At 43.8% G+C, this 72,089-nt stretch overlaps 1 protein-coding gene and 1 long non-coding RNA gene across 3 annotated transcripts; both read left to right on the top strand.

Annotated features, from left to right (window-relative positions):
- Nucleotides 1–22,728: 22,728 nt before the first annotated feature.
- Nucleotides 22,729–24,656, top strand: LOC133273903 (inositol 1,4,5-trisphosphate receptor-interacting protein-like 1). The gene has a single exon (XM_061462585.1). The coding sequence runs from the start codon at nucleotides 23,115–23,117 to the stop codon at nucleotides 24,654–24,656; it is 1,542 nt and encodes a 513-aa protein (XP_061318569.1). The 5' UTR covers nucleotides 22,729–23,114.
- An 18,092-nt stretch (nucleotides 24,657–42,748) lies between these two features.
- LOC133273997 (uncharacterized) lies at nucleotides 42,749–67,191 on the top strand. 2 transcript variants are annotated; one of them, XR_009744992.1, is made up of 3 exons: nucleotides 42,749–44,303; nucleotides 60,210–60,314; nucleotides 67,055–67,191. It is a non-coding gene; the product is annotated as an uncharacterized LOC133273997 (long non-coding RNA). The 2 variants fall into 2 exon arrangements; XR_009744993.1 differs by lacking the exon at nucleotides 42,749–44,303 and adding an exon at nucleotides 57,197–57,281.
- The last annotated feature ends 4,898 nt before the right edge of the window (nucleotides 67,192–72,089 follow it).

The raw sequence follows: 72,089 nt of genomic DNA, 5'->3' as shown, positions 1-72,089 counted from the left end.
AAATATTGTCCCAGAAAAAAAACCTATAAATACAGCCTTGTATGTATAAGAGCTATTTCTGTAACTGCCTGCCATGTTGTGGATTTGCTCTGTGGAAAAAGGCAATGGTTTCTGTATCAGATGAATAGCTCTTAGTTCTTCTGTGTAGTAGGATGTTACTTTAAAAACTGAGATTGTATTTTATGATGAAACATTGGTTTTTCATGAAACATTAGTGGTTTAGGACTTTCCTATCTTGAATTTTATGACCCCTGAAAGGAGAGGATTTTGGAGGCAAGAGGAGGGTTGAGAAATTCTGTTCCTCTCTCAGCCTTATTTGTAAGGAAGCCTGTAATGGGTATTTATAGTCAAATGGATAGCTCTGGTTTGGCTAGCATTTGAAATGAACCCATTTCCATGTTGCAAAAATATGTCCAAGAGTGCATGTCAGTATGCCCCCAGTAGAGAATAAATGGAATATAATAGCCAGATATCAATACTCTTTTCCTTATCTCTTTCCCTTCTTCAGGCCAATATTTGTGTGTTCATACAGGTAATTCTCAGCATCCATTTCTCCTGTTGGCTATACCTAACCAGAGTAAGCTTGCTTGCTAAAGGATAATGAAAGAAACTATGTTTTGGGAAGGCTACTGATTTCTTTTGCTTTCACTTAGAAAATATAATTACTACAAAGGATGATTTTACTAAATGTGGAATGTACCACTGGGATCTGTGAGGTCATGCTGGCTCTGAACAGAAGCTTTCATCTCTACAGGAGTGGAAAGGGACTGATCTTTAACTAAGCCTGGTACTTGAAGTAGTATGTCACACACATTGTACTTTAGGACCTGATCCACAGAAGTGTGGCATTTGGATACACAGTTGGGTGTCTCATATATTTATAAACACAACTAAACAGATTAGGTTAGGCTGGTAACTTGCAGGAAATATTTGTTGGTTCCTTTTGGCATCCGTCTGCAACTTTGGTCTCCAAGAAACCTGCCTGAATGTGTCTTAATTCAGCATGGTGCTTGAAAGAATCTATTTTCTTAAGATAAATTAATTAATTAAGTTCTTACTATGCATTTTTTTTTAATCCCAGTGTACTGCCATGTATAAGCACACTACATCTATCCTTTTTATCTACTAAAAACTCATAAACAACAAAAAAAGTCATTGTTAACACATTCACAATGCACACACATACACAAAACCTGTATAGGAGCACATGCAGCGCAGTACAGATGCACATAAAGTATCAAGTGTTATTCCTCCATCCAGATGCAACTCATTTTAAATTCAGATAGCAGGAAAAAAATATCACTGGAAAGATAACTTAATGCACTACTGAAAATAGTTTTAATTTTCTTTTTTTCCCGCCACAATGCTGATAGTGTGTGTGCATATGATCTGTAAAAATCAAACTGAAGCAAAGTATAGATCTCTTAACACAAGAACATACCATGCAGCTCTTTAGGATCCTACTGATTTGTGTTAAGGGTTTCCATGTACATTCACTTTTCTCTCTTTCAAGATGATTGGAGAAGGGAAGATCTTTGTTTTGAACCAAAGTAGAAAACTGCAGAGTTGAAGAATGAGTTTATTCTACCTATGCAGGGAGGCAACGCAGCTTAGTACACAGGGACCTGTGTGGAAAGCCAAGAGAGCTGGGGTAGGTTAACCCCAGACGTACACAGCTGAGTAAGTGAGCATATGTGTCTATATGTCAACCAGACACATACAGCTGTGCTAGCCACCCTGTGGTTCTCATGGGAAGCAAAGGTACTTTTAGGGTACAACTCAGTTGACCAGCTTCTGACAGCTATTTTAAGAAAAAGTGAATTGCACCCTACACTCCACTGATTTTATTGACTAGATCTTTCAGTGGCTTTAGAGAGAACCCAGAGTGATTAGCTTAGACAGACATGTACATATAGGCAGGGGAAACATATCACTGGAATCTAACGCTGGCTGTATAACTAACTTGTTTTTATAATTCTATAGCTTCTCCCATCCTCTGCTTATCCTTTTTGTTGTAACTTTGAACTAGGCCTCTGGAACTATATAAAATACAGCACAACATGATGCTGATTACAGCTGGGCTTTCTTGGTGTTGCTGAAATGCAAATAACATTTTAATATTTTCTTCAATGAAGTGTAGCAAATATTTTGCACAAATTAGAAGAACATTAGATGTTTCCTAGAATTGAATGCCTAGAATCTGGGACATGTACAAACTATTAAAAGTGCCAAAATAAGAGTAGAGCAAAAACCGCTCACCCGCTAAAAAGTGACCACTTTTCAGAGACAAATCTACAGCCATTTTTATTCACCTGACCCTTCCACTTGTTATATGTTAACAATGCCCTGATGATGTGACATTATGTCTCTGCCTTCTCATCCTGTTGTTGAGATGCTTGTGTGTGGGAAGAGTATGGCAACTAGCTTATGCTTCTTGATAATACTTGCATCCTATCAGAAGGTTAACATATAAAGGAGCTGGCTGGCTCTCAGCCTTATTGAAATTATTCTGGTACTGTAAATCAGTGCAGCTGCATTGATTTGCACATACTGAGGTCTGATGCTCCAGAATCTTTATGGAACAATTACTGGGAATATATTAACAGCATATGATTAACTCGTCTGAAAAGAAAGGGTCTGTAACACTAATATATCAGCTTATGTCTGTGCTTTAAATGAAATTAATGACAAATCTTTTTGATAAATGGGATTTGGAGATAGGGGGTGTCAGTGTTGATAACTGAAAATTGGGAAAATGTTTTTGGTCATGTAAGTTTTTTAAAAAATTTAAATATTCAAAAAATTAGAAAAATTATGTCTCTATGTGTGATTAAAGGTCTTTGCATCCTAGCCAACATATCTCAATGTGGCTTGAAGGATTTTATTTTCTTTTAACTCTTAAGAATTTTTTTTTAATAAAATTTAAGTGTCTTTTGAAATGGAAGCATTCATTTCAAACTGAGGGACCAAAATATTTAGTTTAGACAGTATTTTTCATCAAAACTATTTGTGATAGCTAAATTAACTTGCTGTGCAGTTTGGTTGACCACAGTTTGTCTTTCATGAAAGATGTGCTGTGCACCGATGGCCTCTGGCTTTGCTCATTTCTTCTGTTTCCAAAGTCATTGGCAATGACTGCAGATGTCCCTCCTTTTTCTGTCTTTCTTGCCCATTTTCCATTCTCAGATCTTTTTGCCAACAAAACACATAAAAAGTTAAAGATTTTGTCATTTCACTTTTGGGTTTGGTGTTTTTTTGTTTTGTGGTGTTTTTTTGTTTTGTAGTATTTTGGGTTTTTTGCTTGTTTGTTGGGATATTTTAGGTTTTCGAGTTTTTTTCCCAGCTTCCCTGTATCTTCCAGCTTTCATGAAGTACAGCTAGTGCTGGGCTCTGTGGCCAGATTCTTTCCTAGCACATCTTCTAGACCTCTCTTCCAGCACATTTCCTTTGACGTCCCTTGTCCAGACTTCTCTTCAAATGCCTTTGCCTCTCCTCCAAGCGTTGTGACTTCCCCCTCTCCCTTAAGGCACCTAGCTGTCCTTTGATTTATCCTCATGATTGGAGCCCTGGCTTACTGCTTCTAAGGCATACTTTGACCTGCCTGGATTGCAGCATTTTTATGGATTGGTGATTTCACAGGTTGAAAGCAAGTGTTCAGACAAGAGCAATAAAGGGTGGCTATGAGAATCACACCCACAGCTATTCTCCAACTTGGTTGGACACAAGCTAGATACAGTTTGGAAGCTGTATACACATTAGCATGAGGCAGTGTCCAAGTTAATAGGTCCTAATAAGCTCACTAATATGGCTCCACTTCTTCTGGACCAAACCTGGCTTACACTTGGATCTATCTATACCAGCCCATATAAATATGTAATATTACTTTATTTTTCTTGAATTTGCCTCAAAAATTCCTCATGTCTCATGCTTTTGCTGCAGGGAGCTGGTTGGTTCTACTACAACAGGTAATCTGTCATGTTCAGGAGTACTGTTGTTGCCTCTTTCTTGGGTAAGAGTAAATAAAAAAAAGGTGCACATCAGCTCATCTCTGACTTTGGTGAGCATTGCAAATGTGCTTGCGGGCTGGAGCCCTAGGTGCAGGATGTCAATAGCTGGTTAGAAGAATTGACAGGTGTAGGAGTGATACAGAGGTGCCGCTGAAATTTAATTTCCTCCAGAATAATTTTCTACCAGCTATGCAAACTTTCTTTAGCTAAATAAATACACTTAAAGACAAAGATTTCCCACTTTCCTAGAAATACTCATGGCAACAACTGCCTGTGCTTTCTCTCCTGGAGACTTAACAAACAGCCTGCACATTTGCATTTTCTCTAATAGTCTCAGCAGTAAACTTCCTTCCAAAAAGAGGCAGAAAAAGGAAATCTTGTGTTCCTTGAATGCAAAAAGAAATTACACATTCTGTCTCTGTCTCTTGTACATAGAGATACACAATTTAGTACTTTACATCTTCAAAGCACTGCTCAAATAGGGACTAAATTGTGTTTGTAAACTCTCTCTTTGGGAGAAAAGTTCAAATGAGGCTTAAGTCCCAAATGAAATGTTGATGGTCTCAGTCAAGCTCCTAGTGGACATTTGTCACAAAAGCACAGCATTGTTTGCTTGTATTGGTAACAATTAGTATTATTACTCTGTGATACAGCACAGCCCTGATCAAAGGCAAATTTTACGATACACTGGGTGTACACAGAATAAAAGACTGGCCCTGCCTCAAAATGTGAACAGGAAACAGAAATGGGGGAAAAAATTAAAAAAAAAAGAAAAAAAGAGAAACTATTTATTCTCTCTGGTTTGCTGAGGAGGAACCAGGGACTGCAGTCCATAAATGCAGTTAAACTGATGTTTGCTGCTGTCTGGGTCTATTACCTATTTTGCTAAATCCAAGGTAAAATTACAAAGTCGTGTGACTATGGTCACGGGGGGAGTCTATGTCAAAGCCGGGAGCAGAATGTAGCTCTCACGAGCCCATAGAAATTGTGTTAACTGGAAGGTTGCCCTTCCTCTGCAAATGGAGTTTAATGAATATAACACACTTCAATAGGTGTATTCATAAGAAGTTACCCATTATGGATATAATGCATGAGTTTTTCTCTCTTGGAAATAGGTTACTCTTACTGGCCATTTCCTGGTCAGGTTTTGATGAGTCCCTTTCAGGCACAGTTCCCATTGAAATAGGTTTGCCTGAATGAGGACTTAAGGAACAACTGAATAAAGACCTCTATAATTGCTCTATAATGATTAAATAGTTCCCATGAGCAAGGCAGTTCAGAAAGACGTGCTTTCACTTAGCAACATTTGCGCTGCCAAAATGAAATAGCCACATCTACTGCAGGCAGAACTTAATTCACTATTGTTGCTATTATTGTGGCGGACCAGAGACTGGACAGGATCAGGCCAGGAGAGTGGTGGGCCCTGTACAAGCACACTGTACATGGCAATCTAAGTAAACAGAGTCTTGAGGTTCTTGGTCTGCTTCCTGGTGTGCTGATGATGCTTCCATTTGTAACAGTTTTTTTATTTTTGCCCCATTCGTTCTGCTTTTGGAATGATATTTGGGTACAAATGTTAGTGATGCAGTTCAAAGGCAATGCTTCTTCAAATGGATTGGGCTGGAGACAAGATGGTATATCAACTTTATTTTGAAGTGAGATGCAAACTGTTCCTACAGTTCCTACAGGAGTGACCAGCTCTTCTGGTCCTATAAGGTTACCTCCCCCCCACCAGAAAAGAAAGATTTTTTTTTTTTCCCCAATCTCTCCAGGTGTTTTTCATTTTTGTTTTGTTTTTTTTTTTTTTGTTTTTTTTTTTTTAATCTACTTATTGTGGCTTAAAAGAAGGGACGAGAATTGTGTTGAATTCTTTGCTAATGAATAGGAAGGAGCAGGATAATTTAAAGGAATGATCAAAAACCCACCTCAGAAAGTCTCACCCTTTGGACTTGTGGATGCTGGGCCTGTTCCTAGGAGCACTATGGAATGAGAGTAGAAGGCAGGAAATGGTGGGTGATAGACTGCTACAAAGCAGCAAGAGGAGGCCACAAGAAATGAGAAATCCTCCTGGGGTTTCTGAGAGCATCTTTTCATGGTGCATGCATCATCCCTGAGATTTTTGAGGCTGTTTGGTAAAGGGCTGGAGGTTTTGCCAGCTGAGTTGAAATGCCCAGCCCCACTTTAGGCACACAGACTACAGGTCAGTGCTACCCAGTGATTGATTGCACCCCAGCGGTAGAAATGGCAGTGCTCAAAGTCAAACCATCTTTGGAGATTTCCCTTGAAACTGCAGCTGCCAAACAACAGAGCTCAATCTCTTGAAAATGAGGATCTCATAAAAACAAGCCATGCATTGCCAGCTGTAAGGAAGAGTGTTTTGTCCCTTAGGGCCATTCTAATCTCAGATGCAGACTGTGCATTACCATATAGCTTTAAAGAGCAGATATTTCTAAGGTGATACATGGAGTGGTGTGCAATCCCCTCAAATATCCTTTAGGAGTTTTTCATGCATTCAGAAATACTAAGCAATGACACAGGCCCCTGATACAGCGTCTTTGGTTAAGGAGTAAAAATGAGGTTGGAAAGGCCAAAGAGAAGTGTAGGTAAGGAAGGGGAATATGCCAGAATTGGAGCTGGAAGCTTGTAAGAAGCCTTTTGCTTCTGAGAGGGATGTATGGCTGCAGCATGGTGGTTATCTATCTCATGATAATATAATAAGACATCACTGGAATATGAGACTAGAGTGTGTATTGAGTCTTACAGTTTGTAGTGAGGTAGCAGGGAAAGCTAATACATTTTAAGAGACTGTGGATTTTGTTTGTTTATTTTGGGTTGGGGTCTTTTTTTGTTGTTGTTATTGGTAGCCTGACCTTGCAACATGAACAGATCATTTGGGCCTTTCAAGCCAGAACAAATTGGTGTCAACAACTAAAGGGTGTCTGACCTCAGTCCAGCTGCTGGGAAACAGCTGCCAGCATCGCAAAAACATCCTGACAGCAAGCGGTCATGAGTAATAGCAGAAAGATGCGACCAGAAGGAGTCTCAGGAGATCATATAATCAATGAGCAGGTGTCTCTTCTGTCCCTACAGGCTCAATGTTGAAGTCTTCAGATGTAAGAAGTCCCAAAAGGCATACCTCATGCCTCTGGGAGCTCAAGGGGTTTCAAGAGTGGTAGCAATGACTCCCCACTGTGTATGCTGCACATGGTTAGGCACAGTTGGGGTGCTGTGATGCATGGCAGCCCAGTCAGCAGTCCTTGCTAAATTTTCTCCAGAACCTGCAGAGTGGGCCTGCCAAGCAGCCCTTGTGCTGGCACGGGTCTGGATGGCAGGTCTGGGATGCTGGGTTCCAGGGAAGCTGCACTCGAGCTGCATGAGAGCCAAATGGCTGCCCCTGGAAGCTGGAACATCTACTGCTTACTGCTAGGATTGCAATAGTTAATAGGTATCCAGCTGAACTGAGGATGTGTGTAACAGTACAGTAGCATTTCTTGTCTATGAAAACATTTGCAAAACATTGTATGTGTTTAAATAAAGACTGTGAGACATCTCACCCAGCAGGATGGGGAAAATTTAAGCCAGTGTGCAGTACCCCAGTTTTTCTGTGCCTAGGTTGTCAGATGTGACTGTGCATCTGAGAAGGGCTTGCCGCAGTTTCACATGGCATCTTGGATTTCAGAGAGGGTGTCTGGAATGGGAATGGCCCAGTGAATGCTTTGCAGGTTAGCATTTGATTTAAAGGGGTGCATAAATCTTGTGCAGCAGCAGAATGTTCTCCCTTGTATGTTAACCCGTATCAGTTTTCCCTTGGGTTTTGACACCCTTGTGCAGAACAGGAACCATACACAGCACAGTAGTGGCAGTTCAGGTTTGTATATGAAAGTTAGTTTACATTTCTTGGGTAACCAAAGTGGGGAGAAAAAAATCCTCCATTCCACATTGCATAGAAGCTGTAACAGAACACTGTTATTCTGATGGCATTGTTGAAGGGCTTGAGATTTTAGGGTGTTTCCTTTGCTTGTTTTCCTCATCCCCAAGATCAGTTCCCATGACCATGTCTTGGGCTTTAGCCAGCTTTTTTGTCTTTCATCTAGTATCTTTTCTTTTACGGGCATTGGGGCAGCTGGGGGAGAAAGGACAATTCTGGCTGTGATAGGGAAGCGTCACAGTTTGGCAAGAAACAAAGTCAAATAACATCTCTGAGCCTCACTCCTGGAGTTCTCACACAACCTGATAGTAAGAAGACATGCCTTGTGCATCCTCAAAGAGACAGAACAGATGCTAGTTAGGACCCTCCGGGATCCGAGAGGGATAAGCAAAGCCAACTTCATGACTCCGTTCATCTCTGCCAGGCTTGTAAGGTGAAATCAGTCATGTCAGTGTCAAAAATTGCTGTCAAGTCTAGGGTGTGAATATGGATATTTGTCATCTCCAGAGCTAAAGCTCTTCTTGCTCCAGCCGAACCATTCCTGTTATAATCCTGATCCAGTGCTGCAGATGTGGTTGCAGATTTGTTTCCTGACACCATTCAAACTTTTTCCCTGCCTGCAAGGTTAAGCTAGCATAATCCTCAGTAAAATGGTTCACATGGTGGTGGCTTCTCAAACACTGGCTGAACTACTGTATGGCTTGTGATAAACCTCTCTAATAATCTCTTAGAAAGATACTGACCGCCAAGGCCAGCAGTGACCTCCTGTTGTGCTATCCTCCAGCCAAAACTGATGCAGAGTTTCGACCTTCAGACCCTTTTCCATCCTTTCTGAAGAAGTTTAGGGGAAATAAGGAAGAAAACCAGCAATAGGCTTGATTTTGATGGGGGCTAGGGTTCTGCTCTTCACTAAGCATTCAAGAAGCTCTTCAAAGTCTTGCCTGTGCTTTTCTATGGATAAATGAAGCTGTGACAATGAATTTAAAACACATGTATTCTGCCAGGCCCTGACCCAGCAGAGTACTTAGACAAGTGTAACTTGAAGCTTATTGAATGCCATGCAGTCGGTTGCATGCTTTGGCTTGAGCACATCTGTAACATGTTGCTGGAGGTGGGCTGTTTCTCAGCATGAAGACTCCAAGGCAGGGATTGCTTAGGAAGGGGGTCAAATAATAAGAAAACGATGACCAAAAATCTGCCTGTTCATTGCAGTCTCTCTGGAAACACATGAGGTGGGTTTGGGGTGCAAGGACAAAATGAAAGGGGCAGAACAATAAGCTAGTTCAAGCACCTGAGAATATATTTGAAGCAAGAGGCAGATGAGAAAAAGGACAGTGACGTTTCCAAATGCACTTGAGTTCGTGGTTTTTTTTCCTGCTACCAGTTGATGTACCACCTTTCTTACTGATTTTTTTTCTTTGAGCTGAAAATATACATTATCTTCTAATCCTTCTCCAGTGAAGTAAATCTAAAATGAAAACAAACAGCACATTTGGTCAACCCTGCCTTAAAATTACACATCAAGAACATTTTCAGTGACAAATACTTTCAAGGCAAACAAACTGAGGAGAAATTAAAAAATCTCTGTGGGGCACAAATATGTAATTACACTCACACAGGGAGCATTTTATCAGGTAAACCATCCTACTTTGTTAATTGAAATGCTGCAGCACAAGGTTTTTGACAAAGGGACTGAATATGTGTGCCTGTTTCTCACTGCTGCTGTTCCATTTCTCTCTGCCCTTTCCCTGTGTGCTCCAGCGATGAGGTAGTGATCACTACTGCTTCCTTTGTTCAAATATCCTCATTTCTACCATCTCCACTTAATTCTGGCAAGGGAAGTTTTCCTTTCACTGGAGGCACAGGTTTGTAGTGGGCTTTGTTGATTTGAAAAACAACTCAAACCCCAGAAAACAGGAAAATTAAGCCTTTTTCTTAAATTAATTCTCCAGAAACAATAAAACTTTGAGAATTAAACAAACAAACAAACAAAAAACAACCACCTACCAAACAAACAAACAAATAAAAAAAAAACAAAAAAACCCAACCAAACAAAAAAGGCAGAAATAAGAAAAAGAACTGCAGGGAGTATGTACAGCTGTGTTGCCCTTATCCCATCACAGCAATCTTAAAAGTGTGAAGATGAGTCAGTGGAAGAAAGGCTGAAGTTTGTGACTGAAGAGATTTGAGGTCCAGATACCAAGCCTTTGCTTGTAGAAGCATTTGTCAGTATTTGGTGGCCATGGGCAACACTCAGTGAAATATTTACGGCACGAGCACTTCCAAGAAGCATGGCTGCTGGCAGGCTATTTTATTGTCTAAACGAAAGCTGCAATGCCAGCTGTGGTTTTTCCCACCCATCTGTGATGGCTGTGCCACGCCAAATGGCCTGCCCTTAGACGCAAATGGAGCATACCCTCCCTGGGACAGAGTGATACAAGGTAGCCCCATACACAGACAGAGTGCTAAAGCTTGCTCAGCAGTGCTGATCAACTGTGACAACTAGGCAGTGAGGAGACACAGTGCCCAGCCTTCCTCTAGAGCAGAACAGGATGCTGACATATTTTCTCCCTCTACGTCAATCGAGAATAATATGTTTTCTTCTCTTTCATGATGTATTGCCCGGTTCGATATTTCTCTTACATTTTCTCTCCCTCTAATGTGCTGTACTGAAGGTGTTCCAATCACACAGACTTTAGCCATCATCATGTGGGGAAACTCAGAAAGGTTTCAATGATTTTCTTAATGAGCTTTGTATGTTCCATATTCCCTTTCTGACTTGTGCCCCTCACTGTTTTTCTGCATGTATCCTTCTCTTTCACAGTTCTTTTTGTAATGTCTAACCAGTATAACCTTGACTTCATTTCTAGTTCTTTTTTCTAGACTCTGTTTTTGGTGTGAAAAAAAGAAGATTGACCTGAGCAATAGAGGGGTGACATTTCCAGAGAAAAAGGGCTTTACCATACTATGTACCTTTCCAAGTAAGTCACATCAAAAGCACGTAGATTTGTAATCCCCTGGAAATCATTCTAAAATGGCAAAATAAGTGATTTCTTTGTCTCTGTTTCCTTCATCTGACCTTACAACATGATAACAACAGTGTGTCCTCCCACACAAGTGGTGTGGCTGAAAAGCTAAGGATTGTGAGAAACTTTATTATTATTTAGAAACTAAACCACTGTGGTTGTTGACTAAGGAGTTGCCAGAACTCGGAAGACATGGTCTCCCTTTCATGTGATCTTGCCACAGAACATAACCCTTCCATACGGTTTAAGTGGATCTGAGGCTAAGACATCTCAAGAAAAGGGCTGAAGAATGAGCCAAGTGCTCTTTGTCTGACCAGACCTTTCTTTCACATTTCAGGGGGGTCACGGCTGGGCTAAGAAACAAGTCAGCCCCATAAATCCTATTTCCTGAATGGTTTTAATGGGGGAGTCAGCAAATGACACAGGTATACACTGAATCCTTGCAAAAGAAATCAGGTTCAGGGAAGGAAGATTTGCACCCAATTCACACAACAAAATGGAGTCAGGGATGTAGCTGGAGCCTTTGTCTGAACCTCAAAGCTGGAAACATCCTTAGGTCTCATGGTTTATACATGGTACAGTACAGTTCTACTCAGCTATAACATTGGAAGTAGGAAGGAATTCAAGTTGAGCTCCATATTTGTTACTCAAATGTAATGTGGGCTCTCAAAATCAGAGGGTGCTGTTGTGTAGGCACTGTAGGGGTACAGAATAAAAAGATTATGCCTGCCTGTTGTGGTTTAAACCCAGTCAGGTAACTCGTTCGCTCACTTCCCCCCCTTTCTTGCCCTCCCCCTGCTCCCGGAGGGACAGAGAGGAGAATCAAAAAGAATGCAACTCCCATGGGTTGAGATAAGAACAGTTTAGTAACTAAGGTATAACACAAATCACTGCTGCTACCACCAATGATAATAATGATAAAGGAAATAACAAGGGAAGAGAATACAACACCTCAGCACCAGCTGACCAATGACTTGCCCCCCTCAGCCCAACCAAGCACCGACCCATACCTCCTCCAACCCTGCAGTCCCCCAGCCCTTCCGGCTAACTCCCAGTTACATCCTGGGCATGACGTGCTGTGGTATGGAATACCTCTTTGGTCAGTTTGGGTCAGGTGTCCTGTCTCTGCTTCCTCCTGGCTTCCCCTCCTCCCTGGCAGAGCATGAGGCTCACAAAGTCCTTGGCCAAACCAAAACATCTCTATCAGCTCTGTTCCCAAGCTGAAAGTCAAAACACTGCACTGCACCAGCTACCAAGGAGGAGAAACATGACTGCTACTGCTGAACCCAGGACACTGCCCCAAGGAACTGACAACCTCAGTATAGGAGTGAAATGGAGAGAGTTGTGGGGAGGTGGAAACAAGGAGACAGTGTTGGCTAACATGTCTGACATCACTTACATTGATCCAGCAGTCTGACAGCTGTCAAAACATTTGGACTTATGAGAGCACAGAGGAGAGATTTGGAATGATGGTCAGATATGGGATGCGCACGAAGAATGTCCTCAGAGGCATTAGAGGCAGCTTGGAAGAAAATACATGTGGAACCTCAACAGACAGGTGATAAGACCAGAGACACATCTGTCAAGACAATATTAATTATTGGTAGGGACAGAGAGATGGTAGGTTTTATTAGAAGGGGCTGGGAAGAGTCTTGGAGGTAAAAAGCAGTAGCTTGTTTCCAACAGCTAGGAAACATTGAGGAGCAGTGACAGTGGCTTCCGCAACATCAGGTTCATGCAGGTGAATTCTCTCCTGGCACTAGGTAGTGGGGCAGGACAGCTTCTTCCTCCATGATGCACAGGAAGGTGACTGGGTGGATGTGGGACCAGTTATCTGAGCTGTGAGAAGGACCAGGGCTTTGAACTCCTTCTTAACCCATTTCTGGAAGGAAGCCCAGGCCACCGGCCTATGTTCTGACTTTAGTCTCTGTCTTTTACTGCAGAGACTGTTCTTGTTGCACATAAATATTTAACCGTTCCTTCAGATGTAGCAAATTAGTACGTTGAACATACAGGCAAGAGCCACTTTCTTTCTGACACTGATTTACACAAGGTTCAGCACAGGACATGTGAGAAATCTGGGTGATATAACAGAACATATTAACCATTATCATGTTCATGCCCTTTCCTTTTTATTTTTGAGTAAGTAGAGCCTCTTTTTTTCCTCTCTAGAAGAATCTAGTGTAAGAATCCCACCAATGCTTTGGAGGACCTAGGTGGGAAGATGAGTGCCCAGCAGCTGAAATTCAGATACTATGAAGATTTTTCTGGTGGAAATTGCAGCATCCAGAGAATTTCATTATCTTGAGTGTTAAGCAGAGCTTTTAATATAGACATCCAAGTCCACTTTTGGCTCTAGGTTTTGGTACACTAGGTATTTTGTCCTTGGCCTGTTTCATTAGACAAATGCTTCTGGCAATAGGATATTCACCATTGATTCTTCAATATCCTTGGCTGGTTTGTGTCCCTCCTGAGTCACATTCATGGGGATACTCTTCCGTATTTTTCTCTTACTTTTCTTCATCTTTTGAGCTGCATGGTGGATGCTTGCTCAATAAACAGTGTTTGAAGTCAGTCATCTCCAAGTATCTGTGTTGACGAAGCTACTGTACCGTGGCATAGAGTGCAAACAGAGAAGCTTAGTACATGCTGTTAGGTTCACATGAAGCCCTCAAACACAGCTTATGAGGATTTCCTTACTGACAGCTCTGCAGATGCTTGAAGGAGTTTGACACTGCATAATTTTCATATTTGATTACTAATATTTTTGTAAAATGTAAGATTGGCTTGAGTTTATGTAAAATGCAAATATGGCATCTTGCATCAATTTGGACAGTTGGTTATTCAGAATGCTAGAATCATAGAATAGTTAGGGTTAGAAAGGACCTTAAGATCATCAAGTTCCAACCCCCCTGCCATGGGCAGAGACACCTCACTCTAAACCATGTCACCCAAGGCTCTGTCCAACCTGGCCTTGAACACCGCCAGGGATGGAGCATTCAAAGCTTCCCTGGGCAACCCATTCCAGTGCCTCAACACCCTTACAGGAAAGAACTTCTTCCTTATATCCAATCTAAACTTCCCCTGTTTAAGTTTGAACCCGTTACCCCTTGTCCTATCACTACAGTCCCTAATGAAGGGTCCCTCTCCAGCATCCCTATAGGCCCCCTTCAGATACTGGAAGGCTGCTATGAGGTCTCCACGCAGCCTTCTCTTCTCCGGGCTGAACAGCCCCAACTTTCTCAGCCTGTCTTCATACGGGAGGTGCTCCAGACCCTCGATCATCCTTGTGGTCCTCCTCTGGACTTGTTCCAACAGTTTCATGTCCTTTTTATGTTGAGGACACCAGAACTGCACACAATACTCCAAGTGAGGTCTCACAAGAGCAGAGTAGAGGGGCAGGATCACCTCCTTTGACCTGCTGGTCACACTCCTTTTGATGCAGCCCAGGATACAGTTGGCTTTCTGGGCTGCAAGCACACACTGAAGCCGGCTCATGTTCATTTTCTCATCGATCAACACCCCCAAGTCCTTCTCCACAGGGCTGCTCTGAATCTCTTCTCTTCCCAACCTGTAGCTATGCCTGGAATTGCTCTGACCCAGGTGTAGAACCTTGCACTTGTCATGATTAAACTTCATAAGATTGCCACCTTAAACCTAAACTTCATAAGGTGGGCACCAACCCACCTCACAAGCATGTCAAAGTCCCTCTGGATGGCATTCCTTCCCTCCAGGGTATCAACCGAACCACACAGCTTGGTGTCATCGGCAAACTTGCTGACGGTGCACTCAATCCCACTGTCCATGTTGCCAGCAAAGATATTGAACAAGATCGATCCCAACACCGATCCCTGAGGGACACCACTTGTTACTGGTCTCCAAATGGACATTGAGCCATCGACCACAACTCTTTCTGTGTGGCCACCCAGCCAGTTCTTTATCCACCGAGTGGTCCACCTATCAAATTGGTTCAATTATAATTTTTCACCTAATATTTTCCAAGGAACGTCTTTCTCAGACATTTTGGTATCTCTTAGAAGAGATTGCCTTTAAGACAACCACATCACCCAGTGCTGAATTGTCAGGGGTGGGAATGCAGGGGCAAAATCTTTTTGAAGAGTGATGATTCAATACTGTGGTTTTGTTTGTCATTTGAAAAACAGCTTAGGATCCTGCTGAACATTGGGGCAATAACTTCAGGCTGTGGCCTTGCCACAACACCAGACAGGTTGGCCAGAAATTTCCAAAGGTTTTGATTGATACCTTTTCCTTGCGTTTTGGTAAAAATATTATGCTCTTGTATTTCCTGCTTGGGCTTTTTGTTATTTCAGATTGGTGAACCTCTATCTATTTCAGTGCCTGCCTTTTTATTCTTATATTGTTAGTTAATTAATCCAGGCTGCTTTCGCTGAGAGCTGTAACACTTGCTCCTGCTGGTGGGAAGGGCATTTCATTAATCCAAATTGTGATGCCAACTAGAAAGTCCACTTGCCTGTGGTTCTTTAAAATCCCTCAGTGATTTTGTAAACCAGATGAGACCAGCGAAGTGTTTGCCAAACTCAGATTTAGTTTGTGGTACAGTTGTAGCTGGACGAATTGTTGAAGTACTAGTTGAACCATGTTATTCCCTGGTAAAGCTGCCCTGTCCCTTCTGAAGAATTACAGGGACACCTCAGAAAAGGGAAAATTAATTTTCCACCTTTTTTTGAAATACTGAAATTCCTTCTGTAAGACATTGTCTTTCCATTTCAATGAGTTGTTTTAGCTTTTTTCTTTCGTTTCATCTGCCTTTGTCACCAAAACAGACCATTCAATTATCTTCTTTTTTTAATGGCCTTGACAGCATGCTGCAGTCCAGTAGAGGGGAAGCAAGAGATGGGAGGGTTACCTGGTGAATCAGTCTGCAGGGCAGAGTTCCTGTTAGCTGGGCTCCATGGACAGAGCCACAGGACGGGTAGTGGCAGAAAGAGGGAGTCCTGACAGTGGAGTCATGCTGTACAAACATATTAGGAATAGTTAGAACTGTTGGGGAGCAGAAGGAAATTACATTTGTACAAGTATCACACTGGACTGGTTGGATAAAAAGAAACATTTCTTCTCCTCTCCAGATTCAGTATAGGTATTTCTTGAGTAGAAGTACAAAGAAAGCTGAGATGTTCAGACAATTTGCTGCATTGTCCAACGCTTGTTTTTAACTGAACCATCACATGTATCCTCAAATATTTTCCACAGTTTTTGCTGAGCCTGAATTGCTTACAAGTAAACAGTGGTCATTCTTCAAGGAATTGCCTATATTCATTTTATTTGAACCTTCTGGCACCTATTTTGACTACATAGGCATTTGCAAACTTTGCTGGTGTATGTTAACTCTTGTTCAGTAACTTGCGAGCAGGTATTCATGCAGATTCATGGTGAAAAGCCAGACAGCAGACTGTGCTTGAAAGAGTAACCTTTACAACACTGTCACTCTCGAACAAGGCTATAATGGCTCCATTCAATGGACTTCACCTCTCATGAATCTCAACAACCCCATATAAACACTGTCTATCATCTAAGGCACCTATCTAAATGCACCTGGAGTAGAACAGAGTACATGGCATGTGAAGGAGCCTAAAAATACTGGAGGGCTCAGGTGTTCAGCTCTTGTACATCTCAGTGTGGGTTGTGTCTTCAGCCCGGTTAGAAGACCTGGTCAGCCCAGCAGCATGGCATATACACCTCAAGAACGCTGTTGGAGAGTGTTGCTTTGCTTCCTGATCACGTAGACAACGTTTTTTTTCTGAACAATTCAGGTGGTAGCTTTGAGGGGAAAACTTACCTCTGGCCCCCTCATAAACAAATCCAGCTTTATTTTAAAACCCATGCATTTTCTTCACTCTGCAGCATCTGTCAAAGAACTGCTTCAACACTGAAGCATTTGGGAGCTGTAACTTAACTTCCACCCTGAAACTATTTGGCTTGTTCTGGTATATTCTTCTACTAATGCCAGTTTTTTGTCTAAGTAGGCTTCTTTGCTTTGTTGTACTTACTTTTCTGCCATATTTCTACAGGGAAAGCAGAATGTTTTGCATCCTCTCTTGGAAAAATGAAATTCCCATCTCTTCTCTGTACTTTTTAACATGGGAGGATTTCTCCTGAATGAGGCACCTGCTCTATCAGTGTCCTTGGAAAGGGTCAGTGACACTTTCCAAACTCCATCGGCTGCATCTGGCTGGAAAACCCTAGGACTGCGTTTGGCTTTTCCATTGCCACAGGATTTTGGGGTCCTGCAGGTACCCTCGAAATAGCGCATCCCAGTTTTATGTCTGATTTTTGTCAGCTAAGGGGCATTCCTTAAAGTGAACTTTCTTAAATTACTCTTACATCTGTGACTCCTGAAATCATCATCATGTTGCCACAGGATTTTCACTTTTCCTAAATGCCTCTCAACCTCGTATCTTCAGCAAACTGAATTTGTACCTTTCCATATTTCTCCCTCCTTTGAAGAAATACCTTTCCATTTCTCTTTACACTCACATAAACTTTTGTTACTTCATTTCACATGGACTCTTTTGCCTGGGCAAAACCTAGAGTCTCTGGTTAATGTAATGTGTCATTGCAAAGTGTCTTCGCTTGGCCATCTCTACAAGGATTTGCCTGACTGAGCTCTGAAATTATGTAATTTTAATTGGCCTTTAATTTGGGAAGATTGTATAATATACTTAAATAAAAACCACAGAGGTGTTGTTAACACATAGGTTAGAAATTACAACAACAACAAAAAAAAAGATAACTGACTGAATTGCTTTTGAGATCATATGGGCAAATTCATATTTACTTTCCCATGTACTTAATGTGAAATATATCAGAAAGCCCAAATTAGAAAATTACAAGGACTTAAATCTATGTTACAAAAATATGTTTCTGTGGCTCTGGAGGTTGTAAACATGCTTTCCAAGTAGAGCTGTATATTGCATTTATGCTGATTTAATCATTCATTAAACATTACTAAGAGGCCAATTATGCTGTTCAAGAATAAGATGTTTTACGAGAAAATGACAAAAAGATACATGTAATCATTGAAATGCCAGTTTACAATCAGATAGGATGGGAAATAATCCCTTTAGCAAGCTTAAGCTTTTTACATATTAATGGCAACATTGGGGAGAATGGAAAGAGGGCTTTAACAGCCTTGCGGCCTTCCAGCCCTAATCAGAAAGTTAGTGCTTGTGATGCTCTGGACAACGATTTAATGCACTGTTTTATTCTGTGGCAGAGATACCATGAGAGATGTTCTTTAATTGACCTAGTTGTAGTTTAACAACTGTGCCTACAAACAGAAATATTAGGGTAGAGAAAATATGGGCTAGAAATATTATTCTGACACTTCAGAGGGGTGAGATGTTCTGGGGAGGTAAGAGAGTAAAGATCCACAGGGACATTTCCACACTTACAGGCCAGTGTCAAAAACTTTGTGGAAAAGAGAGAATGGAAGGATGACATATACCAGTAAAATCATAACGGTGAAATCATGGCTGCTGTAGAAATGGGGAGGAAGAGAAACCCTTTCCAACTCTCTTCCAATACAAGACTTAGGGACATCATACAAAATTGATGGGTCATAGGTGCAAAACAAACAGGAAAAGGTAGTTCGCTGCACAAAATGTTGTAAAGTGGTGGAACTCCTTCCTGCAGGATCTGGTGGATGCTCTAAGGTTGTATCAGTTCAAAATGTAAGCAGATAAATTAATGAAAATCATAGAATCATAGAATAGTTAGGGTTGGAAAGGAACTTAAGATCATCAAGTTCCAACTCCCTGCCGTGGGCAGGGACACCTCACACTAAACCATATCACCCAAGGCCTCATCCAACCTGGTCTTCAACACTGCCAGGGATGGAGCATTCACAACCTCCCTGGGCAACCTATTCCAGCGCCTCACCACCCTTTACAGTAAGGAACTTTTTCCTTATATCCAATCTAAACTTCCCCTGTTTAAGTTTTAACCCATTATCCCTTGTGCGATCACTACAGTCCCTAATGAATACTCCCTCCCCAGCATCCCTATAGCCCCCCTTCAGATACTGGAAGGCTGCTATGAGATCTTCAAGCAGCCTTCTCCAGGCTGAACAGCCCCAATTTCCTCAGCCTATCTTCATACGGGAGGAGCTCCAGTCCCCTGATCATCCTCGTGGCCCCCCTCTGGACTTGTTCCAACAGTTCCATGTCCTTTTTATGTTGAGGACACCAGAACTGCACACAATACTCCAGGTGAGGTCTCACGAGAGCAGAGTACAAGGGCAGAATCACCTCCTTCGACCTGCTGGTCACTCTCCTCTTGGTGCAGCCCAGGATATAGTTGGCTTTCTGGGCTGCAAGTGCACACACTGAAGCCAGCTCATGCTCATTTTCTCATCGAAAAACACCCCCAAGTCCTTCTCCTCAGGGCTGCTCTGAATCTCTTCTCTGCCCAACCTGTAGCTGTGCCTGGGATTGCCCTGACCCAGCTGTAGGACCTTGCACTTGGCATGGTTGAACTTCATAAGGTTGGCATCAGCCCACCTCACAAGCATGTCAAGGTCCCTCTGGATGGCATTCCTTCCCTCCAGGGTATCAACCAAACCACACAGCTTGGTGTCATCGGCAAACTTGCTGAGGGCGCACTCAATCCCACTGTCCATGTCAGCGACAAAGATGTTGAACAAGACCAGTCCCAACACGGATCCCTGAGGGGCACCACTCGTTACTGGTCTCCAGCCGGACATTGAGCCATTGACCACAACTCTTTGTGTGCGGCCATCCAGCCAGTTCTTTATCCACCGAGTGGTCCATCCATCAAATTGATGTCTCTCCAATTTAGAGACAAGGATGTTGCGTGGGACAGTGTCGAACGCTTTGCACAAGTCCAGGTAGATGACGTCAACTGCTCTACCCCTGTCCATCAGTTCTGTAGCCCCATCATAGAAGGCCACCAAATAGGTCAGGCAGGATTTCCCCTCAGTGAAGCCATGCTGGCTGTCACCAAGCACCTTGTTGTTTTTCACGTGCCTTAGCATGCCTTCCAGGAGAATCTGCTCCAAGATTTTGCCAGGCACAGAGGTGAGACTGACTGGTCTGTAATTCCCCGGGTCATCCATTTTCTCCTTGAAACTGGCTGTTATATTTCCCTTTTTCCAGTCATCGGGAACTTCACCTGACTGCCATGATTTCTCAAATATGATGGCCAGTGGCTTAGCAACTTCATTCGCCAGCCCCTTCAAACAAATAAAGTTGTTTGTGAGCTATTAAGCACCATCTTCCTCTTGCTTTTGAGGTTTCTCAGTCACAAAGTTTTACACTCTGGGAAAATATGCTATGGAAACATCAGTCTGGTTTGTAAACTGCCATTAGCCATTTGCTTTCTATAGCTATTGGAGGGAGGATGAGTCAAATGGACCTTTCAGCCCTGCCATTCTTCTGGTTTCATATGTGTACATGCGTTTATGTATCAATAAAAGATATTAAAAAAAAAATATCTTATGGCCTTCCACTAATTCCTAAGAGAAAATCGTTGTGCATTGTTTCTCTGATGTATACTATGTACCAGAGACCTAAAAAAGACAACATTCAGTAAAAACCAGACTGCATCACTGAAAGTACTGAGACTGCTCTGGTGTGTATGAGATCAGAAAACAGAAAAGGCTACACAAGGCCAAAAAACTGCAGAGGTAAGCTGAAAAAGAAGAAAACAAGACAGTTATTAATTTTGATGTTCTCATGAACACTATTCACCTTTGAATCTCCCTGGGTCAGACTTTCTGAAAATCATACAGTTCCCAGTTTTCCTCCAGGATCTGAGCTCTCCTATCTTTTCTCTAAGCACATTTGGAATGTAGGCTGAGTAGGGTTGGGCAAAGAAAACCCATCATGATCAGAGCAAACACTCAACACTTACAAAAAATCATAAGGAGCCCAAAGGCATGGGGACTTGTTTGCAATTAAGAAAATGTGTGTGGGACCAAGGGGCAAGAACATCAAAACCAGGGAAGAGCCAGGTGAGCAGAAGATGGGATCCAGATAAACAAAGCACCACTCCAGCTTGGTCATGCTAAGCATTGATATTCTCCAACTGTTTTATGGACTTGAATATCTGGCTGCCCAAACACACAGTCCCCTTTTCCCAAATCCAGTTGGTAAGCTGTCCCTGTTGTCATGCCGGCCTCCGAGCAACAGACCCAAGTGATGCTGTTGAGAGGGAGAAAAATGTATTTCAACGATAATATTGAAGGGTTACAGCTGCCAAACACACTATGTCTGTAGAAACACCTGTTGAGTAGCTGTTGCAGTGGGAAGAGCAAGATGAAGAAAGACATCTGTAAACGTGCCAGGAGCAGTAGGAAGCTTTACTAAGACTGCTTTGTGCCAGTTAGAGATGTGCCAAATTATTTGGCTGCATTTCAAATATCTGGGTGTCCACTATATTTGCCAGCTCATGCTCCCAGGGAATACTTAAGCACTAACATCACTATTGCCATGTTACTGTTGCTCTTCCGCTTTAATTTCAGCCTTTATGTTTCTGTATTTCTTTTATTTCTAGTTCATTATAGTGTAAAGGTGTAGAGGCCAGAATAAGGGCTGGGATCTGCAGCTGGTAGGAAGACAAAGCATCACTGTAAAGGTTTTTGGCAATTAGCTTGAGAGATCTGCTGAGTTACTATTTTGTGTCTCTCCTGTTGTTAGTGGTGTTTTGTTGTTTTGGTTTGGTTTGTTTGTTTTGTTTTCCTAGAGAATAATAATTTTATCTTTTACAGTTAGCTAACCTGCAACTTCTCCTGCATGTCCATCTAGGAATCCTTGAAACTGCAAAGCTTAGATTTGGGAAGTTTATAATGGGAATGGAGCTGAAATCTGAAACTTCAGGTGGGCCAATTAATATAGAAATACAATGGCAGAATACTATATGAAAATATTTCCACATATGAAAGTATTTCCACATGAATTGTACCTATTCTGGAGGACTTATACACCATCCATAGCACTGGCAATACCTGATGAGGAATGAGAGAGCTCACAGATGGAAGAGGAATTTCTGTTTTCAAAGACAATCTTTCATGATGGCCGGAAGGCTGGTCCCAAAGAGTGGTGGTGAATGGAGATAAATCTAGTTGGCAGTTTGTGAAAAGTGGTGTTCCTAAAGGCTCAGTACTGGGGCCAGTTCTGTTAACATTATTATCGATGAGCTGGATGAGGGGATCAATTGCAGCCTTGGCTAGTTTGCAGAGAACACCGTGTTATTCATTGCAGATCAGAAGACTCTGCAGAGAAATATGGACAGGTAGGATCGATAGGTCAAGGCCAGCAATATGAGATTCAATAAGGATCAGTGCCAGGTCCTGCACTTCAGTCACAACAAACCTGTGCATCACTAAGGCATGGCAAAGAGTGTCTAGAAAAGGCCACAGAAGTAAGTTGGTGCCTCTGTTACACTGCTACAGCATAAATGGGCTGCCCTCCAGCTGCTCTTGCAAAGTGCAGACCACAGATGTCTCTCAGAGAACCATGTTTGTTGAGATGATGTCTGGTGTACAGCTAGGCTAACTCAGACATCTTCTAACTCGGGATATTCTATGATGATGATATTTCCATTGGCAGGCAGAATATATTTATTAGAAAATACAGCACCATGCAATCTTCTCTGAACAAAGTTGACTACTGCCAAGCTGTAGCCAGAGCACCAGGGCAGCTGTGAGTCGCTGAACTGGGCGGGTGGCAAAGGCTGGGGTTGTCAGGCAGGAATGATGCACCCCCAGCGCCTGTGACATCACAGGGGACGAGTCACAGGGGGGGATGGATATGAGGGTGCCAGCAGGCAGCACTGGCCCAGTACAGCCTGGGACAGCAGTGAGTGCGCACGCAGAGGGGAGGTTGGGCTGGACAAGGGCCGGGGCAGAAACCTGGGCCCCTGGGGGTGGGTGCTCACCCTGCATCGAGGCCCTGGCTGCGAGCGCCTTGGGCAGGGCACGCTGCTGCTGGCACCGGGCCTGGGTGCAGCCCTTGCTGCCTCCCAGCTGCCTCGTTCCCTCTCCTGCCTGTCCCCAGCTCCCTGCGGCTCCTGCATCCACTCCCCCCACCACCAGCTCCCTTCCTCCTTCCCTCCCTCCCAGCCCCACTGAATTCTTTCTCTCTTCTGCAGGCCATGGCTGTCACAAACCTCTCACTCTGGGTTCTGCAACAGCTCATCCTGAATGTGCATGTCGTCAGTGATGAGATGGATGAAGCCACACGTGACCGCATGGAGCACCGTGCCAAGCAGCTGAGCCGGGAGATGACTCGGCTGCTGCAGGAGCTGGAGCAGAAGAGCCAGGAGCAGAGGAGCAAGGAGCAAACTCCCGTGGCCTGGAGAGGCCTGCTCTTTGCTGCCTTGCAGCACTGGCAATTCTGGGCGATTGCTGGCATGCTGCTCCTCCTGATTCTTTGGCTCTGCTGGTGCCTCAGGAGAAGGAGACATGAGGAGGGCAGCAGCAGTGAAGAGGACAGCTCCAGCAGCAGCAGTAGAGAAGAGGAAGAGTGGAAGGAGCAGAACGAAGAGGGAGAAGTCAGTGAATACGCAAAGGACCTGACAAGGCATTTTGAGGAGCACATACAATGGCCTAATCAGAACCTGCTCACAAAGTGTGAATCTGTGAGGAGCCTTGTGAATGCTTTTATCCTTGTTGCCGGACAAGTCTTGTCAGATAGCTCCTTCCCAGTGCTGGAACCATGCTTTGGCATAGGCAGCGCACATGAAGGCTGGAGTCCCGATGAAGAAAACATCGTCTATCAAGTGCTTGTGCCCCTGGGCCCCCCGTCTGGCCACACCTTTCTCCCGGAGCTCTGCAGTCCGGGGGAGGTGCCAGAGAGGAACTTCCGCATCCGCGTGGAGCTGCAGTGTACATGCCTGGCAGAGCAGCTGGTGGGGGGCATGCTGTGCTTCCTCCACCACGACAATGAGAAGCTGAGAATGTATCAGGGCTGCAGCCTCCTACAGACCCTCTGCACCGGCTCCTACCTAGATGTGGAGAAAACAGCTTGCAGGCTTCATGAGCTGGTGAAAGCATGCTGCATGCTTATGTCTCATTCACACCAGTGCCATTTAACTATGCTGCCCTGCAGCCGCTCCTGCAAATTCAAGATGGCAAGAGCAGAGAAGGAAGCCATCATTGAAATTATTTTGGGCGTTCAGCAAGGCGACTCGGACATCTTCCTGAGCAGTCAGGCTAGTGAGGCTGTCTTCACCCCAAGCACAACCTGGACATTGAGCTGTGCTGTGGCAGAGGCAAAGTTCTTTGAGCTGACGACCAGGCGGGCCCCAGATGGCAGCTTCCACCTCAGATGCCTGCAGCTCTGCGCCCGTGCTCTGGTGGGCACAGGCTTTTCCAGCTGTACCTTGAAGACAGTGGTGATGCACCTCCTGAACACCACACCCCTGTCAGGCTGGCACAAGACACGTTTCCTGCTAAGGCTGGATGACATCATGCGGTACCTGTGCCACTGCTTGGAGGAGAAACGCCTTGACCACTTCTTCTTTGGGAATGAGAAGATTCCTGAGGAGATCATCTTGCCCCCAGCCTTGCAAAGAGCCGAGCCATTCAACCTCTTCCAGCATCTGGCACAGGATCCGGATGCCCAAGCTGAGGCAATGAGGCAGTTCATGGACCTGCAAGATCGCCTCACAAGAATGCTGACCTACGGCCACTGAAAGTGGTCTTCGTGCACAGAGCTGTGTTTGCAGGGTGCACAGCTGACAGCAGATGACAAACTTGTACCTGAGGGAAAAAGAGGGGAGAGACAGAAAGAGGACACAGAAAGCACAAGGAAAACTGTGCCGCAGGCCTCTCAGAGGAGTGGCAGCGTTCTCCCCTTGACGTTCTCCCCAGCGCAGCAGCAGGTTATACCTGTGGCGGCGTCCTGGGTTCAGCAGTAGCAGTCAATTTTCTCCTTCTTAGGATCCTGTTTGCACTAGGGTCTCTGACTGTAATGCATGTAACCATGTTGTCGTGGTTTAAACCCAGTCAGGTAACTTGTTCACTCACTCCCAGTGAGTGGTGCCGAGCTGACAACAATCGAGGTCCGTCCCTCCCCCCGGAGGAACAGGGAGGAGGATCGAAAGAGTGCAACTCCCACGGGTTGAGACAAGAACAGTCCAGCAACCAATGTACAACACAAATCACCACCGCTACTATCAACTACAACAATGATAAGGGAAAATAACAAGGGAAGAGAATACGATACCACCGGCAGGGAAGACGAGTTCCACCCGGAAGCCCGTGTCCTTCCGGGTAACTCCCAGTCACCCCCCACCCCGGCCATGACGTGCTGTGGTATGGAATACCTCCCTGGCTAGCCCGGGTCAGGCACCCCATCTCTGCTTCCTCACAGCTTCCCCTCCTCCCTGGCAGAGCATGAGCCTCACAAAGTCCTTGGTCAGGGTAAACATCACTTAGCAACAACTGAAAACATCGGCTTCACCAACACTGTTCTCAGGCTGGAAGTCAAAACACAGCGCTGCACCAGCTACCACCAAGGAAAAACATGACTGCTACTGCTGAACCCAGGACACATGTCTAAACCAAAAATCATTTAAACACCTTCCTGCACAATAGGACCCTTCTTGAGAATAAAGTTCATTTATTAATGAAACATGGATCTGTGCTTTTGCAATGAGAGAAAATATCACAGTGGACAAACTGGCAGAAGACCAGCTATGTGCAGGACAATTTATTTTTCCCTTTTAAGCTAAATTTCCAAACACCCTTTGCTCTAATTACCCTTCTCTTTTCCCAAAAAAAAAACAGTCAATCTGCCCCTCTTCTGGGTTGTTTAGGCCAGGATTAGTGTCCATATGCCTCATTTATTCGGATTTTACCTGCAGGTGCAGGTCAAAGACCCAGCAGTTGTATTTCAATAGGGCTTGCTTGGGTAGTCTTTGCTCCAAGACAATGGGGTTGTTTTACAGAATTTTCTGCCACTCTGTTCCTATCTCTGTGCTAACCAGAGAGAGGACAGAGCTATTTTTATCCTAAGCTTTCAGAAGTCCAGTGGAACAAGAAAGCTACAGCCTCTTGAAAACCCTCTGGCTGATCTCATAAATAGTGAGAAGTCTCTGACTGTTGCCTTGGCTATGTCAAATCTCTTCAGACAACCAGAAAATTCATCTTTCCTATTAATCTCCCTGAATTTGATGGCAGATTCATGGGTTATGGTCTGTTCATCTTGAGAAAATGTTATCCAAGTCAGTATTTAGACAGAATAAGCCTTAATCACAACACAGTTATGCTTCATTAAAAAGGTTTTCCGTTTGCTTCATTTGGAAAATAATGCAGAATGTACCAGAAGCAAACAAATTGGGCAGACTTCCTATTCATGAAACCCTTTCATTCTTCCATAGAAATGAAGGGCTAATTACTTGTTCAGATTTTTTTTTTTTTTTTTTTCCTTCAGCAGAGGAATACATTTCTTCAACATTGTTAGTATAGATATGTTTGTTGGGTGATGCTCAACTCCACCCATTGCTGGTGAGCAGACCCAGAATGACACAGACTGCTCTTAATCCTTCCTTTAGGAACCACACAGAAATGGTGTTCATGTATGCTTCTTCTCTGGTCACAAAGATCATGCTGAAAATCTACTTTCAGGAGTGGTCCCAACCTTGGTGTACTCCCAGGTCTCCCAGGAACGTAGCTCAGGCTGTCTGTAGATGCCATCTCACCTTCAAATGGGAAATGTCCAAGGCAGAGTTCCTTGCCTGACACACCATCTTTGGTCCCATGTCACAACCACGGGGGCAGAGAAAGTATATGGAAGGCCTGAGACTAGTCCAATCAGCTGATCTTTTCACAGCTAGGTACATGCTAAAAGGCAAATCTCAGGAGCACGAATATGTAGAATGTAGGTGTGGCAGAGCCTCAAAGCCTCGATACACAGCCATGTGGTCATATTACCATAGTAACTGTCCACTCAGTTGTCCTTAATGTATTTCTTTATCCTCGCAACATTCTGGCAAGGTAAAAAAAAAAGATACTTCTGTCTCTGTGTTCCACAGAGTAACCTGTGCAGTGGCTCACCCAAGGGCACACGTCAGGCTGCGGCACAGTGGTCTGCCTTGATTCCTGCAGTCTAGGGCAGCACAGAAATCATGGCATTTTCTTTCTTTCTTGTACGAAGGAAGTCGGTCGCAGCTTCTTCTTCATTTGCTGCTACTTTCTACCCACAAGTGCAGACCAGACTAACTGGGGGATGTTGCAGAGAAGCCGAAGGTGGAAGGCGGCCAAGTGGTATGTTGGAGTCTGTCCCCTTCCTCAGGGCATGGAAGAACAGATGATTTCACCTGTAGCGGTCATAAAAAGAAATTATTTCCTTCATCTCTTTCATGAGCAAAGGCCAGTGCTGAGCCTAGAAGATTATTCAATAACATCCTATAAAAATAATACACTTCTATCTCTAAACCAAATTAAAATTGTATTTCATGATGTGAACAAAGGTACCCAAGTTGATTTTGTCTGTTCCTCCCTCTTTTTTTCAAATTTAATATCACACAGAAGACAGAAATGAAATCTGTATTTAAATGGCTGTGGAACATTGTGCATTTAAAGTGCACAGCAAGTCACTCCCTAAAGCACTCCATATGATATGTAAATCTTTTGATCTTTCACAAAATGCATGAGCTCCATAAAGAATAATGAGTACTAGCTTGGGAAGTACAATATTGACTGTCACTGTAGTGCACTTAGCCACAATTATTATTTGCACGGCTTTTGCAACATAACTGGAGGGGAGAGTCCTGGGAATATTTTTAATGCATTCTAATAGCTACTAGAAGAGATTTTATTTTATAATAGATGCATTCTTTCTTTTGGGTCTACAAGCATTTTTTTTCAATTTATTTATTATATTTTTTATTCTTTATAAGAAAACATCTATGGGGAAATGCAAAAGAGCTAACAAGACCCAAGGAAAGAAAAAAATTACATCCTGCTCTGCCATTAGCTGCAATAAAGCAGAGAAATCAACAATAATGTTTAGTTATTCTTTAAGCCAATGAATAAAGTTTTATTTGATAAACAATCTTAGGTATGATTTGCCTGAGGGAGCTTGAAGCAATAGTTCCCCTTTGAGGCATTTCCCAGAACCAGACAGATATTCTGCAAGGTGTAAATGCAAGAAGATCCCATAGGATCTGGTTTTCAGTGGCCACTGAGGTCAGTGGAGCCTTTGGCACCGATCCAGCATATTGCCTGTGACTTTCAGCAGGGAAAGGCTCTAAATGTCCTGGCCCGGTAGCAGCTGGTGCTTACTGCCAATACTACTGATGGGGAGGGAGGAGCTGAGCCATGGCAAGTTTGCATGCTGAGCCTTTCCCATTGTTCTTCCCAGCTCTCCAGAGGTGGGGAGCTGAACTGTCTTGCAGAAGAGATGTCTCCCATCTTTCTCACAGAAATCATCATCTTGTTTGTTCACCCTGGAAATGAGAAGACTGTAAGCTCATGGTGCAGGAAAGTGAGGTAAGAATAAGAGACATCAGAAACATCACATTAAATACATTAAAACTAAAGGATTAATTTATTACACCTCTGCCTTCTGGTTCCCTTCCTGAAACTCTCAATATCTCTCTGAAGGTCTATTCCAAATAGCTTGATGCATTTTTTTACTTGGCATTACAACAAAGCCCAGAAGCTACAGAGCAAGCTAAGAGCTGGTTGAGCTAGCAGAGAGATGGTCAGCATTCCCAGGAACACAAAACACAGCAAATGGGCATGGATGGCTCTGTTGTTTGTGGGTTAGATAGGAGAAGGCAGATAACTGAAGATGACAATTTCTTGTAACGCAGAAAAGTGTTCCAAAGAGGCTTTTAGTAAAGTCAAGTGCTGCTTTACCATTGACTTCTCAGGGAGTGGTGTAATCCAGACATGTGACAGGTCATGTATGTGACCAGGTACTGACTGCCTGACAGCTCTTTGGTGCACAGTTCACCCAGTCAGGAGAACAAATTTACAGCTGAAGAGACAACACGCGTACCAGAACCAAACACAAAGATCAGTCTGTGTCGCTGGTGACTGCTCAGTTGAGAGGACTAGACTTTTCCTTGTAGCAGGCAAAGATGATTCTTAATAGTTTGCATTGGTCTCATCTCAAGGTCCAGTCTGCAATGAGAAAGTAATGTTATGTCATTTTGTGCCTCAGTTTCTCTGACTGTAAAATAGGCATAGTGCCATTTTCATTCTTTATCTTTATAAAAGCACTTTGAGGGCCAGGCAGAGAAGGGAATGTCGTAATTAATGATATAGCTGAACAATGATAAAGTACTGCAATAGAAAATTGGTCCTCTGATTTGAAGTAGGTTTCAGGAGGCCAAGGTGGTAAAAGTAAGACATTTTCTGAGTCAATTTTGCAGAATCAAAGCACATTTTCACACAGAAATTTGTGAAATATTTTTCAACCTCTTCCAACTTCATCTCAACCTAGAAAGGATGTAGGACTTGAAAAACTAGTTCTGTCCATGGCAAGGAAGCATCAAAATCCCTTCATCTGTTTGACTACTTGGTTTAAACTCTGGGACACATCACTGGGACACATTGCTTCCATTTTTTCATTGCTCTTATCCTTGAAGATTTGACTCCTGCTCAGCATTAATCATTCAGTTGATCTTTAAAGGACTAATGAGGCTAGTGTGGAGCATGATTTAGATCTTGTAAAGTGAGCTAACTTTTTCTGGTTTATTTCCTGGTGCTGAACTGCCCTACCTTTTCTGGTATAAATTTTAGTTTCCCACCTTAGAAACATTGCTTCATGCACAAGTCTGTCTTTAATGGTATGAAAAAAACCAAATGAGTTTGGGTTTAATGACTATATTGTTGCCTGTAGAACAAGAACTAAGTTGTTGATTTTAAGACTTTCAAGTCTGGACTGTAAAGATCACTTCAAATAAAGGATTCCTCTGTGAAAACATTTGACAGAAACAAACTGTGCCAGTGCCCAAAAATCTACTGAAATTATTTACCTGGTAAGACTTGTATTAATTTTTCATAACATACTGCCATTTATTATGCTCTGGAAAGGCACTATAGTGATTTCAAGAGGAGAAAAACACGAAAGATTATTCATTTCACATCCTCATGCAATTCTTTTGTAGGTGGCTTTCAACAAAGGGTGATATTGGATTACATTAATTTTGGTTCTTAATAAACTCGTAAATCTCCCATTGTTCTATGTTGTCCAATTATAAAAGCAATGAATATGAGACTAAGCACTTCAAGATAACCATAGCTTTAAAGATAGACAAAAAGCTTTATAGATTAGGATCATAATAAAACTGCCATTTTTGTAGCATTTTGATGAATAATATTCTGTGAACTAACGTGTTCTCTTAGGAGTGTCAATAAATTACTCTTTAAGTAAGAACCACTGCAAATCCCAGGAAGAGTTTCCAAATATCTAGGGTACTGAAAAGGAAAGGAAGCAAATCTTTAGTAGAAGTAATTTCCTTACTGTCCGAAGAGGTGATTAAGAAGGGTATTTCCTGAGGTCTGTTTGCCTGTGGGAGTCATGTGTTGGGATTTTCTTGAACTGTTGCTGTTGCCTTCACCTTTAGCACACGGTGCCTTTTCAAACATGCTTCGTAGCAACAATGTAGTATTGAATCTTCAGTACTTCGTAAAGGCTTAGTTGGCAATAAAAAATAGCATTTTGAAGTTACAACTTGCTTATTTGCTTGGTCCAAAAGAAGGGTTTCCAAAATCATCCAAGAACTGCTCTGAGAGGTCTCTGGAGGTAATGATGAACAACACTGGCAACTGGTTTAAATACACTGAGCAGGGGCTGGACCACTGTAGTAAAATTTTAAGCACTGAAAGTTGTGAAAAAACAGTTGCAAACCACAGCTATAAATACCACAGATCAAATGCTCTGTGGGCTGCTGAACTGGGATTTTGCCTTACTAAACTCAGTAAGAATTCATGAGACATTTACAAAAACGTCTATTAATTTATTAATTGCCAACAGATTCTTTGTCAGCAAATCCTTAATGGAAAATAGAGCCCTCCACTCCTTTAATTCTCATGATCCTACCTTGCATGCATCTTCCAAAACTGTGATGTGAAATGGCTTAATACTATATATTTGACTTTTAGTAGGCAAGGAGCAGTGACATAAGGCTCTTGCCAGTGGTGACACAGATAAATGTCCCATCCAGTTGCTCAACTGAGTTCTGTGTTAAAGTGCAATATAAAAGGAATGTGCACCACAGATGTCAGTTAGGTAGAGAGGAAAATACATAATGAAGAGATGTAGAAAGATGTGTGTGACAGATGTGAGGTATGTCTAGATATCTGAGCCCAAGCTTTTGGTCTTGTCTATGTGAAGGTCCAGCATCCGCCTTTTCCCTTGGCTTGGGTTAGGACGAATTTTGCATTAGGAAGCTGCTACAACCCCAGAGAAAACCTGAATCCTCTCTTTGGATGCAGCCTAGGAGGGATGCCACACTTGGCAGATCTCGCAGCAGTATTACTGGCATAGCTCAAAGTAGAAATGAAGGGTAGAAGAGAAGATTCTTCCCTGCAGTCAATCCTCTCCTCACACCATTACCCTGTCTCTGCTTCCCAGGATTTCAAGCATGTCCATCTCTTCCCAGATGGATCTTCCACCCAAGAATGAGCTGCTGGGTAAAAATAATTCTTTCACTCAGGACTGTCAGTCCCATCATGGGACCATGCCTGAAACTGCAATCACTTTTTGATCAGTTCTGCTGAAACAACTTGTTGTTTGGTTTTCTTTTTTCTTTTTTTTTTTAGACCACATTCATCTACTTCATAGTTCTTACTACATCTAGTTTACATGCAATAATTGCCATTAAAATGTGCAGAGAAAGTTCTTTGCACAAATGCATTGTTTTGCTCCTTTTAAAGAACACAGAAGCTACAAAACTAGATGAAGCTGATGGAAGGACAAGTTTATTTAATTATTACTTTCAGAAACATGTTCTCTATCTTGCCAATAGCAGGTGCAGGCTGTGACGTGGCATTTGCTCTGGTAATTATACAGTTTTTTGTAAATAGCGGAGTAAGTCAGGATGAAAGCACTGCCCTCAGGTTGTGGGAAATTATTCAGCTTTCTCTTTACCAAATTTCAAATGATACATTTGAATGATAAGGTCTCTTTGATTCCTGTTGAACCTTCCCTTCCCACCGCCTTATTCTTAAGAAATGAGACTGGGAATGAGAGAGTGAGAGGGACTGGAGGGTGAATACATGGAAGGAGCAGTTTGTGACAGATGTTGTTGCAGTGAGTTCCTGCAGGAACTGAGTGAACAGTAAAGCTGATTCAGGTACGCTGTGCTGAAGGTTCATTAAAGGACACTGGGATATAAAGATTAAAATGGTCTTTTGGTAAGACCAGTGTTTTCCCCAGAGAGGCACTGCAGCTAACCTTGCAGTCATGTGCCCACAGCCAGTTTTGCTCTGGCATTTTCCATCCTGTGCTGCATCCTGCTCCTCTTCTGTGTTTGAAAGAGACCGGCCATTCTCCAGCATCCCCACCCCGTATTTCTTTCCTTAGGGAAGGGATAAATGACAGGTACTGTGCAGGTGGATAGGTATACTCAAATTCTTCTCTAAGAGGAAGACAGCCACCAAGGAATGCCTCTGGTCACCAAGAGATCCTTCCACAGAGAAATGGGATCTCTAAATACCTTTGTCATCTTCTGCCTGTAAACTGTTCCCTGAACATCTCCCATTGGGGTGCAAAAACACAGCGGCTCAAAGCTGTCAGCTACATTCAGATTTGGAACTGAGACTCCACAGGAGTAGCTGTCCCCTTTCACATAGAATCATAGAACAGATAGGGTTGGAAAAGACCTTAAGGTCACCTAGTTCCACCACCCTGCCATGGGCAAGGACACCTTACACTAAACCATGTCACCCAAGGCTCTGTCCGATCTGGCCTTGAACACCGCCAGGGATGGAACATTCAAAGCTTCCCTGGGAAACCCATTCCAGTGCCTCACCACCCTTACAGTAAAGAATTTCCTCCTTATATCCAATCTAAACTTTCCCTGTTTAAGTTTGAACCTGTTACCCCTTGACCTGTCACTACAGTCCCTAATGAAGAGTCCATCCCCAGCATCCTTATAGCCCCCGTTCAGATACTGGAAGGCTGCTATGAGGTCTCCACACAGCCTTCTCTTCTCCAGGCTGAACAGCCCCAACTTTCTCAGCCTGTCTTTGTACAGGAGGTGCTCCAGTCCCTCGATCATCCTCATGGCCCTCCTCTGGACTTGTTCCAACAGTTCCATGTCCTCTTTATGTTGAAGATGCCAGAACTGCACACAATACTCCAAGTGAGGTCTCACGAGAGCAGAGTAGAGGGGCAGGATGACCTCCTTTGACCTGCTGGTCACACTCCTTTTGATGTAGACCAGGATATGGTTGCCTCTCTGGGCTGCAAGTGCACACTGTAGCCAGCTCATGCTCATTTTCTCATCGACCAGCACCCCCAAGTCCTTCTCCTCAGGGCTGCTCTGAATCTCTTCTCTGCCCAACCTGTAGCTGTGCCGGGGATTGCTCTGACCCAGCTGTAGGACCCTGCACTTGGCATGGTTGAACTTCATAAGGTTGGCATCAGCCCACCTCACAAGCGTGTCAAGGTCCCTCTGGATGGCATTCCTTCCCTCCAACGTATCAACCAAACCACACAGCTTGGTGTCATCGGCAAACTTACTGAGGGCACACTCAATCCCACTGTCCATGTCAGAGACAAAGATGTTGAACAAGACCAGTCCCAACACGGATCCCTGAGGGGCACCACTTGTTACTGGTCTCCAACTGGACATTGAGCTGATGACCAGAACTCTTTGTGTGCAGCCATCCAGCCAGTTCTTTATCCACCAAGTGGTGCACCTATCAAATTGATGTCTCTCCAATTTAGAGATAAGGATGTTGTGTGGGACAGTGTCGAACGCTTTACACAGGTCCAGGTAGATGACATCAACTGCTCTACCCCTGCCCATCAGTTCTGTAGCCCCATCACAGAAGGCCACCAAATTGGTCAGGCAGGATTTCCCTTAGTGAAGCCATGCTGGCTGTCACTAAGCACCCTGTTGTTTTTCATGTGCCTTAGCATGCTTTCCAGAGGTATAGACGCATCTAAACCGAGGTCCAAATGAAGCCTGCTCTTTGGCTGGAGCACCTGAAATAACTCTGCATCACTCCAAGCTGACTGGGTGTGTTGGGATGGAATGATGCCCCCCTTCCCCCAACACATGTAGTTTAAAGCATCCTTGACCAGTCTGGCAAGCCGCCTACCAAAACAGCTCCGACCACCAGCCCCCAGTAGACCTGGCCTACTAAATTTTCCATACTCTATATATATAGATACCCAAACCCTTGACTACGGCACCACTGTTCTAACCATTCATTAACCTGCCGAATCTGCCTGGTCTTTTTAGGGCCCTCCCCTTTATCCTGGAGAATTGATTTAAAAAATACCTGAGCTCCAGAGCCCCGAACCACCTCTCCCAGGGCTCTGTAGTCCTTCTTTATGTTCTCCAGGCTACTGCTATCTATATCGCTAGTACCCACATGGATCACTAGAATTGGGTAATAGTTAGTTGGACTTACTAGACCAGGCAGCCTCTCTGCAACATCTCTGATCCGAGCCCCTGGTAGGTAACACACCTCCCTTGAGACTGAGTCAGGCTGACAGATGGGTCTGTTCCTTTCAAAGTAGAGTCCCCTACTCCTATGACCTGCTGATTTTTTCTGGTGGCACCAGTAGTGACCTCTTTACTGGGGCATCAGCTGGTTGTTCATGTGGTGTGGTGCGCATTTCCTCATTAGCCCTGTGCAGAACTGCAAAGCAGTTCTGGGGGGGGACATCGGATTTAGGAGGAAGCCCCTTGCTTTTAATTGTCCTCTTCCTCCTTTTTTTTTGTTCTTTTTTGTTGTTGTTGTTTGTTTGTTTGTTTTGGTTGTTTTGGTTTTGGTTTGTGGTGGTGATTTTTGTTTTGTTTTTTTTTCTGTTGCTAGCTCCCAGTTTCCTGGAATAATGCCTTCTTCCTTTCCTGCATGTGCTATGGCGGATGCCTATGGCCCCTGCACAGTTTGGGCCTGGAGCAAGCAGCCCTGCTTCCTCTCAGCTTCCCTGACATCTTTCAATCCTATTGGCAGCGTCCCGTAGCTCAGCCCCTGCTGCAGGAGGACCTCCAGCAGGGCGCACCCGGTGCAGCTCTGCCCGTTGTGCACCCTTTCTACACCCCGAGCTCTGCACTGCAGCCTTCCTTCTCATCGGCTCTGTCTGGGGGCCTACGCTGCCACCGCCGGGGCAGCCAGAGCAGAGCTCCCGAACCGGGCACTGGTCATGAGGCGAGTGCTCACGAAGCCGCGGTCCCTCCTGGTACAGCCCCCTGTGAGTCCCTGCTTGCGTCAGCGGAGCTGCCAACTCCTTGAAAAGGCCTGGAGGGGGCTTGAGGCTTCCTCGGTGCCTGTGGCTGCTCTGAATTGAGGCTGCTGGACGCTGAGCTTCCCCCAGCTCCCGTGTTGAAGGCGTTCTCTCTGGAGATACCTCAGCAATTGACCCATCAATTTAAGATAACTGGAGATTAAGAACTAAAGCCTGTTCCTGTAATCTGCTCAGTGCAGATCCACAAACAGTTTTTTTTTGCAGTAATGTTGAGCATGCATACCCCTCAATGGCTTGAGCAATTATGAGTATATAAAATCTCCTGGCAGTATTTCCAAACATAGGTACCTAAAAAATTCCATCAGGGCCAACATTTTCAAAGTCAGCTAACAATCTTGTGGACTTGTTTTAACTAAGTTTGGTGCCTTTGAAGTGGCTTAGCTGGGTTAACTAAGAGCACCAGACACCCTGGTTAGGTCTTGGGTCCAAAGCCACATCTGAGAGATGTGGTACCTTAGCATCTCCATTCTCATCTCACGCTGCTGTGAGCTGGCTGATGTTTTATCAGATGTACTGATATATTGTTCTTTGCATTGAAATTAATAGGAATTGATGGTGTTTGGCAACTACTGAAGACACAGTCTTACTGTGTAAGTAAGTATTACTTACTGATGACAGTGTGTAGATAACGGTCTAAAACAGGCACTCTTTGGAAATGTTGGCTTCTCTGCTCTCTATCAAATCTGCAAGGAAGATAAACCTGACAATTAAGACGTATGTTTAGTTTATATAAGAGCTTAGCTGAACAATATAATGTTTCAATGGAAGGTGAAGAGTACATATATGAATGAAAGGCAGTTGATTGTCACAATATGTCATCAAAAGGAAAATAAGGTCATTCACAAATCTTAACATTTTATAGAGGGGGAGAAATTTTTTTTTAATTAGGATTAAAATATTATCTACTTAAAATGTGCCCATGCATATAGGTCTAACAGAGCCTATGGCAACACCTATAATTTTAAAATAAAACTTTTTCCAAGAATAAAGTAATTTTGAGTGATAACTAATTTAGATAGTGCTAATTATATTGGTTGGAACTTGCAAGGGAGTCAATGGATAAAAAACTGATTAAAGCAAAGTTATAAAACAACAATAAAAAGCACCAACTCTGCTCTTTAAGATATTCTGAACATTTTCATATTTGTTCCTGCCAGCTGTCTTAGCTGGACTGGAAAGTAAATGTTTCCATACACCTGTCTGAAATGAGAGGAAAAAAATAAGACCTTTTTGATCAGAACAGGGGGTATATTCTATAATCTGAAATGCTGCTTAAGATGATGTAATAAGTTAAATAGCACTGTAAATTATATGATCCTTTGGTTGTCTGTGTTTTGAACCAATGGCCAGTGCTACTGTGTCTGAGACAAGCAAGGAGGTAGTAGCAGGTAGGATTTGTAAACATTTCTGTCTCTTGCAGCAAGACACAATGGGGTTGCTCGCTATAGGTTCTTCCAAGTGCATTAGATGTCTTGTGATGTAAATCCAGCTGGACCCTATATTTGTGTAATTTCTTCTGGAAGTAAATTCCTAGCTTAGATCACATAGACCAAGAATGCTTCATGTCTACTTCCAGCTGTTTCATCTTTGGGTTTATATCCGCAGTGAACCTTGCAGCCTTGCTGATTCATAGCTGGACATGTAGTTTCTAATGTAGGAAGGGACAGATCCATTCTTGGCTTTGCAGCCATGAAAAGCATAGGTGTGACAGCCTTGCCCGTGCTGGAAGCAGTTAGCACAAAGTCCCCAAAGCACAAATCTCTTTGAGAGAATGGGGAGAGACAAATGAAGAACAAGGCGTAGTTAGTCCTAGTTGATTACTAATTCTGTTGATCACTTCACTCAAGCAGTGTGCTTCCTACCCTCCTGGCTGAATAATTTACACAAGAAGATGGTTAAGGTAGTGAATTTTCCTGAGAGTTCAGGAAGACCTTACTGAGCTACAAAAAAAAAGCATCTGACGCTTTTATCCTAACTGCTGGATCTTGCCTGTGAGTGTCTTGGTTTTCCCTAGCTGTATGTGATATTTCTTAGCAGCATGCTGTAGCTCATGCTCAGAAGTTTCTCCTGTGGAGGCTATACTACTGTGCTCTCCTTTGTTCAGATTTGCTATTTCTTGGAAACAGAAACAGCCCAAAGCCATGAATTGTCTTACTTTGTGCATAAAGGTGGGCTGTTGCTGGCTGCAGAGAAGTGGTCCTGGATCTCTTCTGCTGCTACACGGTGAAGTATCTCAGGTTAATTTCTGTAAGGAGAGACAAATATAAGGCAGCAGAAGAAGTAGAAGACAATATAAGCACTCCTCATGTTTTGTTTTGGTTTTTGGTGGGTTTTTTTTGTATGCTGCTCCTCTTAATCAGCTGCGTGAATGTTAGGGTTTTTTTGCATTTTAGGCAGTTTTGCTACACAGAAAATCATCACTGTGTACAGTGAAGGTAACATGTACCTAAAGATTTTTGTGTAACACAAGATTCTGATTATGAAGTGATGAGGCAATTTTACCTTTCCAGTTCAAATTCAGCATTATTCTTACTGGTGCTATTGCTGTTTAGCTATTCATAGAAGGCTTCTGAGCTTGCCATGGGTCTTGCTTGCCTTACTGTGTCTTAGACCCTAGAGCTCATTAGTGTCTGCTTTTTGCTTCCACTGCTCGCTGTACAGCTTATCATCTGACTCTGCTGTGTCTGGGAACATTCTGATAACAGCAATGGTGATGTGTTTGGTCTGGCAGATGGCCAGGGCATCACTGCTGTTTCTGTGCTGCTGTACTGCAGAGGCTGGAACTCCAGTATGAACTTGAGTCAAAGGGACTTCAAACTATGGCTCTCTATGTAGGAGCAGGACACCCCAAAGGGTCTGTGGCAGTAAATAAGTCCACACCAAAGCAGGTACATCTCAAAGTCTCTGTGTCCATGGTTATGTCTCTGTCACAGCAGGTGTACTTCTGAAATGATTGTGGCCCAAGATTAAGACCATGCTGGAGAAGGTGCATCTCAAAGCATCTGTGGCTGTGGGTAAGTTCATGCTGCAGCAGGTACACCTTGAAGCATCAATGTCTGTGCATGAGGTCATGCTGAAGCTTCTCAAAGCACGTGGCCATGTATAAGCCCACAACAGAGCAGGCACACTGCTGAAGGGAAGGCAGCCATGGGTAAGGCTATGTTGGAGCAGGTTTACTTCTGAAGGGACTGAGGCTCTGCTTAAGGCCACACTGGAGCAGATATATCTCTGAAAGCATTATGGCCCATGGAGAAGGCCATGCTGGAACAGGAGCATTGTGGCCATGAATAAATCTGTGCCACAACAGCTATACTCCTGGAGAAACTGTGGCTCCTAAATAAGACTTCACTTAGAGCCAGTACAACCCTAAGGAACTGGTGTCTGTGGAGAAGTCCAAGCCAGACCATGGGTGAGGAGTTTACTGCAATGCTAGATCCTATGGTCTGATACCAAGGGACCAGGGTTGGAGATTTTAATGGACATACATATCTTTAAAATCATAGAATCATAGAATAGATAGGGTAGGAAAGGACCTTAAGATCATCTAGTTCCACCCCCCCTGCCATGGGCAGGGACACCTCACACTAAACCATGCCACTCAAGGCTCTGTCCAACCCGGCACTGAACACCGCCAGGGATGGAGCATTCAGAGCTTCCCTGGGAAACCCACTCCAGTGCCTCACCACCCTTACAGTAAAGAACTTCCTCCTTATATCTAACCTGAACTTCCCCTGTTTAAGTTTGAACCCACTACCGATTATCCTATTGATACAGTCCCTGATAAGGAGTCCATTCACGGCATCCCTATAGGCCTCTTTCAGATACTGGAAGGCTGCTATGAGGTCTCCATGCAGCCTTCTCTTCTCCAGGCTGAACAGCCCCAACTTTCTCAGCCTATCTCCAGGTGCTCCAGTCCCTTGATCATCCCCGCGGCCCTCCTCTGGACTTGTTCCAACAGTTCCATGTCCTTTTGATGTTGAGGACACCAGAACTGCACACAGTACTCCAGGTGAGGTCTCACAAGTGCAGAATAGAGGGGCAGGATCACCTCCTTCGACCTGCTGGTCACACTCCTCTTGATGCAGCCCAGGATATGGTTCACTTTCTGGGCTGCGAGCGCACACTGAAGCCGGCTCATGTTCATTTTCTCATCGACCAACACTCCCAAGTCCTTCACCACAGGGCTGCTCTGAATCTCTTCTCTGCCCAACCTGTAGCTGTGCCTGGGATTGCTCTGACCCAGCTGTAGGACCTTGCACTTGGCATGGTTAAACTTCATAAGCATGTCAAGGTCCCTCTGGATGGCATTCCTTCCCTCCAGCGTATCAACCCAACCACACAGCTTGGTGTCATCGGCAAACTTGCTGAGGGCACACTCAATCCCACTGTCCATGTCAGCGACAAAGATCTTGAACAAGACCGGTCCCAACACCGATCCCTGAGGGACACCACTCCTTACTGGTCTCCAGCTGGACATTGAGCCATTGACCACAACTCTTTGTGTGCGGCCATCCAGCCAGTTCTTTATCCACCGAGTGGTCCATCCATCAAATTCATGTCTCTCCAATTTAGAGACAAGGATGTTGTGTGGGAAACTGATGAACACTTTGCACATGTCTAGGTAGATGACATCAGCTGTTCTACCCCTGTCCATCAGTTCCGTAGCCCCATCATAGAAGGCCAGGTCAGGCAGGATTTCCCCTTAGTGAAGCCATGCTGGCTGTCACCAACTACCTCATTGTTTGTCATGTGCCTTAGCATGCCTTCCAGGAGAATCTGCTCCAAGGTTTTGCCAGACACTGAGGTGAGACTGAGTGGTCTGTAATTCCCTGGGTCATCCATTTTCCCCTTCTTGAAAATGGGGGTTATATTTCCCTTTTTCCAGTCGTCGGGAACTTCACCTGACTGTCATGATTTTTCAAATATGATGGACAGTGACTTAGCAACTTCATTAGCCAGTTCCTTCAGGACCTGCAGATGGATTTCATCAGGTCCCATGGACTTGTGTATGTTTCCTAAGATGGTCTCGAACCAGATCCTCTCCTACAGTGGGCCCAAGGTCTTCATTCTCACAGTCCCTGCATCTGCCTTCCGAGACCTCAGTTGTGTGGTCAGAGCTTTTGACAGTGAAGACCGAGGCAAAGAAGTCATTAACAACCTCAGCCTTCTCCAAATCCAGGGCAGCCAGTTCTCCTGAGAGCTTCCAGAGGGGGCCTATGTTGTCCCTAATCTGTCTTTTATTTGCTACATACCTACAGAATCCCTTCCTGTTATCCTTAACATCCCTAGCCAAGTTTAATTCTAACTGGGCCTTATCTTTCTTAACCTGATCTCTAGCTTCCCGGACAACATCCCTGTACTCTTCCCAGGCCGCCTGTCCTTGCTTCCACCTTTTATAAGCCTCTTTTTTCCTCCAAAGTTTCCTCAGCACCTCCTTATCCATCCAAGGAGGTCTCCTGGCCCGCCTGTTGCATTTCCTTCTAGTTGGCATGCAACACTCCTGAGCTTGCAGCAGGTGATACTTGACTATCATCCAATAGTCTTGGGCCCCCTGCCCTCTAGGGCTGTATCCCATGGAACCTTACTAAGCAGGTTCCTGAAGAGGCCAAAGTCTGCTCCCTTGAAGTCCAGGGCAGTGAGCTTGCTGCACGCTCTTCTCACTGTCCTGAGGATCTCAAATTCGACCATCTCATGATTGCTGCATCCAAGGCTGCCCTGGAGAGTCACATTTCCAACCAGCCCTTCCCTGTTGGTGAGCACGAGGTCAAGCATGGCACCTCTCCTTGTCGGCTCCTCTGTTACTTGCAGAAGGAAGTTGTCTTCCACACAGTCGAGGAACCTCCTGGATTGCTTGTGCTGGGCCGTACCGTCCCTCCAACAGATATCAGGGTGGTTGAAGTCTCCCATGGGAACAAGGGCCTGCAAGTATGGGGCTGTTCCTATCTGTCTGTAGAATGCTGCAGCTGCAGGTTCCTCTTGATCAGGTGATCTGTAGCAGATTGCCACAATAATGTCCCCCATAGCTGTTCTCCCTTTAACCCTGACCCACAAACTCTCTGTTGACTGCTCACCTGTCCCAGACAGAGTTCCATACTCCCCAGCCTATCCCTAACATAAAGGGCAACTCCCCCTCCACGCCTGCCAGGCCTGTCTTTCCTAAAGAGCCTGTAACCTTCCATTCCAACACTCCAGTCATAGGAGCCATCCCACCATGTTTCTGTGATGCCTATACGCTCACAGACATGCACACATCTCTAGTTCCTCATTTGTTCCCCGTGCTAAGGGCATTTGTATAGAGACATCTGAGCCGAGCTCCGAATGAAGCCGGCTCATTGGCTGGAGTGGCTGGGATATCTCTACATTGCTCTGAGCATTTATTGTAGGTGCTGGCAACTGACTGGGTGTGTTGGGATGGAATGATGCCCCCTTCCCCCAACCCATCTAGTTTAAAGCATCCTTGACCAGTCTGGCAAGCCTCCTACCAAAACAGCTCCGACCAGCTCCACCAGCCCCCAGTAGACCTGGCTTCTTATATTGAGTCCCATGTTCTAGACACCCAAACCCCTGACTATGGCACCACTGTTCTAACCATTTATTAACCTGGCCAACCCTCCTAGCCTTTTTAAGGTCCTCCCCTGTATTGTGGAGAATTGACAAAAAGACAATCTGAGCTCCAGAGCCCCTAACTACTTCCCCCAGGGCTCTGTAGTCCTTCTTTATGTTCTCCAGGTTACTGCAATCTATATCCCTAGCAGCCACATGGATCACTAGAAGAGGGCAATAGTCAGTGGGGCTTACTAGAGCAGGCAGTCTCTCTGCAACATCCCTGATCTGTGTCCCTGGTAGGTAACACACCTCCCTTGAGACTGGGTCAGGCCGACAGATGGGTACCTCTGCTCCTTTCAAAGTAGAGTCCCCTACTACTATGACCTGCCGCTTTTTCCTGGCAGCACCAGTAGCAATCTTCTTTACCAGTGCCTCAGCCAGTTGTTTCTGGTTCGAGGGTGTTTCCTCATCAGCCCGCTGGAGGACAGCAAAGCGGTTCTGGGTGGCGACATCAGATTTAGGGGGAAGCCCCTTGCTTTTAATTGTCCTCTTCCTCCTTTTTTTTTTGTTGTTGGTTGGTTGGTTGGTTTCGTTACTATTTCCAGCTTCCCAGGTTAACGGCCTCCTTCTTTCCTCCATGAGCTACAGGGGCCACTTGAGGGATTTGTGCTGAAAATAGTGTTGACAATACAGATTTTTTTCATTATTGCTGAACAGTGCTTACACAGAGACAAGGCCTTTTCTGCTTCTCACCCCATCCCACTAGTGAATAGGCTGAAGGGGCACCCAAAGTTGGAAGAGGACACAGCGAGTACAGCTGATCCCAACTGACCCTGTGGATATCCCAGACCATATAATTTTATGCTTATCATATAAAGCTTGGGAAAAAGGAAGGAAGGGGTGTCGGATGTGAGAGGTGTTCAGTGTGATGGTTTTTGTCTTCCCAAGTACATGTTATGAATAATGGAGCCTGGCTTTCCTCGAGATGTCTGAATACCTGCCTGCCAGTAGGAAATGGTGAATGAATTCCTTGTTTCACTTTGCTTGTATGCACGTATTTTGCTTTATTTATCAATCAAATGTCTTTATCTTAACCCATGAGTTTTCTCACTTTTGCTCTTTTGATGCTTTCTCCCATCCCACTAGGGAGGAGTGAGTGAGTGGCTGTGTGGTGTTTAATTGCTGAGTGGGTGTCCTAGGTTAAAACAGTGGCATTAAAACACTCGGGTTCATATTTTATTTCATTTTAGTACATATTAATGTACAGTCCACTGCACCCTATGAGCACTTGGGCATTTTGAAATTATCTGAAGAAGGGGCAGTTGTTAAAAGAAAGGGAAAACCAAATAAGAAATAGAGATATTTGGTATACATCAGCTAGATTCTCTGTAAGCAGCCTGGCATACATCATCCTTTAATAGAGCTGTAAAGAATAATTAATTTTTCAGTTCAGTGGTCAAACTGAAAATCTGTGAGGGAGGAAGGAGAAGAGATGAGTTAGGTAGGGAGAAACAAGGAAAAATGTATGGGTCAACCTTAAATAACAATTTCTCATCTTCTCTCACTGAAGCGAAAGAAACACATACATTATCTGTTCCTTTGAAAAATGGGTCTAGCTGAGTTTCTAAACAAAACCTTCTTCTAGAAGCAAGGTCTGAAGGTCCTGCCTATGTGGTGGTGACATTTTTACTTTTCTGAAATTTCTCCTTCACCTTTCTGTTCCTGGCCAAACCCACCCAATAAATTTACTGTTAGTGTGCAAAGACCTTCATTAAACATGTAATCTGTTAAAACCTGATGCACAGCTTCAATCTGGTTCTGCAGCATCGTTTCAACACTTTTTAAACTGTGGACCCTGTGAGATACTTTCTGCTGAAAGCAAGATCCCTGCTTTTAAGTCTATGAACAGTAAGTTTACTTTTCTTGATGAACTTTTCAAGGATGTTCTAAAAGGATCCTCCAAGCCCCCAGGAATACATTGTCCAGGGTAGGGGGATGTACTATGTTTAAGGCCATGGATGATCTCAGAATGCCTGGATTTCCGTCATGCTTCTGCCATGAGTTGCAGTACAGGCTTTGTCCTATTTTCAACTTCTTCCCTTTAATAGGAGCCACCTGTTTTCTCTGTATTACAAACATCAAACCAGACCTGGAGTACTGTGTTCAGCTCTGGGGCCCCCAACAGAAGAAGGACATGGACCTATTGGAGTGAGTCCAGAGAAGGCCATGAAGATGCTCAGAGGGCTGGAGCACCTCTGCTATGGAGACAGGCTGAGAGAGCTGGACTTGTTCAACCTGGAGAAGAGAACCCTCTGGGGAGACCTTAGAGCAGCCTTCCACTAGCTAAAAGGTAAGAATGCTGGAGAAGGGCTTTTGACAAGTGCCTGTAGGGATAGGACAGGGGGGGAATGGCTTTAAACTGACAGAAGGAAGATTTAGATTAGATGTGAGAAAGAAATGCTTCCCTGTGAGGGTGGTGAGGTGCTGACACAGGTTGCCCAGAGAAGCTGTGGCTGCCCCATCCCTGGCAGTGTTCAAGACCAGATTGGATGGGGCTTTGAGCAACCTGGTGTAGTGGAAGGTGTCCCTGCCAATGGCGGGGGGGTTGGAACTGGATGAGGTCCCTTCCAACCCAACTATTCAATGACTGTATGATTGTGTGACAAAAATATGCATATAGGTGCCTGGCTGATAAATTTGTAAGGGTAAATTTCTTTGTGGTAATCAGCAGGGATGCTTTAAAAGCATGCAAGCAAAAATGGTTGCTATAAGAGAAATCTTTGAAGGGGTATTATCCAATTAGTACTGATAGCTCTACTAATATGGCAGCAATTAAAATGTTGTTTGTGAAATAAATAGGAGAAGACCTAAATATTCTTTGGACTTACATATGAATAATGCTCTAATATCTGGTGGAATAATTATAATGAAGCTGTAAGTATTCTCTCATCAGTTGTTTACAGAAATAGCAGTCTATTTAATCAGTAGCAATGCATTCAAGGTGACTAAATATTAAAGATGATTGGCAGCTTACTGCTTGGACTAAAATGATTAAGTAATGTGAGAAAGAAAGTGACAGGTGACTTCAGTCCCCTTGAGAAAATATGCCCCAGCCAGGAAATGGGTTGAGACTTCTAATAACACTGGTAACAAATAAGTGCTGAAATGTTTGCTTGCAGCAGTCATTCTGGAAAGGAATGCAAATCCTGTTATACATCTTTTTCATCTTGGTGAGGTTGCAGTGGCAGCACTCACCAGCTTGGAGATACTGTGTATTTTAACTATCCCACAGAGAAACACACTTGCTTAGGATGTGTCAGATCGCAATGCCAGAAAAGCCACTTGTATCCTCAGCACTGAAACAAATGCAAACATCCCTGTGCAGACTGGCTGAGCCATTGTGGCTTGCTGCACCATCAGTTGTGTGGTCTTTCATGTTCACCATTCTTGGAGTCTTTCCTTGTTACATATCCCATTGCTTCGGATTGCGTTAGACAAGTGGGGGTGAGGGACAAATTGCAAATTGATTCCAGGAGCCTCTGAGGGTTGGTGCAAGTTGGCATTTGCTGTAGGCTCTGATCTGGGTTGCTGGTTGCAGCTCTGGGAAAGGAATGCAGCAAGCAAAGCATTTCCAGCACACTGTTTCACTGTTTCAGGGGCTTGCAAAGTGATCCTTTCTCTAAACTTCACACCCAGTGAAAGCAATTCTACTTTCAGTAAGTCCATGTTTCTGTTTTTAGAGCCAAGGTTCCCAAATCCCTGTATTAAGACTAGCTTCCACTTCAGTGTACACCATATCCTAATTGTGAGTTAATTCTATCTATCTCATGCTAACTCAAAGCTCAGGTAAGGACAAACATTTGTGGGATGTCCACACCAGAATATGCAGTGGTGTTACCTGCCCATGGACCACATCCTGATAGCCTCACTGGAAGAGTGTTCTGCTTTCTGGTGGGCCTAAATCAAAGCTCTACTCTTCTTTACTGAGCTTGACAAGTTCTCACCCTGCTGCTGGTGAGCACCAAACTAAAACTAAGAAATTGAGGCAAAAGTCAGACTAAGAAACTGGGCAGGGTTGTGCAGGATATCGGTAACCAAATCTGAGCCCGATTCTCCTGTAATCCATCCCAACACTCTTTTTTCCTAGATGGTCCTTCCAGGTTCTCACAAGCACTTCCCTCATCTCTGGTTTTGTGGAATAGGTGTTGAACTTTAAACCTCCTGCATGGCATATTGTAGTCACTGCTGCTGCTGTTGTCTGCTTCTAAGGTGAAGTAGCCCAGTAAAGAAATTGGGCAGCTTGGGGCAGCTATAAGGGCAGGAATAGAGAGTTATTTCTCTCTCCATGTCCCTAATGGGATCCTAAGTGTAGTATAGACATGAGTGTCAATGCCCTTTTACACAGAAAGTAGGGAATGAATTCCAAACAGTACTGGAGACAGCTGACCCTTTTAGCACAATGCTTAAATATTCTAGTGCAGTGCCAAGGCAGCATGTGCAGAGTAAATATTTTAATCCCTAATTAATCACTTTGGTTAGATTGGTAAAACAGAAGTCTAATGAAAATAATTTGAAATTTCCTTCATGAATAATTGCATTGTTCAGGGGATTCTGGGAAGAGTCAACTGGCTGACCTTCCATTCTTGGGCTGCTCTATTGCTATGAGACTTAATTTGTGTCCTTCAGCCCTTTTCAGTCACCGTCACGAGATTAGAAATACCTTTCATGCAGTTTAGCAGCAACTATGCAAAAGGACAGTGCAGTCAGCAGAGAGGTAAGAAATTAGCACATGCTTTCCTGCAGTGAAACATACAGTATGGTACACAGGACAAGGGCAAAGCTTCTTTTCCACTCCATGTCTCTTTATTATGTCCTGAACATGATGGATTGCATTGTTTATTGAAGTATTCATGGCCATTTTTAATTAGAGATGTGAGGTCTGCGGGTGCCAGGGTTTTGCGTATTTGTAGGATTGGAGAAGAATTTGCTTGTTGATACATCCTGGTGACTGGCACCATGGTTGATCCCATGGCTCCAGAAGAATTTATTTCCTCCTGCAGGTCCTGTCTTTCTGGTGGCCCAATGTTAGGCTCCAATCCTGTCTGGGCAGGATGGGTTGGCTTGTAGGACCACGCCTGACTTGTCCAGGGAGAGCAGAATTGCACCTTTTCTGCACACTCCAGCTTGCATTTCCCTATAGACCATCTACACTTTGCTGTGGAGGGATGATTTAATACAGCAAGGTCTGTGGTCCTTCTAAAGACTTTTCCTCTGTTAAAAAAACCACAATACATTGCCCTCTATCTCAATGTGTTTTTTCTTGCATGTGATGGCTGCAACAAAGTATTGTGCAACTGGGAGAGTTTATGAGAACAAGTTATGTCGTGCAGGCAAGGATTTAAAAACGCATCTTAAATTGATAGACCCATGAGTATCCTTTCCAGGGGGGCTCTTTCCCCAAGCTACTGCTAACCAGACCATTGTTGCTAGAAGATTCGTTTGCTATAGAGCAGCAACCAATGTTTCTAATAAAGGTGGAGTTTCTGTGAAGAGAGCAATAGCAACAGACACTGCAAAGCTGCTGGGTTTGTCTATGGTGTTTGTAGAGTTGCTTCTTGTCCAGGATGTTGTGTTCATCTTTGAAGTGGCCACCAAATTCATGTGAGTGTGCAGCCCAGGGCTTTACACTGCCTGCAGTGGTATGGGAGGACAGGAAATGAGACGTGGGCTATGTTATGTGGCTGCTTTGGATGCTGCTTGTCCTCAGAAGTTGGGTTGGGCATCTTCTTGCAGTCTCTTGATCCCAAATACAGCTCCAGATTCTGCTGTGTGCTTTTCAGAGCCTGCAGCTGAGAGCATGAGTTCTCAAATAATTAAGATAATAATAGGGAGATAATTAACAGGGGCTTGATCTGGGGCTAAAGAACCTAAGGAGGATGGGGGCAGCAACTGAATTCGGAGAGGGAATGCAAAATTTTTGTGAGTGGTCCTGAAATACGTAGCAGGAAGTTTGGCAAGGACAAGGTAGCTTGGATGTTGATTTGGGCTTGTTTGTCTAGAGGAGAGGAGTAGGGATATGAGTATGGGTCAGAACCATGCTTTGGGAGAGAAAGATGTAGAAAATTATTTATTGGACCAGGAAAAACAGTTGTCCTTACCAGTGCCTCTGGCAAGCTAGGGATGCATGTGACCACGGCCCAGAACAAGGGCTAGTGAAAAACTCCATGAAAAAACATTTTCTACCTATCAAGGGAATGATTTTTGAGACAAAAACAGAATAAAAACCAAATGTATAACTTTGATTTTCTTTTAGAGGACAAATGATAATCACTGTTCTTCTGCTAGTGGTTTTACATGATGAAGCCAAATCTTTTGCAATGATTATCACTTCACAGCATCTTGCAGTCTCCACTTTCATTTGTGGTCCTTTTCCCTCCCACATTCACTATTTTAGTTTTCTATTTGTGTGCACAGTTGTTGCTTATCAGCCATGGAAATTTACAGATATTAAATTAGCTACAGGAGGGCTCTGATATTATTCCCTCAATGCTACAGAAGCCTATTGAGAACTGAAGGAAAAATTATTAATGAAAACTGAATAAGAAGGCTATAAAGTTCAAACAAAGTGTGTTCCCTGCCTCACAAGATCTGGATGCATGCAGAATTTCATGAAAATTACTCATAAAATGGTATATTATGTTTTGCTTCTTCAGACAAAAGCATTGTTGAAATATTTTCATTCTGCAGAAAATATATTGGATGATAGTGATAATTAATGTACTGAACCATTTAACAAGGAGATAATAATGGATATGAAGGGTTTATTATAAAAAATATGACCCTCACCACAGGACTTAAACTTGCTACTTTTGACAATATAAAGCAAAGCCTCTACCTTCTAGGCTAGAAAATGTCTTCTCCAGTTGAGATGAAGATCATAAAGGAATGTAATGAAAAAGTACCTTGGGGTTTTGTGTTGAAAACGGGGTGTAGGAAGGAGACTAAATCTATGAGTGTCTCCAGCAATAGGTTAAATATTCAGTTTGGGGGTTTTAGAGTGATTATGTTTGGACCAAAATGGAGAATAATGCTTCAGATCTTACCTCTATACTATGATGCTGATGCTCAGCACAGTGCAGTTTTCTATGTGATCATAAACCAAAGCTAAATAAAACCAAGTCTCACTTGTGAAAGAAACAGTACGGAGACTCCTTGCAGTCCAGGGGAGCTTTTGCCTGTGTGGAAGCTGCCTACAGACTTCCAGCACAAATGGCAATAGGAGATTGAAGTAGAGACTCATTCTCCAGTGTGCAGTAAATCAGCCTTTATTTTAAACCTATGCCTGATTTCACCTCATGGTGAATTCTGCATATAACTCCTTAAGCAGGACATGGACAGTCTGGAAGTTCAAGGGGAAAATAAAGGAAAACAAGGGATAAATCCATGTTTGCTCATTGGCAGAGCCAGTAGGGCCAGCCAGGAAGAGTCCTAAATGTTTTTGCCTTACTGGGGTCACTTGAGATTTGCTCTGTGACTCTCAAATTTCCTCCAAGAAACTACAAAAAGAGTAAAATAAAATGAAAAATTAAAAATACTCCAATTCCTTTGCGGTTCTCTCGTATATTATTATTTTGGCGCAAAGGATATAAGAGAAAACAGATAAAAGTTGCTTTTCAGACTCAATTTCCTAGCCTTTGACCTATATTGAGGGAAACTAGCTAGAGCCATTACTGAATTTAGAAAGAATACCTGAACCAAAATAATAATGAATCTAGTAAGCTGAAATCAGCTTCAATATGCCAAAACCCGCCCTGCAATGTGATCTGAGGATGGACAAAGCTGCACCCGTCCAGAAGAACTGGGCATCTACAGACCTACAGCAGGCCTGAATATTGACCCAGCATTAAGATATGTGGATCTTCTCGACAACAGTAACCTAAATACAGACAGAACCAAGATCTGCCTTGATAATCAGAGCAAGTGCCATTGTTAATATGGGAGACGCTGGAACTTTGTCCAGGATATTGACCAGAGCACAAAAAGCTCTGAAACCCATCTGTAGAAGGACTACAGAGCCCTGGGAGAGGTAGTTAGGGGCCCTGGAGCTCAGATTGTCTTTTCGTCAATTCTCCACAATACAGGTGAGGACCTTAAAAAGGCTAGGAGGGTTGGCCAGGTTAATAAATGGTTAGAACAGTGGTGCCATAGTCAGGGGTTTGGGTATCTAGAACATGGGACTCAATTTAAGAGGCCAGGTCTACTGGGGGCTGGTGGAGCTGGTCGGCGCTGTTTTGGTAGGAGGTTTGCCAGACTGGTCAAGGATGCTTTAAACTAGATGTGTTGGGGGAAGGGGGCATCATTCCATCCCAACACACCCAGTCAGCTGCCAGCTTGGAGCAATGTAGAGATGCTCCAGCCACTCCAGCCAATGAGCTGGCTTCATTTGGAGCTCGGCTCAGATGCCTCCATACAAATGCCCATAGCACGGGGAACAAACAAGAGGAATTAGAGATGTGTGCACGTCTGTGAGGGTATGATATAACAGGCATCACAGAAACATGCTGGGATGGCTCCTATGACTGGAGAGTTGGAATGGAAGGTTACAGGCTCTTTAGAAAGGACAGGCCCGACAGGCATGGAGGAGGAGTTACTATTGATGTTACGAATAGGCTGGAGAGTATGGAACTCTGTCTGGAGACAGGTGAGCAGTCAATAGAGAGTTTGTAGGTCAGGGTTAAAGGGAGAACAGCTATGGGGGACATTATTGAAGCTCCAGGGCAGCCTTGGTTGCAGCAGTCATGAGATGGTCGAATTTGAGATCCTCAGGACAGTGGGGAGAGCATGCAGCAAGCTCACTGCCCTGGACTTCAAGGGAGCAGACTTTGGCCTCTTCAGGAACCTGCTTAGTAAGGTTCTGTGGGATATAGCCCTAGAGGGCAGGGAGGGACTCAAGACTCTTGTTTGGTATTCAGGGATCACCTACTGCAAGCTCAGGAGTGTTGCATGCCAACTAGAAGGAAATGCAACAGGCGGGCCAGGAGACCTCCTTGGATGGATAAGGAGGTGCTGAGGAAACTTTGGAGGAAAAAAGAGGCTTATAAAAGGTGGAAGCAAGGACAGGCGGCCTGGGAAGAGTACAGGGATGTTGTCCGGGAAGCTAGAGATCAGGTTAAGAAAGATAAGGCCCAGTTAGAATTAAACTTGGCTAGGGATGTTAAGGATAACAGGAAGGGATTCTGTAGGTATGTAGCAAATAAAAGACAGATTAGGGACAACATAGGCCCCCTCTGGAAGCTCTCAGGAGAACTGGCTGCCCTGGATTTGGAGAAGGCTGAGGTTGTTAATGACTTCTTTGCCTCGGTCTTCACTGTCAAAAGCTCTGACCACACAACTGAGGTCTCGGAAGGCAGATGCAGGGACTGTGAGAATGAAGACCTTGGGCCCACTGTAGGAGAGGATCTGGTTCGAGACCATCTTAGGAAACATACACAAGTCCATGGGACCTGATGAAATCCATCTGCAGGTCCTGAAGGAACTGGCTAATGAAGTTGCTAAGTCACTGTCCATCATATTTGAAAAATCATGACAGTCAGGTGAAGTTCCCGACGACTGGAAAAAGGGAAATATAACCCCCATTTTCAAGAAGGGGAAAATGGATGACCCAGGGAATTACAGACCACTCAGTCTCACCTCAGTGTCTGGCAAAACCTTGGAGCAGATTCTCCTGGAAGGCATGCTAAGGCACATGACAAACAATGAGGTAGTTGGTGACAGCCAGCATGGCTTCACTAAGGGGAAATCCTGCCTGACCTGGCCTTCTATGATGGGGCTACGGAACTGATGGACAGGGGTAGAACAGCTGATGTCATCTACCTAGACATGTGCAAAGTGTTCATCAGTTTCCCACACAACATCCTTGTCTCTAAATTGGAGAGACATGAATTTGATGGATGGACCACTCGGTGGATAAAGAACTGGCTGGATGGCCGCACACAAAGAGTTGTGGTCAATGGCTCAATGTCCAGCTGGAGACCAGTAAGGAGTGGTGTCCCTCAGGGATCGGTGTTGGGACCGGTCTTGTTCAAGATCTTTGTCGCTGACATGGACAGTGGGATTGAGTGTGCCCTCAGCAAGTTTGCCGATGACACCAAGCTGTGTGGTTGGGTTGATACGCTGGAGGGAAGGAATGCCATCCAGAGGGACCTTGACATGCTTATGAAGTTTAACCATGCCAAGTGCAAGGTCCTACAGCTGGGTCAGAGCAATCCCAGGCACAGCTACAGGTTGGGCAGAGAAGAGATTCAGAGCAGCCCTGTGGTGAAGGACTTGGGAGTGTTGGTCGATGAGAAAATGAACATGAGCCGGCTTCAGTGTGTGCTCGCAGCCCAGAAAGTGAACCATATCCTGGGCTGCATCAAGAGGAGTGTGACCAGCAGGTCGAAGGAGGTGATCCTGCCCCTCTATTCTGCACTTGTGAGACCTCACCTGGAGTACTGTGTGCAGTTCTGGTGTCCTCAACATCAAAAGGACATGGAACTGTTGGAACAAGTCCAGAGGAGGGCCGCGGGGATGATCAAGGGACTGGAGCACCTGGAGATAGGCTGAGAAAGTTGGGGCTGTTCAGCCTGGAGAAGAGAATGCTGCATGGAGACCTCATAGCAGCCTTCCAGTATCTGAAAGAGGCCTATAGGGATGCCGTGAATGGACTCCTTATCAGGGACTGTATCAATAGGATAATCGGTAATGGGTTCAAACTTAAACAGGGGAAGTTCAGGTTAGATATAAGGAGGAAGTTCTTTACTGTAAGGGTGGTGAGGCACTGGAGTGGGTTTCCCAGGGAAGCTCTGAATGCTCCATCCCTGGCGGTGTTCAGTGCCGGGTTGGACAGAGCCTTGAGTGGCATGGTTTAGTGTGAGGTGTCCCTGCCCATGGCAGGGGGGGTGGAACTAGATGACCTTAAGGTCCTTTCCAACCTAACTATTTTATGGTTCTATGAGTCTATAAATCCTGGGTGAAATCCAGATAATATTTTTGAAAATTAAAAACTGGTATGTCAGAGAAGTACAGTCAGAAACTACAAAGGCCCAGGTGGCCTGATGTTCTGTGCAGCCTGCTGACTCAAACTTGCTTCTCTGGGTTCCTAGCGAGCCATTTTAATTGAAAGTGAGAGTGTCTGTTGCAAAAGGTTGGGAAGTCCTGCTCTCATTGACTCTTTCTGGGGTTAACTGTTGCAAAGAACAAGGCAGATCCCAGCTCCACCATCAGCACCAGGAGTCAGTCCTCCCCCATCATTTATTACTTTGGTTATATTTCTTAATCAGTGTTGCTTGGATCTATCGGCAAGATCCATGGCACCACGCCAGCACTGCCACTTGACTAGATAAAATATGCTGCATGGGTAAGGGGAGGAGGGCAAGGTTTGCTTGTTATTTCTTGTCTCTTTGATGCTGAATTGGTTGGGTTTCCAACACAGTCCTTTCTGTATGGCTTCTTTCTTTAACAGAGCCACATACAATTTAGATGAGCCAATTCCTGCAAATGGCTGTGTCTAGGCACTTTTTCCCAAAACATCAGCTCACCAATGATCTTCATGGAGCTGTAAATTAAGGAAAAGGTGAGAACAAGGAGGATTTCTCCATGTTAAGTCCCAACTGTCTGCTTATGATGCTTGCTGTGCAACATCTGTAAGTGGGACTCCATCTACACCTGCACATTTCCTGGAAAACTGGTGCCTTCAGAGCTTGACAAGTCAGACCTAGAAACACAGGCTTACATAGTCTGGGTCCCAGCAGGACAGCAAGAAGGAAGAAATATGCGCTTTGCAGCACAGAGCCATTGTGTCCCACCTTGATCAGGGCTGCTGCGCAGGAGTTTTCTTTGGGTTCCTCACCCCGTTTTCATCCCCTTGCCCCAGCACACTTTTTTCAGCTGAAGGCCTGCAGTTCTGTCCTCTAGGTTGAGCAGGGGTGCCAAGCACTCCATGCAACTCCTAGAGACTCCTTTCCAGACATCTAGGGATTGAAGGGGATAGGAGAAAAGAAGTTATATCTTCATGTTGCACTTCTCTCATAGGCAGAGGGTAAAACCAGGACATTATCAAAAGCTGTCCTCTGCAGTCATGCTCCTGGAAAGAGAGATTTCCTGAAGGGAGAACATTTCATGCCCAGGAAAGGCATTTATGTGAACTGGGCAGCCAGCTACTGTGGAACTGCTAGATCCAGAGATGACCATGGCTCCTTCCTTGGATCAAGCAGTTGAAGTCCTCTCCAATGTCATTTGCTTCATTGGAGGGAGGATGAAAAGCAAATATGGCCAGTTTCAGCTTTTTGATCTCTCAGATTATATTGTCTCACCATGAGACCAGTCAAGGGGGAGAAGCAGGGTGAACCCAGAACAATCACAGCACATTTACTGTAAGGGATTACAGTTTTTTACTTGGAAATTTCACAACTGACTTTAATTAAGTTTTTCCAAACCCAGCAAGTGCACAAGGCATTAGAGAGGGAAAGGGTCGTATACGTGCGTGTGTTTGCTGGACGGGATTTTTGCAAGTTTTCCTTCATCTAATAAAAATTTGCTTGGCTGTCCCCATAAAAACAGGCTGTAGCCAAGCTTCAGGTGGGCTGATATCCTGTTGCAGGGCCCTGGGATGACACACTTATGTCAGCTGGTGATAGCTAGTGAGGAGATAGCCTTTCACTGCTAATGACCCTATAGCCTGCACAAAACATGGGCAAAAAGTTATAAAACTAGTGACAAAGATACTGCTAAGACCTCTCATGACATATTTGTATTATTTCTTTAAATATTCTTGTTGGGTCACTGATGGCATCTCTGTTTTCTACATTCCCTGGCACAATGGGACCTGCTTCAACTACCAAAAACCCTAAAGATGCTGGTTTTGCTACCACTCCTGCTTATAAGATGTGTTATCCGGAACCACCTCTTCCTCAGAAGCATATTTTCTGAGTAGGTTGCTCACTACCTCTGCAAAATAGTGTGTGTTTCATTTGTCTGTACGGGGGTTATTAATCAAGGATGTCATGAGCTCTCAATGAAACAAAGTCTTTGAATGTGGGGACCCAGAAAAACGGACACAGTGTACTTGCAAAATGTTCTTAGGAGCACATGTGAATTTCTTTGCACTCAAATTAAGTAGGATTAAAGCAACTAAACTGTTGTTGCTCAGTTCTCTTGGATCATGTGACAAAGGCTGAATCGCTTTTAGTCACTGGTATAGGCCTAAGTCAGTCCCTTGATCTCCAAATTAATTTTTGAATTGAATGATTGTGTGGGGGTTTCTTGTCCTAATTGAGTCTTCAAGTGAAAAATGCTTAGCAAACAGGTGGAAAACTGAGGACAAAAGGCTCTATTATGTAATAAAAAAATGGAGAGTTCACTACAACAGTTTGAAATTAGTACTTGGAGGCTCTATTTATTTTTTCCTTCATAAAATCCCAAACAGTAAGTGATAAGCAGTGTGTTTGGCACAGCTTGGTGGAAAGCCATGAAAAAGGAAGAAGGTGGAAAATTTGTATGGGCACCTCTCATAATAGTCAGCAGGAAGTGTCTGAGTAATTTATTGATCCACTCCTCATTTTCCTTTTACTGATATGGCAACAGAAACCTTTTCTCCAGGAAGAAAAAGGTTTCAAGGGATAGCAGTGCAAAGCTCAAAGGTAGATCACGTATGTGTTTCTCAAAACCCCTCAACTTCCCCTGGAAATGCATTGGCTTGTTTCCAGTTCTGCAGGACTGTCAGGGCACCCCGGTGTTTTCTTGCTGTTCCCCAGACATAGGGAAGTAACTCCCTACAGCTTTGGCTGTAAGCTAACAAGCTTTAAAGTTGTACTGAACAGGTCTATATGAGATCAGGGTCTTACTATAGGAAGCACTGCACATCTGTTGCACCCCAAAATTTGTATTTTCTGTATCCAAATGAAGGGTGGTGGAGGATGAATACTCTGCAGGCAGCTGGGCTAGAGAACAGAGGTGCACCAGGGTTTGTGACTTACAGATAGGGCAGAGATGGGCACGTAGCCACCACCTTTGGGACAGTAAATCAGCTTCTAATGAATTTGTCTGCTTTGTGCAGCCAAGAAAATTTAGGTCTCAATCTCACGTCTCTTATTCAAAATCTCCTCAAATTTCCTGGCATAATTTGCTGATTAATGATAGAAAGGGTCTGGCTAAGTTTGTCCATATATGTAAGAAGGAAGATGCTTGGGACTTACCAAGCTTCACAGAAACCTGCATGGCATCAAGTCCTTCTGCTGGCCTTCATGATCTTGTCCTGCTCCTGTTGGGGTAAAGGGATAGCTCTTGTGTATGGACAGGGAGCAGGAGGGCCTGGGATATAGACTCTTCAAGAGGACAAAAGTTGGGAGAAAAGTAACTGCAAACAGAGCAAGTAATTGCAGCTTCTTTGCTGGGGTGAAGATGTGGCACTGAGTTCACTATAAGTAGGACCTGGCTTTGTTCAGGCAATTAAACTGGCAGAGGGTAGATTTAGATTAGATACAAGAAAGAAATTTTTCACTGTGAGGGTGGTGAGGCAGTGGCACAGGGTGCCCAGAGAAGCTGTGGCTGCCCCATCCCTGTCTGTGTTCAAGGCCATGTTGGACGGGGCTTTGAGCAACATGGTCTAGTGAAAGGTGTCCCTGCCCAGATGACCTTTAAGGTTCCTTCCAACCCAAACCATGCTGTGATTCTAATTAGTGAAAATGGGGCATGAGCTGCATGGGAGAGACCTGATGGGTCTAACTCTTCAGGGGGATATTTCCCCGGGCCCGGGCTTATACTGATACTTGTGGTTGGTCCACACTGCACTATGTCCACACAGTAGGAGGACCACCAGGATAGGATGCTTCCTGCAGCAACTGTCCCCTTTCCCAGCAGGTCTGAGCAAGCAGGTGCCCAGTGGTTTTGCAGCTCTTGCATTAAGAGCCAGCACTTAGCAGAGTCAGTTAACCACAAAACCAGCTCTGCTCCCTTTCTGCCAGCACACCTCGCAAGCCTCCAAATCGGAACTAGTAAATCAACTTTCCTTCATTTTCATGATTTTCCTGAATAAGAAATTTAGGGAAGGCTTGTTCTCATTTTGCATGAAATAACAGCACAGGAACTGGAGAGGAACAGGTCTAGCCTTTCAGCAGAGTTCAGATTCTGTAATGTCAGCAATTATTTCTTGCCATCACAGTGTAAAACTCTTTTCTCTTTCACTTCATATTATTTCTTTCTGCAGAATGCTTTCAGTGCAGATAATGCACATGAAGGTACAATACAGCCAGTTGTCTGAGAAGAGAAACCCATTTTCCTCTAGTGGGTGGTAGGTAAGAATTACTAATCCAATATGCTTGAGTTAACGCAAAACAAGGATTAGGGTGAAGTTCCTGAATATGTTAATCTTCCTTTATAGAAGTAAACTTTAGCACTGCTATCAACCCTGTGGTTTATAGTTCATGGGAACAATGAACCAATTAAACTTGAGCAGAAAAAATCTTGCACAAGTTTTCTGATTGTTACCTAATACTTTGAATTCTTTTGATACTTAATTATTTGCCACTGTGTCATGGGCAGAGGAAATAAAACATTGTTTATTATTCATTAGACTGTTTCTAAACATATCCATAATTAACTGCATTTTATTGTAGTTGTTTCTTTCTTCCTTCTCTATGAAAGTAGCTATTAAATGACATGTAAGGGCCTGGATAACTGATATAATTATTGGCAGCACAGACTGAGGGCTTACTGGAATGGTTGTGTCTATCAGAGTCAGCTAGTTGTGAAAAAAACATAGGCTGTGTGAAGAAAAGGAAAGGATCATTCAGAAATATTTCTCTTAGGTAATGGAAAAGAAAGATAACTTTATTTAATTTTTATAAATTAACTGCATAATGTCCTCTGGCTTTACAAAAGCAAGCCCATTCAGACAAGCCTTAAACACTACTTTAGCTCTGTTGGTATCCAAAATATTCTTACTTGTTGCTGGATCATATTCACTGTTCTTATTCACAGTAATGCACACAACTTGGAAAATTTTACTGTTTATTCTGGATTTTTTTCTGCCTTTCAAATTTCTGATTGAGGAACAGGGAAGAGGAGGATAATTGGGCTTATAGTATGATACAAAAATGTCAAGGATTTACTGGCTAAAGGATCTAGTCTTCTGTCAATACATGCATGTGAATCTTAGGCATATCGATTAAAAAAATGTACGCCTAAAGCAAATGTTACACTACAGGATATCAGCATCTTCAGTGCTGGTGGGTCAGAAAAGCCAGCTTGATTTTAGGGTAATAACATACATGTTATACCTAACCAGCCTTTGACCCTTGCAATTAGTTAAAAATGCAGCAGGCAGGCAGGGTTTTATTTGCAGTATCAGTATATACCTGTGCTTGTTATCGATTGAATTCCATTGCAATCCAAAGGAAACACTGTATCTGGGAGATGATGATGTCGCCACCACTTCTAAAAGCCTCAGTGATTATTGAGGATTTAATTGTACATGAAAATAAAGGGAAGTATCCCTCTACCAAATACATTTTTGTGTACAATTTCACAGCCGAAGTTCCTATGAAATGTGATTTATAGAAAAAATACTTGGGAGGAAGCATGTCGGACACAGGACACAATGAATATTGCAAACCAAGCTACAGTTCAGTTTATTAAGTCACATTTATAATGTTCTTCGTTAACAGACTTGCAATTTAGGGAATGTAACAGTTCAGTGGGCAGAGTCCTCTCATCTGTAGCAGAGCACTTGTGAGGCTCATCTTATCTAGTAAAAATTCAGTCAACTTTTACATCTCCTTGGTGTAAAGTGAGTTCTTGTACCAGCCACTCAACTGACCCCTTCATGCTGGAGTTAAACTTGTCAACAGGAAGCAAGGACTCCTCTGAGGCAGTGACACAGCATTTTGGTTTCAGTCCTTTTTATTCAATTCCATTGCTTTCTGCTTTTCACCTGAGAGGAGCACACAGCTCAGCCATTGCCTTCATCAGGAGCAGCTACTCCCCTTGAATCTTGACCCTCAGATTCATCCCTGTGCTGCACTCTGCCAAGCAAAAACCTATGGAAAAGTGTGAGTGAGGCTGGGGGATTGTGTTTCCTTTTTTTTTTTTTTTTTTTTTTTAAACCAGCATCAATGGCATCAGTGTGACATAAGAAACTGTAATACTCAGTGCATCATCACCTCCCAGCACAGATAATAAGGGATTCCTTGTCTCTAGTTAGTTAGAAACAGAGCGTACATAAGTCTCAGGCACAGCCAGGACATCTCTCTCAGCTTTGAGTGCACTTGGCATTTTCTGAGAGCTCAGAGAAGCACTTGGCTGCGGGGCGGCAGGTTAAGTGCAATCTGTCTGCAGGCCAGAGACGCAGAGGTGTAAACTGGGAGCTCTCCCAAGATGCTGTGTTACATCTTCTGGAGAGCTGCCCCGCTCCGTCGGGTTCTGCCACGCCGGGGCCCCATCCCGTGAGCTCTGGAGCAGTCCTGCGGCCGCTCGGAGCCAGTGGGAACAGATGGCACTCAGCACTTGGCAGCATTAGACCCCAGATCACAGGTCCTGGTTTGTTTGTTGTTTGTTTGTTGGGTTTTGTTGGTTTTTGGCTTTTTTTTTTTCTTGTCTAACCATCAAAAATCCCTTTCAGTTTCTGAGTGGTGAGGAAGCAATAAAAACAAGGTGGAGCGAGATGCACCAGGCAAAGCCAACTGCTTTAATAAATTTGCAAAAGTAGCAAGTCCTCTTTGCAAGTCCCCTGGTGCACAGCAGAAATAGCCCAAGTTTGAGGCTGGGGGACTTTTCAAGCTTGTTTCCCTGCTGTGGCGTATAGTGAACAGACAAAAACCCTTTCTGTAACCTCTGCTGGCTGTGACATTTGTTGGTGTCTGTGGATCTTATTCACAGCGCTTTGTGAAACACTAGTAGTAATGTAACTGTATTGTGGCAGGAGACTGAAGAGGGCAGTGGATCATTCACTTGAAAACGTGACCTTTTAATTTAAACAAAAGACTTGAAAAAATGAAAGTGAATCTTAAATGCAGTTTAATCAGTCAGGCGAAAGATGTCTAATGAAGCTGCCAGACAGATTTGTAGCCAGACTGTCACTTTACCCATCATGTTTATAGCCTCCAGTGGTGAGATTAGGACTGGGTGAAGGCACAGTCTATCCAGATTTCCCTGGTCTGATCCTCTACCATGTCTGTTAAGTTTTGACAATTTGACAAATTATTTTGCTGATTGTCTCTAGATCTGGAGGAGCTGAGTGTAGAGCCCACATCTTTGATCACAGCTGAGCATTGTTTGACGCAGGGATGAGAGACCCAAAAGGATGCTGCAATGCTACAAAATCAAGGTAAACCCTTTCAGACTTTCTGCTTTATGCCATTTTCTTCCTAAGCAATCAGCACTAAAACCCCTGCCTCTCAGATAAGAACAGCTGAAAAATTTCAGAGCAATTTTTTTTAGCATAGTGAATCCTATGGCTGTGATTTTACCACACACTCAATTTCTTACTCAAAGCCACTGGGATGCTGCAGTTACGAATAAGGCAGTTGTAAAAACCTCTAAGAAGTTGTTGTTATATCAGAAGAGACCTACATCAAGAAAGGACCAGCTTCCAGCTTTAACAACAAGCAAGTTAGAAACCTTCCCCAGAGTTCAAATTACTGTCTTTGTGACCATCAAGGCAGAGATCATGCGTTTCATGGTTCTATTTTACATTTCTGAACGTACAATGCCTATTCATTTTGCAGGGAATATTTGCTACTGAAGAACTTTTAAGTGCCTGTTGTAGAAACTAATGTCTCTGTTTATCTACAGGCTAAGCAGGGCTCAGACACACAGCATCTGAGCTCCCCACACAGCCATGCCAGTGAACTTAGGCTGGAAGGGGAGGAATTACCTCTCTGGAAGATGAGAGGGAATTCATTCTCCATGCTAGCTCTTTCCTGGGGGGCTTTGCCAAGAAAAAAAAAAACAAACAAACAAACAAAAAAAAAACCACTCATAGCTTTCTGTCTTTTCACTTTTTTTTTTTTAAAGAACATCAAAGTTATCACTCCTGCTTTCTCACTATAATCCCAGAAATACTAATGTGTGTCTCCTAGTCCTTTCATGCTAAAAGCACAAGTGTGTGTTTTGCAGCATTTAGGAGGGTGCAGGCTGTTTCTGCATTTGTATACTCGGTGTGTCACTAAAAGAGCCAAAGCAGGAAAAGTAGCTCAAACTCAAACATTTATTTTTTCTTTGACTTGGCTACTCTAAAACCTATTATAATGTTTAAAGTCATTTATATGACATGATGTCTAATGTGCAACAAGACAATCCGACAAAAATTGCTTTTTTTTTTTACCTCCCTTTTCCCTAAACATTTTTTCAAAGTTTCATGCTTAGCAAAAAACCCCTCTGTAATTGTCTTGTCATGATTATAGTTTTTCCCATTCACTGCCACTTTACATGGAAGCCCCAGGAAAAGAATTCTTTAAAAACGAAATTTCATGCTTGCATGTGTTTCTGTGATCTGCAGTGTGTATGATCTCTGAGTGGAAAAACTTCTCTAGAATTAAATGGATTACCCTTGCTCAGAAGCCATCTGATGCCTCTTGAGCAGATACCACTGCTTGCCTGTGATCTCTTGCCCACCGCAATCGGGGTGACAAGCATTGAGGAGAGGGCCTGGTGGTGGCACCCTCCCCCACTCTCTCCCCCATTTTGGCATGGGCTGGGGGAGCAGGGCAGCCTTATTTAGGGTCCACATGCTGAGGCATCTCTTGCTGGTGGAGGACAAAGGACCTTTTGCAACCAGTGCGGGAAATAACTTTGTTACTTGGTTCCTGCAGCTTTCCACCTCTAAGACCATTTTCAGACTTATTTTCATTGCAGACCTTCTCCATACAGAGTTTTTTTCAAGGTGTTTGGTTGGGTTGAGGGGACCATTTTGGACAATGCATATAATGATGCAGCATGGGGTACACCTGTCTGACAGTGTGCGCTGAGCATCATCCAAAACCTCCCTAGCCATGGGAAAAGCTCCCTTGGAGGTTGAGGGCTGGGGCCTGTCCCCTTGGATTATAAGACCGTTTTTTCTCAGCAGCATCCAGTCCTGGACTGGGGCCTGCAGGTGGTATTGTAGCACAAGAAATAAATACTGAGAGTGCAGGAATCCATCCAGTGTACAGCTTTCAAGATTTTTTCTTCTTGTCTTACAGCCCCATCTTACAAGCCTTCTTCCTACATGAACATGCTTCTTTTTTTTGGCTTCTCTAGGATTGGAACTGCAGATGCAGTGAGAGCCACAGCAAACAGTCTACTCTTTCCCTTCTGCCTACTGATTTCACTCAGGCTTTTCTGCCTTGAAGTAGAAATGACTTTGTGAGTCCTTGTCCTGCGATGCCACCCAGCAGTGGCACCTGCCAGCCAAGCCAGTGGTGCCCACAAGAAGAAACAGTATGTCCCTCTTTGGCATGGCTATATCAAGCCCTGATCCACATAAGTAACAGTCCCTGAAGGGCTACCTTGAAAAGGGATTAGGTAGGAATGGGTAGGAAAAACCATGAAGCAGATGATAGCAATAACACATTAGCAGGAACAGTAAGGCTGGTCTGGTGACTGAACACCAGACTTGGACTCAGGAGATCAAGGTTTAATCCTCCATTCTTCCACAGATGTTGGCAAGTCACTTAATCTCTCTGTGCCTCAGTTCCCCATCTGGAGAAGGAAGATAATGGTAGCTTTTTTGTCTGTACTGTGTGTTTAGGTTTCTAAGTTTTCCAGAGCCAAGGATGATTCTTCAGGTGGGTATATACTGCACCTGCTTCTGCAGGGGGAATCACACTGCAGTCTTCCATACTACAAATGATAATTAAGAATAGCAATATCAGTCCTTTAATCATCAGGAAACTCATGCTGTTTTTCAACAAAATTTACAATTAATGCATGATCAGAACTTCAATTAAAGTTGAATAAACAGTTTGTGTAACATAATGGGCATTTCAAGGAAACTTCTTTGTGGACTCTTGGGACAATCTACTTGTAAAGTGTATTAGATGACCACAGCAGTCACCCCCATCCTGTAATACTTGAGAGCCATTTTCAAGCTAGGTGGCATGGCAGAAGTTGTAGTGAGGTAATTTCAACTGGTAAAAAATGCTGACAACAGCTTTACCATGGTGCTTCCCAACCCGCTGTGGGTTCAGGAGAGACTGGACCAACTCCTGCTGTGGAAATCTGCAGTCCCCCTACCTGTGAACATCCTGGTTTCCCATGGCCTGAAAAGCATGGGCTGAATTATGTTGCAAGTACTCTGTATTAAGTCAGGAGACTATGATCTGGTGGCAATTACAGAGACGTGGTGGGACAGCTCACATGACTGGAATATAGTCATGGAGGGCTATGTCCTTTTCAGGAAAGACAGGCCAGCCAGGAGGGGTGGTGGGGTTGCTCTTTATGTGCGGGAGGAACTACAATGCACCGAGTTCTGTCCAGGGACAGATGATGAGTGAGTTGAGAGTCTGTGGGTGAGAATTAAGGGGCAGGCTGGCAGGGGGGATACTGTTGTAGGTGTCTGTTACACATCACCAGATCAGGGTGAGGAAGTTGACGAGGCCTTCTACAGGCAGCTGAGAGTGGCCTCACAGTCACAGGCTGTGGTCGTCGTGGGGGATTTTAACTTCCCTGATGTTTGCTGGAAGGACCACTCGGCAACCGAGGCACAGTCCAGGAGGTTCCTCCAGTGTATGGATGATAACTTCCTCCTGCAAATGGTGGGTGAGCCAACCAGGAGAGGAGCGCTGCTGGATCTCATCCTCACTAACAAGGAGGATCTGGTTGAAGCAGTAAGGGTTGAGGGCTGCCTTGGTTGCAGCGACCACGAGATGGTGGAGTTCAGGATCTTGTGTGGTAGGACTAGTAGAATAGCAAGTAGAATTGCAACCCTGGACTTTAGCAGGGCAAACTTTGGCCTTTTCAAGCAATTGCTAGGGGAAATCCCATGGGCAAGACTGCTTGAAGGTAAAGGGACCCAAGATAGTTGGTTGACATTCAAGGATTGCTTTTTCTGTGCTCAAGATCAGAGCATCCCGACACGTAGGAAGTCAAGGAAGAGGGCCAAGAGACCTATGTGGCTAAATAGGGAATTGCTGGGTATGCTCAAATGGAAGAGGAGAGTTTACAGGTCATGGAAGGAGGGGCTGGCCACTTGGGAGGAATATAAGGCTGCTGCTAGAGGATGTAGGAAGACAGCTAGGAGGACTAAGGCATCCTTAGAATTAAACCTGGCGAGAAGGGTCAAGGACAGCAAAAAGAGCTTTTTCAAATACATGGCAGACAAAACTAACACCAAAGGCAATGTAGGCCCACTGATGAACGGGATGGGTGCCCTGGTGACAGAAGATACAGAGATGGCAGAGTTACTGAATGCCTTCTTTGTCTCTGTCTACTCTGCTGCAGGCAGTCCTGAAGAGCCCTGTACCCCTGAGACCTTAGATGAAGTCAGGTCAACGGAGCGGTTTGCCTTAGTCTATGAGGAATGGGTTAGAGATCAGTTGAGCAATCTGGACATCCATAAATCCATGGGTCCAGATGGGATGCACCCGCGGGTGCTGAGGGAACTGGCGGAAGTCATTGCTAGACCACTCTCCATCATCTTTACCAAGTCTTGGGAAATGGGAGAGGTGCCTGAGGACTGGAGGAAAGCAAATGTCACTCCAGTCTTCAAAAAGGGCAAGAAGGAGGACCCAGGTAACTATAGACCGGTCAGCCTCACCTCCATCCCTGGGAAAGTGATGGAACACCTTATCCTTGGTGCCATCTTAAGGCATATCAAGGATAAGAGGGTTATGAGGGGCAGTCAACATGGCTTCACCAAGGGGAAATCATGTTTGACCAATCTCTTAGCCTTTTATGAGGAAATAACACGGTGGATGGATGATGGCAGAGCGGTGGATGTGGTCTACCTTGACTTCAGCAAAGCATTTGACACAGTCTCCCACAGCATCCTCACGGCTAAAATGAGGAAGTGTGGTCAGGATGATCAGGTAGTGAGGTGGACTGCGAACTGGCTGAAGGAGAGAAGCCAGAGAGTTGTAGTCTATGGGGCTGAGTCTAGTTGGAGGCCTGTAACTAGTGGAGTGCCTCAAGGGTCAGTACTGGGACCGGTATTATTTAATATATTCATCAATGATTTAGATGAGGGAATTGAGTGTACTATCAGCAAGTTTGCTGATGACACTAAGCTGGGAGGAGTGGCTGACACGCCAAAAGGCTGTGCTGCCATCCAGTGAGACCTGGACAGGCTGGAGAGTTGGGCAGGGAGTAACTTGATGAAATATAACAAGGGAAAGTGTAGAGTCCTGCATCTGGGCAGGAACAACCCCAGGTTCCAGTATAGGTTGGGGAACGACCTGTTACAGAGCAGTGTAGGGGAGAGGGACCTGGGGGTCCTAGTGGACGACAGGATGACCATGAGCCAACACTGTGCCCTTGTGGCCAAGAAGGCCAATGGCATCCTGGGGTGTATTAGAAGGGCGGTGGTTAGTAGGTCGAGAGAGGTCCTCCTTCCCCTCTACTCTGCCCTGGTGAGACCGCATCTGGAATATTGCGTCCAGTTCTGGGCCCCTCAGTTCAAGAAGGACAGGGAGCTGCTGGAGAGAGTCCAGCGCAGGGCAACGAAGATGATTAAGGGAGTGGAGCATCTCCCTTATGAGGAAAGACTGAGGGAGCTGGGTCTCTATAGTTTGGAGAAGAGGAGACTGAGGGGTGACCTTATTAGTGTCTATAAATATATAAAGGGGGAGTGTCACGAGGTTGGAGCCAGGCTCTACTCAGTGGCAAACAATGATAGGACAAGGGGTAATGGGTACAAACTGGAACACAAGAGGTTCCACTTAAACTTGAGAAGAAACTTCTTCTCAGTGAGGGTGACGGAACACTGGAACAGGCTGCCCAGGGAGGTTGTGGAGTCTCCTTCCCTGGAGACATTCAAAACCCGCCTGGACACATTCCTGTGTAACATTATCTAGGTGTTCCTGCTCCGGCAGGGGGATTGGATTAGATGATCTTTCGAGGTCCCTTCCAATCTCTAGCATACTGTGATACTGTGACCTACCACAGTCAAAATCACCCAGCCTGCTTTTCAGAAGAAAATTGTGCAAAGTAACTATTTCTAGAACTTTCCCTTCACTGCTGTACTCCGACACAAAAGAATAATATTTTGAAGACTGTTCACTCTGCTTTCCAGTGGGAGAGAATTGATATCTGCCTGATTATACTTAGCATCAACTGGAGTCTTCACTGAGGTTAAAAGGAAATTTCAGCAGGTAGGATTATCTCCAAAAAGTATTATATCCTGCCAAATTGTGTTTGGATTTTGCTAGACTTACTTACTTGTTCACAACACCCAGGGAAGCACAGACTTTTTTCCTGTAAAGAATTTGGCTGTGTTTGAAGACATGGGGGCTGTGTTTTCACCATGAATCAGACTCAGATTGACTTTGGGATTTGACATAACATTGGTTTACTGACTAACCTTGCTATTCTGCTGGACATGCTGTGGCTATTGTGAGCAATGCTGAGCTATTACAGGGCTGCAGGAATGCTTTCTGGTGGCATGTCTGGCTTAGGACAGTTCAGATGAAGTTTTTGGGATTAACTAGTTCGTGGCTCCTGCCTTGTCTCCAAAGCTGAGGGATGTGCTGAACTCCCCCCCTCTGCCTTTCCTCCTACTCTCCATCTAAGGTCTTTTCTGTCATCTCCTCCAAAAGCAAGAACCTCAGTGAAAATATGCAGGCCAGATTGCAATGCCTTTACTAATGCTTCTTCTACAGATAAACCCATTAACTTCAGCCTGTGGTCCTTCATCCGTCTCTTATATTTGCCAGTGCAGGTCTCCTGTGCTTCTCTCTCTTGTGCATGGCTCTTTCTCAACTCTTCCTGTCTTGCTGATCAGTCCTGCACCCCACTTTTATTGAAGTTGGGATGTTAGTGAGCTCTGGGCCTCTCAATCCATTTTTCTTTTGTTTCTGTGACTGATATGGATCTTCTCTGCTTGTTTTATGTATCAACAGTGGATGAGCCTCTCATATATTTGTTTTTAAGGATGATGTGACTGGAGAACCAATGATAAGCATCTCCCCCAGCTGCATTTTATACTTGCAGATCCTCTTTCATTGAACAGGTAAGGGGCCCAAGGACTCTACAGACACAGTATATTCCTAATGAAGAGGGAAGAGTGGAGTAAGTGGAGACATTGTCTTTGCAGTGATTATGTGTCATTACAATCGAGTAAATGCTCTGGAATTAATATTTTGTGTGCACGTGGTAAGCCTCAGCTGGTCCTGATTATATGCACATTGAAAAAGATCACAAGAATATTATGGATATTTTTCTCTTTGTTTTTAAATTTCAAGTATTACTTTTTTTTTCTTTTTTTTTTTTTCTGTGTGTAATTGGACTGAAATATGTGTGGAAAAAGGTCTTAGTTTACCAGTTGGTTGGAAATTCTGGAGAAATGAAAAAAATTGTCTTTGTTCCCCAGTTCGGGTAAAAATGCTGTCTTCTTTCTTTCTTTCAGCGGAACCTCTGTCATGGCCCCTGCCCACAATAGTCTGTGTTCTTGGCACCCTCCTTGTCCCATGGGGTACTATTTTTGGCGTGCTCCAGCTCTCTTGTGGTACTATTCTCTTGAATCTGAATCAAGAGAACTGAGGGGTTGTGGGTGTGCCAGGTGAAGATAAATAGTGGAAACATTTATACTGCTCCCACTGAAAGTTTTCCATGAAGGAGTGGGATTTCTAACAGCTGCAATTTATAGTACTTTAAAACATCAGATCTATTAGATCTAGACAATATAGGCCAAGTCATTGTGAGAGATGAAAATTCTAGCTAGATCTTAAATCTTCCCTGGCAGTGACAGATGCCAAAGCCTTTCTGGCAATAAAAAATATACAATTGTTTTGTCAAAGCTCACTTTATAAATACCTTTTGCTGGAATGATGATGCTTTGTATGAAATACACTGCAGAAAACTGACAGTGAGGATGGAAAACACTGACCTACTTTTATCCAGAACAAAAGCAGGATTTATTTTTTTGTACAATTCTTACTCTTTTTCTTTTTCATTTCCCACCCCCACCCCCCACCCCACCCCCCCACCCCCCAGCCCCTTTAAGGAAAGAGAGTTCAGTAAATGCTAGTACTTAGAGACTGTAGAATCTGGTGAAGGGAAGAAAAGCCAAGCACCTTCATGGTCAAATGTCCACAAGAAATCTTAATAATCTCTCTCGAGCTTTCTGGCAAGTCAGTGGTCCCCTATGTGAAGTGTCTGGGTCCTGGTGCTTTCAATTGTTGTAACAGTCTCATCAGCCTTCAGCCCTCAAAACACCTTCAGCTTCTGCTCTGAATTCAGGCAGATGTGGATTTTTAGGCAAGAAAGATTAGAAAAATATTAATTGAGGAATCCCCTTTGACTGAGATGAACATGTGAGCTCTGATTTGACAAGTCATGTTCATCTCTGCATACACATGCATACATGTGTATGTCCCCTAGATTGCTCTTAAACCAGAGCACAAGCTGGATGGGGATCCTGGCCACCAAGCTGGGGATCTTTGTACTGATTCTGCTGCAGGTCTGGTGGGCTCCTTCTGATTCCTGACTTCAAAAGATTGTAATCTCCTTATCTTTGGGTAAAAGACATTATCTTTCTCTGCACAAATGTCTCAGTAGGTGCAAGGAATCATGTTCAAGTTTATGGTAAGGAAAGGAAAATCAATGGAACAAAAGTCCAGAAGAGTTATAGTCCTCCAAGATACAACTTCTGGACGTGCCAAGGGAAACACAGTGATGTGCTTGCTCTCCTTTCCTTTTCCTACCAGACATCTGCTGCTAACCATATGAGCAAGGTGATGCTGAGCTAAGTGTGCCTTTGACCTGCCCCATTTGGTCACTCATTTGTCTCATTATTTGAAAGAGATCTTGGGCTCTTTCAGGAAAAGGTGTTGTTTCAGCTGCTCATCCCTCACTGCAGCTTCTGCCTTGCCACCCAGCTCCAAAATGCTTTTATACTTCAGTTATATGTCATGTAACTAAGAGGACAGGATCTGACATGAGCCCCAGCACTGGCGGTTTCAATAGTGGGCACTGACAATCTAAATGCGTGAAGGGTATTGATATAGCTCCAGTGGTGTCAAGATGAGACAGAGTTAGTTTGGAAGGGTAACTAGTCAGAAGTCATTCTTCCAGAAAAATTCATAAGTGACAGAAAACAGACAGAAGACCAAAGCTTTCCTTCTTAAATTTAGCAAAGATATATTTAAATACACTGTATGCAGTGGAGGAGCAGTGTAACATTACTTAAGTTCTCCTTTTTTTTAAAGCACTTAGAGTTTCATGAGTATTTGGGCTCTATCATGTTTGTATTCTTTGTTGGAATTTTTTGATACTTATCTTCCAGAGAATTCCAGGTCATTAAAATTCACTCTCTCTTTTTTAATCTCTCGCCTAGTTGTCAGCCTCAAGTGTGAGTTCCTCCCTGGAATGCTGTTCCTTTATTGCTTATTGTCAAAAATGTTTTCACTTGGAATTTTCCCGGCTGGTAACATAGTAAGGTATTGCTGTGGGTCAAAGTTTGCATATCCAGCCATCAGTTTTCATCATTGTATTTGCCATGAACTAAGGACATTTTTATTAGATGAAACAATAATAGGGTAAAATGCATTAAAATTCAGCCTGCCTGTTTCAATCTGTAAATGAATCCAGCTTTTAGTAAAACAATGATTTGAAGTATCCTGAAGGATAGACTACTGATATTTGCTGCCACTGTTTTTGGTTTTTTCTGTTATTACATTTGATTCATAGGGCAGGAGAGAGGTTTTTTTAAGTAATATTAAGGGTGTTTATACTTTCCTAAGACTTGTTTGCTACTTCCGAAGATCTGAAACTATAGACAGGTTTGTAGTATGTTGAGATCTATATAAACATAGTAAAAAAACCTCTGAACAACAGGGTCTATAATTATTGCTAATTTCTGCAGAGTTTTAAATTATTAGAATTTTGGGGTAAAATTGTTTGCTTTCCTCAAGAATGCACTGACAGATTTTATCATTTTTTTTTTTTTTTTTTTTTTTTTTAGAAAAGTACATCCTTGCTATTCTAGATTTTTAGCTGCCAAAAAGTCTGGGGCAAACTTTCACTTGAAGATGTTTTTTAGATTAAATGTTAGAGGGCTCTTAAGCAGTCAGTGCAAACAGCTGGGTTTTATTCAGAAAAATGATTTTATTGTATAAGGAAACAGTAACTTCAACCTCCAACTTACTGCACAGAGTTAACTGCTCTTCACACAAAAGCTGCCTTTTTTGTTCCCACCTCAGGGACTTCAGTTGCAAATTCAAAGGCACCAAGAGGTGAAGAATGCTCATGAAGATGAGGTTAAATATGAAAAATCCCACAACTGATGCAATTTTCCCCTTACTGATCCATGGCAGTGCAGGCATGCCAAACTGGGGTCAGCAGGGTGTGTGCACAATGGTGTGCCATTGCAGTGGGTGGCTGTGAGAGACATCACATGGCTCTGCCCGACCGAGATGGGAATTGTGTGGGAACATTATGTAGGGTTCCTGTGATGGTGGAGAGCAGTATCCATCTCCAGTGACAGCCACTGCCTGTGTGGGCTCCCACATTAAGACTCCAGCCTGTGATAGGCAGCCCCATCCTCTGTGGGGCATTTGAGCCACATTTAGCACCACTACAAAAAGGCTCAGGCTGTGGTGAGCATCTTCTCGAGTACCCTCCAGCAGAAGAGTTAAGAACATATTTAGCATTGAGAAACAAAATACCTCTGGCAGCTTCTGTTGCTCTGCTGCTGACTACATGCTTCAGATATCTGGAGAATGAGACCAGCTTGCCACAGCAATCAGCCTAGAGGAAAGAAATGCAGTGTTACAAACCATTTCAGGTGGTGAAGTTATTCCTTTAAAAGGGACATAAATCATTCAAACAGTACCTTTGGCAAAGATAGAAACCAAAGACAGAAACACGCATCAGAAAGGTGTGGAGGAGACAGTGGCATCTCTAGCTCAGCCCCATCATGGTCAATGTTCCTTACATGCTGAGCAAGGAGGTAGCAAACTTGAATTGCAGACCACATAAGGGAAAAAAGGCCATTTACTAAATTGCTGGAGCAGTGGACACTGCATCAAAGGTACAAAGGCTGAGAAAGCCTCGTGTGTCACTATTTTGTTATGCTAGTTCTCTTCACAGTGAAATCAAAATGGGAATACATCTGAAAAAGTAGATAGTCTAATGAGTAAGTCATTTGGTAAATAAGACCAATTAAAAATCAAAAGCACTACACATCTGAAAAGGCAGATAATGTGGTGGGTAAGAAATTTGGTAAATAAGAGCAAAGAATAATGTTCTAAACCTCAACCTAACATACTCATGTCAACACTTACACTCTTACCCACAGCAGGTTTTTTAATATGGCTAGGTTTTTGTTCTTTATGAAAAGTATTTTTTTGCCCTCTAATCAGGCATTTATTTTCACTTTTGGAAATGCAGTAGGATTTATTTATTTATATATTTTTATTTAGAACTCATGAAAGAGAAAGACGTTTTATGGTCTTATCTGTTAGGAGTGTTATTAGGACAAACTTTGCATCAAGCCAAGGATCAGAGTCCTGCTCACAGAGCTTGCAGTTTAAATAGACAAATGGATTTGGTTCCAGGGAGAGGGGAGCAAAGTGGGACAACCAGCATGCTTGGGACCCTATCAAAGGTCTAAGGTGAATGAAGAAGGGAACCCGTGGATCCCATAGCAATGGACAGCAAAATGTTTAAACAGATACGTTTATGGGACCCTGAGAATATATAGAAAATGCTGAAGCAGGTCTTACCTAACACATAATCTGCCTTTCTGAGGTGGACAGCTTCCCAACAGCTTCAGATTAAACCAAGAACAAGTCTAGTCCCTAAATTATTTTTGGCCCAGGGTTTAGAGCTCTGGAAAAACTGGTCCATCTCATGAGGCAGTCACAGAGCCACGTGCACCCCTTTGCTTTCATGGGATCAGCACTTTAAGTGTAAGTCAACCTTAGATATGACATAGTGAACACCCCAGAGCGGATCACCTTACTAA

The sequence above is a fragment of the Pezoporus flaviventris genome, unplaced genomic scaffold (assembly GCF_033815535.1).
Source record: "Pezoporus flaviventris isolate CSIRO_AGI_PZ_B2104156 unplaced genomic scaffold, CSIRO_AGI_Pfla_v1 ptg000035l, whole genome shotgun sequence".
Classification (NCBI taxonomy): domain Eukaryota; kingdom Metazoa; phylum Chordata; class Aves; order Psittaciformes; family Psittacidae; genus Pezoporus; species Pezoporus flaviventris.
Note: the sequence above shows the minus strand (reverse complement) of the source record. Positions and strands in the feature narration are given on the sequence as shown.

Excerpts from the sequence above, each read along its gene's own strand:
- LOC133273903 (XM_061462585.1), top strand. The coding sequence starts at position 23,115 with ATGGCTGTCACAAACCTCTCACTCTGGGTTCTGCAACAGCTCATCCTG.